The sequence below is a fragment of the Triturus cristatus genome, chromosome 2_2 (assembly GCF_964204655.1).
Source record: "Triturus cristatus chromosome 2_2, aTriCri1.1, whole genome shotgun sequence".
NCBI lineage: Eukaryota > Metazoa > Chordata > Amphibia > Caudata > Salamandridae > Triturus > Triturus cristatus.
The window spans coordinates 120,709,057-120,781,145 of NC_140582.1; positions in this window are offsets into that span (position 1 = coordinate 120,709,057).

The window sequence follows — 72,089 nt, forward strand, 5'->3', positions numbered from 1 at the left end:
CACTGCTCTGTGGTGCTGATCCCCCTCCTAAAGCCATATTGCTTTTTTAACATGACTCTTGTATTGGTCGCCCAGGTCTCAAGTCGTGCAAGGACGACCCTCCCCAACAAATTCTCTGTGGCATCAATAAGGGAACTTGGCCTTTAACAGGCAGGGTCGCTCCTATTACCCTTTTTAAACCGTGAAAGCACAATGGCCTCCTTCCAAGTTGCTGGGATGGGGCCAATCACCACTGCTTTGAAGACGTTAGTCAGTATAGGAGCCCACAATTTAGGATTAATTTGTAACAAATCTAATGGGACTCCTTCAGGGCCTGGAGCTTTCATGGAAATTCCCTTCGCTATGGCCTCCTCAACCTCGGCTACTAAAATAGATGCACTTAAATGAGAAGAAGAGATTAGGCCTGAGGGCAAACCCCTAATTTCCACCTCTGGCTGGAGGCCATTTGGATTAAATATGGCCGGATAATGAGTTTCTCTGTCAACCCGCAGAATCAGAGAATCCAACTGCCTCTCCTCTTTGATAAATAGACAGTGACTGATAATGTCTCAGAAGCTTTTGAAGTCCTTGAGGGAACGAGCTGTCTCCAAATCATCCCAGGCTAGGCTCCTCAGTTCTTCTTTCCTTCGACTAACTGTACTTTTACAAGCCTTACGATTTACCTCGGTTTGGGTGGATTCAAGATGAAGACACCTCATAATCGAGTCATAGTTAGCTATGACAGTTTTCACCTCAAATTGGGAGGGGTTTCTTTTATTCCAAATAAGTCTTATCCCTTTATTGGGATTATAATGGATCAAGCGACCATCACCTTTCCCTTTCTGGGCTAATATACTAAGAGATGCTACGAGGGGATTGTGGTCACTAGCATTATTTGGTTCCACCTCAAAGTCTCCAACAAGCGGCAAAAACTGAAGTGAAATAAACATAAAACGAATAAAACTTTCCCTGCCACCTCTTACATAAGTGGGGCACTGTGATGGGGGACTACTAGCCAGATCATTAATGAGGCCTAAGTAATTCTCAATGATGATAGAATGTAAGGCCTCGCACTGTGGAGTATGAACAAAGTGCGGCTGGAGCTGACCCTCCATTACCCAGAAATGTTGTTAATTTCCACCTGTAGAACCTCAATAACATGACAACTAATTTGATCGAAGATATTATAGTACAAATTCACCAATAGTAACTTAACCTGTATCATGTTGGAAATCATGATTAGTTGATAACAAGAAGGGTTTTTATGGACTCATATTTGACTGAAATTAGCAATACCAACCCTCATTTTGCCCTCCCTGCTGACAATGGTGTTGCGTGGACCATGAAGGCACAATAACAATCCAACACGATGTCTTCCTTATGCCACATCTCCTGAAGGCAAATGATGACAAAGCCCCTGATATATTTTAACCATACCTCGTCTGTCAGTTTGGGATGGATTCCTGCGATATTCCATGAAATTATTTTATGTGGGAAAGTGATGTGTCCCTGATTCCCCAATCCCTGAGATACGTTATTGATGGTGGGCATAGTAACCGGGGGTGACAAACCAGGCCCCTCCCTCCCAGGAATAGCATTTGAAATTAGGGTAGGAGGCAAGGAACTGTAGTGGAGACAGGATTTTATGTGCACACATTGCTCTGTTAGCATAAGCGCTTTAGAAGTTAAATGCCATCTTGCCACTTTGCTGCTTTTGCACACGACACTACAGGTAGCTGTTATTACAAGTAAAACTGCTTGCTTGCTTTTTCTTCACATGAGAACAGTCTGTTGTTCACATCCCTGGATGTGCCCCGCGACCTTATTCTGAACACTGTGTGCAGAAGCCGTCAAGGTCAAATAACAATGTATGCTGTTGAATTCAGGTTGTTCGGCCCACACTCTAGACAAAACAAGCACACAGCTGCAAATACCTGAAGCTCAGGTGCCTTTAATATTGCATTTGCATGCATGAATAAGGCACTTGGAGAAAACCTTTCCAGACACAGAGAGCAGAGCTGATCCTGTGATGTGATTCACCTAAGCTGATTTTTGAGGTATGGGGTTCCCCATTCAACCCTAGAGACCCTCTATTTATTTATAAAACTAGTTTACAAGCCAAGGGAGGGTGGTTCACAAAGTATTATAGGACCTGTTTTCCACTATCATTTTTAATATGATATCTCCCTTCATTTTCTATGGAATTGTAACAATGCTGATGGTTTTATTTCTAATCATTTGTCTGCTTATTTTAGCCAAAGTACTGCAGGTTTCAGAGTGTGCAACAGGGATACGCAATTTATTTTGAAGTTCTTCAATGTACCTGTTCCTTTTTCTCAATATCTGAAAGTCTGCTTTAGGGAGTTGTATTGTAGTGCTACCCATTCGGGTGAGACCTGGAGTCATTACATGCGGGTCATATCAATTTATGATTAGGTAGCTCAGTAGTTTGACCCTATGCTGTGGAGAGTTCTCCACAAATTTCAGATATCAGATTTGAATTGTGGTAGGACCAACTCTGCCTTTTATCCATTGGAGGGCAATCAAAGGAGCAATGTTACAATAATTGTAGTTTCTTCTATAACAGTGGGGGGTCTGGGTGTTGGAGTTTGGGAGAAAGATTGGTAATCCCATGAAATAGTTGTGAAGCAGTGTTATGAGTTGTTTTTATGACATCTGCGGGTAGAAATTGCTTTTGAGCCAAGCACATGTCACATTGTGAACTTTTTAAAGTCAGTTTGTAGAGCATTAACAATAACAAAGGGGATTTTTCTCTGAGTTTTCAAGTACATTGGCATACAGATTTTGTCATAGTAATGATTTAGTAAGTTACAAACACAGTTGTCTCTGACAAGGAGAGTACAAGAAAATGGGAATGAATATATACTATGAATCAGTACTATATTAAAGCTGTCCAGCTGGACAGGGTTATTTTAATAATATTTCAATTTAAGACACAAATAAAGTGGGACACAGTCCTGCGTACAACGCAATACATAAAACACAACAACAAAACAAAGTCTCAGGCAGAACAGAAGCTTGTATGGTATACAAAAAATAAAACAAGCACAACTGAACAGTGACACCGTTACACATAAATAACAAATTGAATTGTGTTTGCGGTGTACAGAGAGTCGACAACGTTTCGATCCCATGAGAACAATACTGGGATCATCATCAGGACATTGCATTACATGTTGAGAAGGAATTGCCTGTAAAACAATAGAGGAAAAATGAGAAAGGGGGAGAGAGAAAACAGTAAGAACATCAACGATTTTATGAGGTCTAAAATGTATCCAAACAACATAGTGCTGGCTGCTGGTGATGAATCGGTGGTATTCAATCTATAAAAGGAGGAGGCAAAGCATTGTGCTTAGTGTCATTACCTAGTATAAAAATCACAGTAAACAAGTGGGGGCCGTAGTAGTACTGGTTGGTGAAAAACAGCCAGTGAATAGAGGTATTGCCTGGAGCAATACTGAAGTGAAGAGTGTAGAAAAACGGCGACTGAGGTAAGTGGTGATTTAAGAGCCTAAAATATAGCCATGATACAAATAGGTACAACTTATGGAGGAAATGACAGTTAACCCCTTCGACGCTCATGACGGAACGGTTCCGTCATGAGCGTCGGTTGAGCTGTGCTCATGACTGAACCGTTTTTCATGACCACGCCCGCGCAAGCAGCAGTCAGCACAGCGGGGGAATCCGCCCCGCATGGAAGGGGTTAACCAGAGGCCATGGAGAGGCAAACGGGGTGGCAATGTCACCAAGAAAATAGCACCAATGGGCGCCTGTGGATCACCTATGGTAAAATCTGAGAAAACCAAAGTCCTGGTTTGCACGTGATGGAGGTTGAGTGAAGTGGTGACTGATGAGAAGGCTTACCGGGAAGGGCTGATGGTTGCTGCATAAACGTTAGCTTCAAGGAGCAAGGTGGTGTAAACCTGAATAAATAATACAATAGGCGTCAGGGAGAGAGCCATTGGGGGTGCCTATGTAGAGGATAGTGATAGGAACAGGGCTTACCGTTCAGTGGGCACCTGGGCAAGCAGTCCTTGATTTAAACACACTTGAGTGTCAGAAATTCAATTAGGAAGTGGGTTCGTCATGAAGGCTAAACTGAGCATAGCGATATGTTGGAGATAACCTACAAGGGAACAAATGTACCCATAAGTGGTGCTCTAGCAAGAAAATACCCAAGAAAAGCAGCTTACAGTGCGTTAATGCACACATTTAGGCAAAGAGATTCACTGGACCGCAGTGGCGAGTTCAGGGAGGATCCCAGCAAGGCTGGTGATGAGATGGTACAATGACCTGCAGAGGAGGGAGGGAAGCATTGGTGGAGGGAGGGGGTGTGGGCTTATGTAACCCCAACGCTCTGTGCAATGTTTACCGGATAACCAGAGGTGTCCACAGCGACCCAATGAGTGCATGAACCGGCCAAAACCAGTGAGTAAAAGCTGACGGGCCGCAATCATATGACACGTCACATGATCAATACAATATGTGCTTTCCTCGGAATGGTGGCGGCCATCTTACAATGAAGTGGCTATACTGCAGAAGTGAGCGAGAAGCAGGGGATAAGGATAGCGAGTAATAGTCAGAAAGGGGGGACATGTTCCGGATTTACAATTTGTGGAGAGTTGTATTTTACATTATAGGAATCACAGTGAATTAATATGAAATAAATCACGATCGTCAACATTGAATTAATAGGGCAATATTACCAGCAGGTCAAGGGTACACCTATGGGAGCTGTCTTTGCTCCCAATCTGGAAATACTCTTCATGGATCATTTAGAGATGACAAGAATCATTTCCACAAGTAACCCTTTCCTAACTGACATTTCCCTGTGGAAAAGATATATCTATGATATTTTCCTGATCTGGCATGACACAGAAGAAACTCTCAAGCAATTCATGCATTGGCTTAATAACAATTGTCAGGGTCTCAACTTCACTCTCTCATGTGAAAGAAATGCTATCCCTTTCCTTGACCTCACCATCCACCAGAGAAACGGAGAACTGATCACTAGTCTTTACAGAAAACCAACTGAACGCAATACCTTACAAAGATACTAGAACAATCACGCTCACGCCCTCCGTGACTCATTACCCTACTCCCAATTCTTGCGAATCAGGCGAAACTGTTCCCTTAAAGAAGACTACTTCAGCAAGGTTTCTTTTCTATCCAACAAACTCTTGACCCATGGCTATCCCCGCAGACTCATACGCACCTCATTAAAAAGAGCCTGGTTCTGCCCCAGGGAGTGTCTTTTGTCCCGAAAACCCAAGCCTATTCAAAATCGGCTGGTATGTGTTACAACTTTTTCACCTGTTTCTCACACTGTGGGTAAAAGAATCTTAAAACACTGGGGAGGTAGCCTCAAAATTTACCGTCTACTTTTTGCATTTCGTAAGAGCAGGCACATAAAGGATCACTTGGTCAGGTCTGTAATACCAGCCGCAAAACATGCGGGTACATTGAATGAGCATTGGGATCTCAACTCCTAACTGGACATACCAAATGTGGTAGCTGTATTGTTTGAAAATTCACTACGGAGGGCAAAGAATTTGCTTTTTGTAACGTCAAAGTTCAGTTAAAACAATTTTCCAATTGTAACACATGTAATGTGATTTATGCTATCTTATGCCACTGCAACAAAATCTACATTGGGCAAACCACTCAAAAAGTGCGGATCCGGATCTGCCAACATCACAGCCGAATTCATTGCAAAACACTCAATGCCCCTCTCGTTAAACGTTTTTCAAGCACAGAACACAATGAAGATGATATAAGATGGACTGTGATCTGCGTGGTCAGACCCCCACAGAGAGGACCAGACATTGGACAACTCCTGAACAAAGAAGAGCTCAACTGAATCCTACATACTGGCAGCATCAGAACTGGACTCAACAGACTTGAAGATTGGACAGCCCTACTGTAAATGTACTAACTAACAATGTCCATCTCAAGTATAATGCCAGTTCCGACTGCACCCCCTCAAACTGTGAAGGTGTTAATTATGGACACATGTGATACCTAACTACAAGCCTTAATTACTTTGCCCTAACAGTAGGCTTTCAATTATGCCTTGTTGCTCTGTGTCAAAGTTTGGTCTCCCATAATCTCCTTTTTCTTCCTAGTGCACATGATCATGATGTTTTTCCCCGCATTTGCCTTAAATTAATTTCTGAGGATAGTGTCTGTGCATTAACCAATTCATTCGATTTTTGTGACATCAATTGAATATGTGGCATTTTTCGCTTCTTTTCCTTCATCTTTAGCACAAATGGTTGTGATATATTTGTACTTGGCATTATCTTAATACGTTTACCCTTTTAATTCAATGTAAATGATTGTGATTTATTTCATGGTAATTCATGTCATTCCTATATTGTAATTTACAGCTGTCCACAAATTGTAATTTCGGAATATGTTCCCCTTTTCTGACTATTACTTGCTATCCTTATCCCCTGCTTATTGCTCACTTCTGTAATATAGCCACTCCGTTCTAAGATGGCGGCCACCATCCCAAGGGCGAGCACATACTGTACCGATCATGTGATGAGTCACATGATCATGGCCTGTTGGCTTTTACTCACCGATTGTGGCCAGTTCATGCACTCATCGGGTCGCTGTGGACACCTCCGGTTATCCGGTAAGCCTAGCACAGAGCATTGGGGTTACTTAAGCCCACACCCCCTCCCTCCACTAATGCTTCTCTCCCTCCTCTGCAGTTCATTGTACCATCTCATCGCCAGCCTTGCTGGGACCCTCCCTCAACTTGCCACTGTGGTCCAGTGAATCTCTTTGCCTAATTGTGTGCATTAACGCACGGTATGCATCTTCCCCCATTTTTTTTCCGTGCTAGAGCACCTTTGATCCTTCAACGAACCACTTATGGGTTCATTTGTTCCCTTATACGTTATCTCAAACATATCGCTACGCTCGGTTTAGCCTTCATGGCGAATCCGCTTCCTAATTGAATTCTTTACACTCAACTGTGGTTAAATCTAGGACTGCTTGCCCAGGTGCCCACTGCACGGTAAGCCTTGTTCCTCTCACTAGCCTCTACATAGGCACCCCCAATGGCTCTCACCCTGACGCGTGTTGTATTATTTATTAAGGTGTATACCACCTTTCTCCTTGAAGCTAACGTTTATACACCAGCCATCAGCCCTTCACAGTAAGCCTTCTCATCAATCACCACTTCACTCAACCTCCATCACGTGCAATGTAGCACTTTGGTTTTCTAATTTTTTTCCATAGGTGATCCACAGGTGCCCATTGGTGCCATTTTCTTGGTGGCATTGCCACCCCGTTGGCCTCTCCATGGCCTCGGTTTAACTGTCATTTCCTCAGTAAGTAGTACCTATCTAGTTCATGGCTATATCTTAGGATCTTAAATTACCACTTCCCGTTTTTTTACATTCTTCACTTCAGCATTGTTCCAGGCAATACATCTTTTCACTCGCCGTTTTTCTCCCATCGGGAGTACCAAGGCCCCCACTTGTTTACTGTGGGTTTTATGCTATAGGTAAAGACACTTTGCACAATGCTTTGATTCCACCTTTTATAGATTGCATACCACTGATTTATCACCAGCAGCCAGCACTATGTTGTTTGGATGAATTTTAGACCTCATAAATGTGTTGATCTTCTTACTGTTTTCTCTCTCCCCCTTTCTCCTTTTTCCTCTATTGTTGTACAGGCAATTCCTTCTCAGGCATGTAATATAATGTCCTGATGATTTTCCCAGTATTGTTCTCACGAGATCAAAACATCGTCAACTCCCTGTACACTGCAAACACAATTCAATTTGTTATTTATGTGTAACAGTGACACTGGTAATTTGTGCTTGTTTTATTTTTTGTATACCATACAAGCTTCTGTTCTACCTGAGCCTTCGTTTTGTTTTTGTGTTATATGTATTACGTTGGACGCAGGACTGTGTCCCTCTTTATTTGTGTATCAAATTGAAATATTATTAAAATAACTCTGTCTGGCTGGACAGCTTTATTATAGTACTGATTTGTAGTCTATATTCATTCCCATTTTCTTGTACTCTCCTTGTCAAACACAACTGTGTTTGTAACTTATCGATACCCAAGTTTCCTGGCCATAACAATTGGGTTCCCTTGTTTCTAATGACATGTTGAGCGCAATCGCTGGATTGCAAGGGTTCTAAACTCTAATTACCTTTTCAAAGTGGGTTACTCTCCTTTCCTCCCCTCTCCCTTCCCTCCTTTCTTCAACTTCCTTGACTGTCCTCCTAAACACATAGTGCTCTCAGACTATGCTCAGCTGTAATCTGATGAATATATCAAGAAAATACTCAAGGGACCCTCTTTATTTCTGAGTCTGCTGAAACACCACGTAACACCAACGTCTCTGTGACTAAACAATTAGAGAAATGCAAAAAGAAATATGTTAGGTTACAACTTATGATCCGTAAGTTGACTGAATATCTTAAGGCAAACATTATACCAGTGGGCCTACAGGTTAGAAATATACCTGACGTTTTCACCAACAATAATAAATATGTGACTAATTTCAGCTACATTGGTATCACTTGTTTCCGGCACTGGATGGTGCTTGGCATAGAATCACACACAGAGACATTACAGGAACTCAATGAATAAATCAGTGACATAGAGAATCAAATCAAAGACAACAGTTCTGTTGCCGATTGCAAAACACTGTTAGAACAAGCCCAGAAAACAGTAGATGAATTCTACCGACTGGAACAAAACAAAAAAACTCTCAAAGTGAAAAAGGATATCAAATCCGACACGTTAGAGAGAACGTATCTATCCATAGAAAAGGATTTTTATCTTAACTGGACGCACACAAATACTCAACAGATAAGGCCGTGGGGCCATTTCAACAGACATGACAATTTGATAGGCTTCTCGGACACATCTGCCGAGTCCTCTGACAACTCTGATCAAGGCGAGGGCCCGAGGACCTAGGCTCGAACCCCAAACCAACCTTTTTAGGCCAGGAGCAAAGTGAACCACAAAAACGAGGCATAGTCAAACAACAGCATCGATGGTTCAATCCTCCATGCGAACCCAGACCCGCCAGAAGTTTTATCAATGGTGTCCAACGCAACAGCCCCAGATGGTTTGCACGACCCTATGACCATTCCTATATTTAATCTCTCCAGACACACTCTCACTGATCCTGAACAATTTTTACTCAGTAAAGGCCTTTCGTACATACCTACACCCACCCACATTTATGGGACTTACAGACTGAACTTCTCAGATTTTTCCACAAAATTCGAGTACATGCATATTTCCTCCTCAACCCTTTGCCAGTGAATACATCAAACACTCCCCTACGCCCACCTTCCACATTTTCTCCTGTTTCGAACATGATCCCCGGAGAGGTACTTACCTTTAAAAAAATGGTTCTTAAAGACGTCTCACAGCTCAAGACCACTCGGCGATTCATCCCTTGTAACATATCACTTAAGGAAAATAAGGCCTTTACTAACCTTAAAACTAACGATTCACTGATCATTAAACCTGCTGAAAAAGGTGGTGGGATAGTTCTGCAAGAAAAAGAATTGTATACATCAGCAAGACTCCGAGAGTTATCCAACACAGATCACTATTGCAAGCTACCAACTGACCCCACCAAGGTACTTCAACAACTAATTCTCGAAATCACTAGCGAGGCCAGACCACAAGGTTTTTTGAGTCAGACCAAATTCTTGTTCCTGAATACCAAGTCACAGTGCACACCTGTCACACACATGCTTCCTAAAATCCTCAAAAATCTCACGAACCTCCCAGGTCGCCATATAGTGTCTGCTTGTGGCTCTTTCCTAGAGCCACTGGGACAATATGTGGATTTCTTTTTAAAGGCTTTTGTTCCAAAGATGGCTTATTACATCAGAGACAGTGTGGCGAGTATTAATCTGGTTGAACACCATCCCTTTGACAGTGATTCCGACATCCTTTGTATTATGGATGTCGAATCACTTTATACCAATATTCCCAAGACAAACGGACAATTAGTGATTGAACGAGTACTGAACACAAGACCCCGCCCTCATGCAATATCCACCATTTTCAATATTACCAGCAGGGCAAGAGTACATACATGGGAGCTGACTTTACTCCCAATCTGGCAATTCTCTACATGGATCATTTAGAGATGACAAGAATCCTGTCCACAAGAAACCATTTTCTCACTGGCATTTCCCTGTGGAAAAGATATAGCGAGGATATTTTACTGATCTGACATGACACAGAAGAAACTCTCAATCAGTTCATGCATTGGGTTAATAACAATTGTCAGGGTCTCAACTTCACTCTCTAATATAACAAGAAACCCTATCCCTTTTCTTGACCTCACCATCCAACATAGAAAGAGAGGACTGATCACTAGTCTTTACAGAAAACCAACTGAAAGCAATACCTTACTAAGATACGAGAGCAATCACCCTCGAGCCTTCCATGACTCATTACCCTACTTTCAATTCTTGCGAATCAGGCAAAACTGATCCCTTAAGGAAGACTACTTCCGCGGGTCTTCCTTTCTATCCAACAAACTCTTGGCCCGCGGCTACCCCAGCAGACTCATATGCACCTCATTAAAAAGGTCCTGGTAGGGAGTGTCTTTTGTCCCTAAAAACTCAAAACCAAGTCTACTCAAAATCGACTGGTATGTGTTATGACTTTTTCACCTGTTTCTTACACTGTGCATAAAAGCATCTTAAAACACTGGGGAGTCCTAAATGCAGGTAGCCTCAAAATAGACCATCCACTTTTTGCATTTTGGAAGAGCAGGAACATAAAGGATCACTTGATCAGGGCTGCTCACCCTGCCGCAAAACCTGCGGGTACATTGAATGAGCATTGGGGTCTCAAGCCCCTAACTGGACATGCCAAATGTGGTAGCAGTATTGTTTGCAAATTCACAATTGAGGGTAAAGAATGTACTTTTTGTAACATGAAAGTTCAGTTAAAACAATTTTCCAATTGTAACACATAAAATATGATTTATTCTATTTTATGCCCTTGCAACAAAATCTACATTTGGCAAACCACTCAAAAAGTGCGTATCCGGATCTGCCGACATCGCAACTGAATTTGATGCACAACACCCAAATGACCCTCTCGTTGAACATTTCTCAAGCACGGGACACAATAAGGATGACATAAGTTTGACTGTGATCTGCGTGATCAGACCCCACCAAGAGGAGTAGACCCACCAAGAGGAGTAGACATTGGACAAATCCTGAACAATGCAGATCTCAAGTGGATCCTACGTACTGGCAGCATCAGACCCGGACTCAACAGTCTTGAAGATTGGACAACCGTACTGTAAATGTACTAACTAACAATGTCCACCTCAAGTATAATTCCAGCTCCTACTGCACCCTCTCAAACTGTGAAGGTGTTAATTATGGACATATGTGATACCTAACTACAAACCTTAATTACTTTGCCCCCACTGTAGGCTTTCAATTAGGCCTTGTTGCTGTGTTAACGTTTGGTCTCCCATAATCTCCTTTTACTTCCTAGAGCACATTATCATGATGTTTTTCCCCGCATTTGCCTTAAATTTCTTTCTGAGCATAGTTTCCATGCATTAACCAATTATGCATTAACCAATCACATGGCATTTTACAGTGTAATGGGTCATGATTCATTTGATTTTTGTGACATCAATTTATTATGTGGCATTTTTCGCTTCTTTTCCTTCATCTTTAGCGCAAATGGTCGTGATTTATTTGTACTTGCCATTTTCTTAATAAGTTTGCCCTATTAATTCAATGTAAACAATTGTGATTTATTTCATGGTATTTCACTGTGATTCCTATATTGTATTTTACAACTGTCCACAAATTGAAATTCAGGAATAAGTTCCCCTTTTCTGACTATTACTCGCTATCCTTATCCATTGCTGATTGCTCACTTCTGCAGTATAGCCACTCCATTCTAAGATTGCCGCCGCCATCCCGACGGTGAGCACATACTGTATCGAGCATGTGATGTGTCACATGATCGCGGCCCGTCAGCTTTTACTCACTGATTGTGGCCGGTTCATGCACTCATCGGGTCGCTGTGGACACCTCCGGTTATCCGGTAAGCCTTGCACAGAGCGTTGGGGTTACTTAAACCCAAACCCCCTTCCTCCACTAATTCTTCCCTCCCTCTTCTGCTGGTCATTGAGCCATCTCCTCACCAGCCTTTCTGGGATCCTCCCTGGACTCGCCACTGCGGTCCAGTGAATCTTTTTGACTAACTGTGTGCATTAACACACGGTAAGCTGCTTTTCCCATTTTTTTTGTGCTAGAGCACATCCGATCCTGCACAGCACCACTTATGGGTTCATTTCTTCCCTTAAGGGTTATCTTCAACATATCGCTATGCTTGGTTTAGCCTTCATGGCGAACCCGCTTCCTTATTGAATTCCTGACACTCAAGTGTGGTTAAAGCAAGGACTGCTTGTCCAGGTGCCCGTCTGCACGGTAAGCCCTGTTCCTATCACTAGCCTCTACATAGGCACCCCAATGGCTCTCACCCTGATGTCTATTGTATTATTTATTCAGGTTTACACCACCTTGCTCCTTGAAGCTAACATTTACACACCAGCCATCAGCCCTTCACGGTAAGCCGTCTCATCTATCACCACTTCACTCAACCTCCATCAAGTGCAACCCAGCACTTTGGTTTTCTCATTTTTTACCATAGGTGATCCACAGGTGCCCATTGGTGCTGTTTTCTTGGTGGCATTGCCACCCCGTTGGCCTCTCAATGGCCTCCGTTTAACTGTCATTTCCTCAGTAGGTTGTGCCTACCTAGGTCATCGCTATATCTTAGGCTCTTAAATCACCACTTCCCTTACTCGCTGTTTTTTTTACACTCTTCACTTCAGTATTGTTCCAGGCAATACGTCTTTTCACTCTCCATTTTTTACCAACTGGTACTACCACGGCCTCCATTTGTTTACTGCGTTTTTTATGCTCTAGGTAATGGCACTTAGCACAATGCTTCACCTCCACCTTTTATAGATTGCATACCACCGATTCATCACCAGCAGCCGGCACTATGTTCTTTGGATGAATTTTAGACCTCATAAATTCGTTGATCTTCTTACTGTTTTCTCTCTCCCCCTTTCTCCTTTTTCCTCTATTGTTTTACAGGCAATGCCTTCTCAGGCATGTAATACAATGTCCTAATGATGATCCCAGTATTGTCCTCACAGGATCGAAATGTCCTCAACTCTCTGTACACCGCAAACACAATTCAATCTGTTATTTATGTGTAACGGTGTTGCAGTTTATTTTTGCTTTTTTACATTTTTTTTATACCATGTGTTATATTCATTGCGTTGGACGAAGGACTGTTTCCCAGTTTATTTGTGTCTCAAATTGAAATATTATTAAAATAACCCTGTCCGGCTAGACAGCTTTAATATAGTACTGATTCGTAGTCTATATTTATTCCCATTTTCTTGTACTCTCCTTGTGGGTGGACAACTGTGTTTGTAACATATCGATACCCAAGTTGGACTTAGTTGTAGTGCCTAAAATGCAAACAAAACATAGACCCGCTTTAAAAGATGAAGCCCTTTTTACCTTCTTCTTGCACCACTTTCAGAGACATGTGGGCATGTTTCACTCTGATCATGTAAGAAAAGCTTTGAGCCTGATTTACACATTATCAGACAGTTGCATGTCTGTTAGGGAGATGCAGTAAAATACGCCATTGTCCTGTTGGGCATGCCGGTCACCAAAGTTAGAGATCTCAGCCAGCCGCCCGGGTATCTCTCAACATTGCCAGGAACTGCTGTCAAAGCGATTCCTTCCAATCTTATAAAAGTCTGATTGATGACTCTATCAAACATGATGGCCTGCTGTCAAACTACGCAGGAACCACGGCCAAACTCCAGAAAAGACTTCAAGGCATACAGAAAGCTCCCACAGCCACATCACTGCCCACCTGAGAGAACTGCACTGGCTTCCCGTCAACAAAAAAGATTACCTTTAAGCTCCTCATCCATGCTCACAAAGCACTCCACGATGCCGGACCAACATACCTCAACAAACGACTCACCTTCTACACTCCCAACTGCCAGCATCGCTCCGCTGACCTCGCCCACGCCACCGTTCCATGCATCCACCGAACAACCACCGGCGGCAGATCATTCTCCCACCTCGCCGCCAAGACATGGAACACCCTACCCATCCACCCGCGACAAACCCAGGACCTGCTGACCTTCAGGAGACTTCTCATGACCTGGCTGTTCGAGTAATAGCAGCACCCCCCCCCCATAGCGCCTTGAGAGTAGTGCTGTCTACAAATGTTTGATTGATTGATTGAAACTTTTACAAAGTTTAACATTTTTCAAAACGAGCTCCCAAAGTGGCAGTTTGGCTTTGACAAATGGAACACTATTGGCACCTACACTATAGGAGTTTTCTTCCATGGTGTGAGGATCATTACATTTTTTACTGCTCCTCACCACCAGGTTTTGCCTTGCATTGAAAAGTCATCCAAGCATCCACTCTAAATAGGGCGGACGGTTTGATGACTTACCTAGGACGCATGTAATCTGTCAGAGCGGAAATACGCTCCATCCCTGATATAACTCCGGTTGGTCCACCTGCTTCTGAATGAGTGAGGGTACTCAGTGGTTGCAAAGAAGTAGTACCCTCTCTGCCAAACTCTAAATCAGGGTCTTAGCCAGGACTTCCTACAACTCTGTCACGTTCAGTAGAGCAAGAGAACGCTACTGTAATTGATTAAATGCTTTCCTAGCCATATCTTTCTGTTGCAGATCATGGCGAAATAAACTCTAAACTCGTTTAGTGGCTTTCTGCCTCCGGATAGTCATGTGGTCTTTTTACAAGCGAGTAAACCGAAATGAACCCTCTCTTGAGCTGCTTGTTAAGTTTAATGATGTCCTTGCCTTGTAAAATGTTATTCTAGACGTTTCAAAGCTCTGTATTTTGCTCTGCCTTACTGATCTGACCTTGGCTGTGTGCGAATGCAAAGCAAAGAAGCACTAATAGCTGAGTGATGGCTCCATCTTTTCTACCTGTTCTCATAAAACAGCAGCTGCACAGAAGTTGGTAAGAACTTGATTTTGATGTACATCTTCATGACATTTTCTAAGCGTACAGCTCAGAGGATGAATCCATCCGTTTAGAAATCTGTGTGACATGAAGATTGAAGATTCAAATCCTAGAAAGTCAACTCCCATTTTCATCCTTCTGAGGTCGATAAATTGAGTACCATTGGACACTAATTCACACCAGTTATCAGTGCCTTGGCCAGACACACAGTAGTGTATTAAATAAGTGTAGCAATTGTTAATTTTTTTTTTTATCTAGGTGCACTTTGCATATACATATTGTCTACCACTTGCTCTGATATGCAGACCACGTGTATCATACTCCCTGCTCAGACTATTCCAAATCAGTTTTTCTCTGACAACCTATGCTCATGGGTAACTTCTCAAAGTTTTGTATCTGGGCCCAAGGGGAATAGACTGATGAGGCACCTTTTTTGCTCTTTGAATTGGGGGTATGCCTAGTAACAGTGAGTACATAAGGGCCTCACCTTATCTTATCAGGAGAATCATGAGGTGCTCTACAAGTAACAGTATGGTGTGTAGATGCTGTTAAGATTAGGGGTCTGTGATTTTTTTTGGGGGGGAACCTTTGTAGAAATTATACACAATTACCTGGAACGCATTTTGTTAGTATCATAAATGAAATATTGTATGAAGGGTTGTCCCATGCCTGCAAGGATCAGACAAGATGCCAACATGAGACTGGGTTGAATTGCACTTTTCTCTCAGACATGATTTATTGTCCACTGTATGAATAAGCCTCCAGAAAGGGAAACATTGCACAGAACTTCTTAATGCAAAATGTCATACATCTTTAGAGCCTCACATTGTGCATAATTAAAATTAAGCACAGATCTGGTTAAGAACAACTAACCAAACCAGCCTGCGAGAGAAAGTGATGAAACATACATGGGAAATCACAGTTCAGCACACTTCACAATTCCATGTTATACACCGCATCAATTTCTAATACACATTGTTTTCATTGAGTGGCTCCGTGCCCGCCCACATTGACTCTGTGCTGCTGGTCTGCGTTGGGACTACGTCCCCCAGACTTCCTTCTCACCAAGACGGGGCTTGGAGCAGAGGAGGCGACGCTCTTTGGAGAACGCTCATCAAGTCCTGCAGTGCGGGTTTCAATGAGCAGTTCCTTGCCCACCCGCATTGATTCTGTGCTGACGGTCTGGGGTGGGACTACATCCGCAGACTTTCTTCTTACCAAGGCAGGGCAAGGAGCAGAGGAGGCGAAGCGCTTTGAAAAGCGCTCATCAAATCCCGCAGTGCAGGAGACACACGAGTCGCGCCTGGGCATGTTCCCGGGTGAAAACTGGGCCAAGAGGGGCCTGACTGCACCAGTCCATGGTTGGACGAGTCTGGGCTGGGGCCACTCTTTTTGAGCCTGATATTAACAGCTGTTGCGGTATTTCTGCCCTAGACTACAAGTGCGAGCTTCTACAGCTGCGCAGTGATGGGTCCGCTGATGCCACACATCCGACTGTGACAATTGACAGCATGTAGGGAAAGTCATTGAAATAATCTCTAGTGAGATTGTGTTAGAAGAGAGAAGGCTTTCCTTATACTATGGCCTAGCTATTGTCCCACGCCCATTAACAGTGCTTTTGGGAATTAAGGGGCATATCATCAAGGGCCTTATCACCACTTTTTTGGCTTTAAAAGCCAGAAAAGCGGAGATAATGTTTTCGCCCTATTAACAAGAGGGTGCTAACATGCATAATCACATTTTAGCACCCTTTTTCCCTACCCCTCTCTTTGCATCTCTAATGAGATACATAGTGAGCGTTCCTTCCCAAAATAACTGGAGAAATGTCGCTAACCGACATATCTCCAATTATCAATGGACACGCTAACAACCATAGCGATAAGAAAAGTAGCGCTAACCGCGGTTATCGCTACTTTCCTTATGCCTGCTTTTAGTTTGACTTAGCCATGATATCCAATGGAAGGTGGATATCATGGTTACGTATGCCCTGTCCTATCAACAACGTAGAGCCAAACTTTGTGCGATTATCGCTGGAATCCCAGCGATAATTGCACATTTTGGCAGCTAACTCGGTTATTTTTATCGCTCTGGAGATAAGCGTTGCTGATAGTGCGCTATCTCGGCGATAAAAACAAGCGATAGCCGGCGATAATTATCCTAGCGCTAAGTGCGCTTAGCGATAATTATCGCTGGTTGTTGATGATATGCCCCTCAGTTCCTGAATCAGGCTCAGCTTCACAAAGAGCCTGCCATCAGTGACTATAAGAAAACAGTTGATGCCACGATAGTTGGTCCTGACCCACGTAGCCCGCACAGCACACATTCCTGTCAAGGGCTTGCTGTTAAATGAAGAAAACCTACACGGTCAGTCAATACAATTACCACCCCGAAACAACCATCCCTCCAATGAAGTTCTCAAAGCCATCTCCTGCCCTGGGTTAAGCCATAAACTCAGACTAAACTAACCCAGAAACAACCCTTACCAACCCAGGATGTTTAAACTTTGCTGATTTGAGTAGGCAAATCGGCACAATCGTGGAGCAGAAACTGAACCTAATAACTACATGCTAAGAATGCATTGAGAGCCTCATAACTGGTTTATCTGATCAACAAAGGGCACATGACATTAGGAATAGTTCCTCACGACAGGTCCAATCGGTACCTTGCTTAGCAGGGGGTGACAATTGTCAAGCTATGGGTAACAGCTCTCACAAAAACAATGCTGGATCTTGTGAAACTTCATCATATCATATATATATATTGAGCCTACAGCCTACCGCCTACTGCCTGCACCTTGCCCATACGTTCTGATTTTAGCTGGCGTCCCTCCCCTTTGACCTGGCCTTCAGGAATCTTGGGCGCAGCTTCACAATAAAACTGCTCATTGGCTGAATAAGCCCAAACATTCTGATTGAAGGAACTCAGATGAAATTATCATGGTGAAGGGGGTTGGCCAGGCATGCAAAGATATTGCAGGGGATTGTATTGTGGTTCATTTTTGGAACTTGCTACATGTACGCAAAATACTGAGAATGAAAGAGCAGATGAATTTTACTGAATCCCGGCTTGGGGAACTCCCCCATGGCTATTTTTATAGGCCAGCGGTAGCCCTCCCTCATACAGGTGTTCCACTGTATCCGGTGTCCCTGCTAATCTGTGAAAACAGGTTCGCACCACTGAGCGATCTGTGAGATATTGAATGCCTACAAGGGGTGTTACCTTGTAGTCAGGACACAGCACCTGTCCCACAAACTAGGGTTGACAATTTTGCAGTTGTTACCTTTATTGCCCAGAATACCTCATTGAGAATTGTTAGCTGGAACGTATCTGGGCTTTGCTCTAAGCTCAGTCTACCTGGCTGGGTGTCTTTCATAAAGAGTTATGACATTGTCATGCTTCATGAGACCTGGGACACTTTGCATACCATTGTTGATGGCTTTCAGTGTCATAGCATTCCGGCTACTCCTTTTCATAATGGTCGAGCATCCGGAGGACTAGCAGTCTGGTTAAGTATAGCCATAGGAGGCCACTTTGAGGTCTTGGTAACATCTAGTACTAGTTTCCAAGTAGTATTGGAGAAGAGTCATTTTAGCCTCCATTTGGTAAATTTTACAGCAATGATTTTACTAGTACACTGAATCCCAAATTCTCAGAGTTATCTAATTATCTCACTTTACTGATAGATTAAGTCACTAATAAAGGACAGCCAGTATATCTATGCCTGGCAGGCAATATTGATGTTTGACTTTCCCCAAGTCCATGCTCTTACATTTACCCTCTGCAAATTCTGATCCTAGAAGTCAGGAGCTGGTGTCTGTCTTTCCTCTTCCTGATTGCAATGCGGATAGCGGGAAGGGATGCTACTGCTCCACCCACATATAGAGGCAGAGGCACCCTCTCCATAATAGATTATATTTTCATAACGCAAAACATGGAGGATACATTTCTATGAGGCCTGGGCGGTGAACTACACTCTGTTTGCGGAGTTTGCAGAGTGTTCCACACACTCTGTGCTCCATGGAGCATGCAGAGTTATGAAAAACTCCACTCCACATTGCTGAGCAGAGTTTTTTCCTCGTCAAGTTGGCGAGCGAGGAAAATCCACCTCATGGAGAAATTTCTCAATGCAGGCGGTCAAATTTCTCAAACCGAGCAGTGGTGGATGGTCGCGACTGCTTGCGTTGAGAAAGGCATGAAAAAAAGCAGGTGATTTTGCAGTGCGGGACAAACACCCGGTGCTGAAAAGCAATGCGAACAGCATGACCAAATGCACTCTGACACTAGCGGAACTCCGTGTAGCGTGGCAGTTTTTTAGGTCACTTCGCAGAATTCCTGTTGAGGGTGCCATATTAATATCCCCAAAGGAAATGTATAGCATAGAGGTGGGGGCCAGTAACCTCTAGCCCTCATGGACAATATAAGACTGGTATGGAGAATGCAAGAACTAGCCCTATTATTTGAGCTAATAATTAATAGGAACATAGGACTGTTGGAGGTATGCTTAATGGAGGAGCATACCGACCACCAAATTATTGATGCATTTAATGGCTTATGTTCAAGTATTAGAGGAGCTCTCCTAAAACCTGTGCGTACTACAGCTAATTTACAATGATTGTTTAATCATGACTGCTTAGTAGCCAATCGGGACCTGTTAAGGGCTCATGTGCTGAAACCCAGAGACCATTTACTATTTGCTACCTCGTGAAGGCAATATAAAATAATCACTTCTAAACTCTGGCAAGAGGTGATATCTCAACAATGGGATTTATTAGCACAGGTGGCCAACCAGAAGCAAATGCTCTGATCCGAAACATAAACTCTAGTCTGTGACCTCAATCTCTTGCCACATTACTAGTGAGGATGGGGAACCTCACTTCAGGGAAGTTTATGCCACTCCTCCATCCAAGGGCATCTGTATAATTGACACCAGCAAGCTGACAGATGCTAAGGTAACCCCAAGTGACATAGAACAGGCTACTCACCAGAGTACAGGGGAAAAGGCCCCAGGGCCAGATGGTGTTCTAATTGATCTATTAAAACAATGCACTGTTTTCTGGGCACCTCTTCTGACTAATGTTTTTAATAATCTTGCCCATTCTGAGATACCCATCTCATGACGCACATCAATTATTGTACCCTTATTTAAGAAGGGCAATGGGTCAGAACCTGGTTGTTACAGGCCTATTTTGCTGATCGACACTACAGTCAAAATTTTAGGCCGGATAATATATAATAGAATCAAGGAGTGGGTCCAAGTAGAGTCTGTCCTATACCCATGTCAATAATAATGGACAAAATAGGGACAAATGAGTAATGCATGAATCTGAACTTGGTGCTTGGTAAATATACTGTCACGAAGCAAACCTGCCTTTACTTTTATGAACCTGAATGCAGCATTTCACTGTGTTAGCCACATACGCTATGGCAAATGCTCTTATTGTGAGGGTTGGATGTAGCACCTTTGCACTTTTGCACTTTCTTGCATATTTTCACATAGATATGAGAGAGTCATAATGCACAACAAGGGTGAGGTATCTAATGACATAGGGCTTTATTATGAGTCTGGCAGTCCATGGACCGCCAGACTTGCGGGGCGCACTGGTGGCAGTCTTCCGACCTCCCCATTATGACCAGGGTAGTCGATCTGCCCTGGGACCAGCACAACCATCAGGGAACAGAGATCCCTAGCAGTGACACAGTAGTACTGAGGCCACAATATGCTTGTTGAGGCTGCTGTGGCCCGCCAGGCATATTACAAGTTTAATCACCCCCAAACCCTTGTGTGGTGGTGATGAAACAAAGGGAGCCCTACCGGGTCCCCCTGTCCTCACACCATGTGGATGCAAACAGGGGGGGCTTGTTTGCATGCACACCAGTACCTCAATGCATAGACTGCAACAATCCATGCGATGCAGGTACTGCCTTTGATGTTACTATCGCAGTGTCTACTTCATAGGCACTGCCCGCAGAACACCAATGAACCAACCGCTAGACAGGAGAAAAGTCTTGATCTGGCAGGTAGTTTGTACATGGGTTTGGCGGTGCAGGCGGTCCCGCTCCTTCTACCACCAAACTTATAATGAGGCCATTAGATATTTTCTAGGGTGTGAGACAAGGGTGTGTGTTGGCCCCTCTTTTATTTATTTTATATATCAACGAGCTCAATCCTTTTTTAACTCAATTCACTCATGATGCACCAAAAATTAAGGGCTGATTGTTACCCACGCTTCTATATGCCGGCGACGCAGTGCTTATGACTTGCACCAAAAAAAGCACTGCATTTATTAGTGCTTGCTTTTTTGGAGTTTATGGTTACTTAGGACCTGCGCACCAAGTTTGATAAAATTACACATCATGGCATGTGGCCTAAGGTGCAGTCAGCTTTCAAATCTGTCGATTGGTGCCAACCATTTGACTTGTTTAAGCAACTTACAGTATTTGTAAGTAACTTTTTCAGCCATGGGGTCGTGGACCCCTAATATTGCCCAACGCAGAACCCAACTTTCAAGGGCAATTGGTTCCCTTTTTACTCTTCCACAACCTCAGGGGTGATCTAGTGGCCCCTTAATTGCAGATATATAAACCACAATGCATCTCTATCGCAACATATAAAGCTGAAGTATGGGGCATTTTAAACTACGAGGCCTTACAGTGTGAAGAAAACAGGTTCTGCAGGAAGCTCCTTTCAATTCCGATCTCAACGTCTCATTTTATTTGCCATGAGAAGTTGGGTTGGCATCATTTAAGTGATAGTATTAGGGCCTGGCCAACACTATTATGGCTGGCAATTTGGAGTGACATGGAGCCGGTTTCATCTAAAGATATCATATCAGACTGCGGCTCCTGTGATAATGGCATCAAATTCCCTGGTTGGCGTATGTCAAACCGGAATGTGGTAAAATTGGTTTGCAGAGTGCCGTTGTGGAGCCAGATACTTGTTATAATCTCAATAAAAGGGAGGTTTCACTAGCCCTTTATAATTGTGAGAGAGCACGGCGCCTAAGCATTTTGGAGTACCAGTCCTTGATTACACCAAACTGCCCTACTAATTACCTTTGGCCAACATGGGGGCACCAGGAATGTTCATTATTGTTTCGCCTAAGAGCTGATGCAGTTAAATATCTGTTATGCTTCCCTCTTGGTTCTTAGAATAATCTAGATGGTACCCCATGTCCTTGTGTTGGGAAATCAGGTCAATCGATGATGTTCTTGTTTATTTGCAAGTTTTATGAAAAGTACACTTGATTGTTGCTAATTCCATATTAAAAAAGGAATTTCATAACATCAGGCACTGCAGGGCAACTTTTACTTTTTATTACAACTATGAGATGAAGAAGCCACTCTGTATGTTGGTTCCTTATTAAAAGTTGCCCTCAGGGCCCACAACACTATACTTTCATAATCACGATGCTAACGTTGTCTCAGTTTATGCTGCTGTTTTTAACTGATGCATATTATTTTATTAATTGCTTTAATTGTTTTACGCTTCTTTTATGGAAAAAATTCCACCGAATAAAGTTAATTCTGAATCTGATACAAAATCAAATTCAAATGATTTATTCAGTGAATGTTGGAAAACCATTAAATACATCAGTTTATAAATCAGCACATATAAAACATATTAAATAAAAACATTACCCACCAAAACAGTGGCTATACAGGTCCTAAAAATATATAAGTACTCATCCCGGATACTCTGTATAAAAACTACAGCTCTTAAAAAGAATACAACATTTCATCTTCATCTGGTAGCATCTGTTAATATAAAAAGCAGGGCGAACATGAAAAATACCTCTTCCTTTTAGAATAAGTACAATAAAAGCTCTCATGCATTTCATATAAAAGTTGCAAATCATCATAAAGTGCATGGTATCCTGGGGGGATTTTTTGTTACAATAAAAAGACCCAGGGATTTTAAGTCAAAACAACATTTTGGTGCTGCAAAAATCAGGTGCAACAGTTTAAATCTCAGTCTTGCAAGCAGATATCTGTCCCTATTGCTTTTTACAAACGTTTGGTAAGGTGTCAGGATCTCACCTATGTTTCCGCAGGAACGTCATGGACATGAAGAAAGGTCCACAACTTCGCCAAATCACCTATTGCACCCAACAAGGTCAAAGTGACAATGGTAACATGGGGAAGAAGGGAAACAAAACAAGGAAGGATAAGTGTCACGCGTCGAACCCCAGGCTGTGACAGAATCAGGCAAAAACAAGGCACAACATCTGTAGACAAGAGAAAAGAACAGGTAAGTATGTAGTAGGTTATTTCTGCTTCTAAATCTCGCTAATGTTTTCATACCTTAAGGTTTCCCTTCTTCGTAGTGGAGTAATGGCTATGGTTGTCAAGCAAGAGTCTGGTTCTGGTTGGAAAAACAATAGGGAACTAATAGTTGGGGGGGAGACTAAAATAAGGGAAGAGGTACTGAAAGGCCCTAAGCTAGAACCCACCTTATTCACCAAACTCCTGTAGGACAATATCCTTCACAAAATTAAAGCGGCTCAATACGAAATTAAAATGACCTTGATTTTTAGGCAATAATCCAATATCTTGGGGGCATATGCATCAACCAAAGGAATACCGATTCCTTAATAGCGAAAAATAAGGAATCGCCATTAAGGAATCAGTATATGGCATGCATCAACAGATTCGGTAAAATTTAGCGATTCCTTATAAATCGCTAAATTTACCGATTTCGCAATAGCGGGGCATGCAAACTCCCATTAGCAAATTGCGAGTTCGGTAATACCGAATTAGCTAATACCGAGTTCGGTAATACCGAGTTAGCTATTACCGAATCGGTAATAGCGAAATCGCAATTTGCCGCGTCGCTCCGGGAACGTGCAGATGACATCACCAACCAGGAAATACTGCAGCCCCACCCACATAGCCTCGACAGAGGAGCAGACAGGAGCTGGGAAGGAGGACTGCCTGTGCAGAGTGAGGCCACACCGACTCAGCAAATCCAAGGAAACACACATCATGGCGTAGGAAGTGCCATCCAGCGCTGAGTCAGCACGCAAGCGAAAGCGAAAGTTTTCGGACAGGGAGCTCGAGTACCTAATCGAGGGAGTCACCAGCAAACACGATCGCCTCTTTGGCAAGCTGTCCCTCAAGGTGCCTGAGCAGGAGAAGCGGCGCATATGGCTGCGCATCCGTGAGAGGGTGAATGCAGTTGGCGTCACCACCCGCAGCATCGACGACCTCAAAAAAAGGTGGTACGACCTGCGGAAGCGTGCCAAAGAGAGGATTGCGGAGAGGCTCCGGGAGTCGAGCAGGACTGGAGGCGGACCATCTACAGCACCATCCAACACAGCCCTGGAGGACCTTGTGGAAGGGATGATAGAGCGGGAAGCCGTCGTGGGGGTGACCCAGATGGACACGTCCGGCGCAGCCACAAGTGCCCAAGGTAAGATGCATGCCTGTGCCCACACCCAGCGTAGCGTAAATCCATTTCCACGCCCCCAGCCCGATCCCAGTGTGTCTGCAGTGCTGGCACAGACAGCTTTACACATGACACTAGTGCATCCTGGGAGTTGTAGTCTAGTCAGCCCAGTGTGCATGTACAGGCGTAAATCCAATGACCATACACCACAGCAGTTGAACATGGATGGAGACTGTTCATTTAGTGGACCACAGAGGGACATTTATGTGTACAACACTATGTAGTTGTAATTATCCCACTAACCATGCACTGTTTCACACACAGATGCATCACCTGGGGATTCGGACGACAGCGGCCAGCTGATCATCTCGGAAACACCCGTAGAGTCAGACCAGGAGACAGCGCAGGACGCGCATGCATCGCCAACACCTGCCACACCAACAGTACCACCTCCACCAGCACCACCAGCAACGCCACCAGCATCAGCGCCACAAGCAACGGCACCAGCACCAGTGCCACAAGCAACGGCACCAGCCAAACAGGCTGCAGCTACTACAGCCACAATAGCGCAGAGGCGCAGGTCCCAAGTTGCGCCCTTGCAGGAGATGGAAACACCCTCCTCGCAATTGGCACCCAGGCAGCGCACATACACACCACCTGATGCACCACCTGGAGGCGCAAGACACACACGGCGGCACAGGGCTCGTCGCAGTTCTGTCTCCTCAGCCGAACAGGATGTCCCAACAACCTCTGCAATTGAGGAGAGGATGCTGCGTACACAGCGCCTGCAGGGACTACATGTGGCTAGCATTAGCTGCAATATCGTGCGCCTTTCCAGGGAGATGCGCGCCATGACTGCAGCAGTCACGGACATGAGCACGGCGGTCAGGGACATGACCACTGTGGTTGCAGAGGGCAATGCGCAGCTCAGGGAGGAGGTACATGAGCTCACCCGTGCCATGAGGGAGGGCCATGAGTGCCATAAGAGGAGGCACCGGCAGCAACTGTTGCGTTCCACCGCCGCTACCAAGGCCATAACACGGCACAGCAACAGCACCGCAGTGTTGGCACGCCGCTCAGTCTCCCTGCAGGTGGACCTTGGGCACTTCTGCGGGGATGTCGCTAAGTCACTAGGCCACATCACCACTGCAATGGAACACCTACAGAGCAGCACATGCAGTGCTGCTGCATTGGGAGGGGATGACACAAGTGAGGCTGCCTCCAGTGTCAGCAGCGTGTCACTGGCACAGGCCAGCACCAGGCGCCGCAGTTCACGTGCCTCCACGGGGACAGGCCGTGGTGAGGCATTGGATACACCTGAGCGGAGGCTTGGGGTACGTGGGAAGCGCCACTAGACAGTTGGACATGTATGCAGGACCATGGTGGGGCAACCATGGCCATCCAAATACTGTGTATGCACATGCGTGACTTTAAGGCACCTTTAATTTACATTATTGCAAATGGAGCATGATTTACAATGCTAGTTTTGTTGCACAATCCTCTGTGCTACTGTGCATTAAACAGTTGCACCCCAAACTAACTTGTAATGTCTCATTTTCCAATGTTTCAAAAATGATTTTGCATTATGTATGTCCGCCTCCTATGGCCCTCTGCTGTGTTTGGGATGTGTGCCTGTCGTTGTTGGGCGGGTGGTTGGTCATCCCTGTGCTCCGCATCCCTGTCCACCTCTATGGGTATCCCCCTTCTGGTGGCAATGTTGTGCAGCATTGCACATACAGCAATTATCCGCCAGCATGTTTCCGGTTGGTATAGCATGGCGCCGCCAGTCTTGTGCAAGATTCTGAAGCGGCTCTTGAGAATTCCGAATGTCCTCTCTATCACATTCCTAGTGCTGATGTATGCAGCGGTGTAGCGATGTTCCTGCGGGGTTGCTGGATTTAAGTATGGGGTGAGTATGTATTCACGCAGGGCGTAAGCACTGTCACCTAGAAGATAGAAGCATAGACTTAGCATTGGTGATGTACATACATGTGTGGTGTTGGTGTGGGGAAGCGTATTTCTACGTACCTAGCAGGAGTCCCTCTCCAAATTCTCCGTTGATTAGTCGCCTGTGCATTCCAGTGTGGCGGAAGATGTAGGAGTCGTGTGTGCTCCCTGGGAATTGTGCCACTAGGTCCGTTATGATGTTATTGGCATCGCACACAACCTGCACGTTGATCGAGTGGTATGACTTGCGGTTCCGGAAAATGTACTCATTAGCTGCGGGAGGACATATGGGGATGCGTGCAGTCGATGCATCCAATCACATGTGGGAATTGTGCCACCTGATAGAAAGCCTGTTTGGTGCGGTCCAACTGCTGTGGGGTTGTGGGGAAGCTGATGTGTGTGTGGAGCATTGTCAGCATGGCATCGAGGAATTTCTTGAAGAAGCGTGACAGTGCGCTTTGAGAAACCCCTCCTGCCACCGCAATTACCCCCTGGAAACTCCCTGAGGCCAGTAGGTGCAGGCTGCATAGGACCTGAACGTGCGCAGGGATTGCATTCGTCCGGTGTGTCTGGTGCTGCAGTAATGGTTCCAGGTCTCCAATCAGGCGCATGATCATTGAACGATTGAGGCGATACTTCTGGTACACCTCGTCCTCATTCTGCCCGAGCAAGGTTATGCGCAGTCTGAAAACCCGCTCCTGGACCCTTCTCCTGCGCTGTCCTGCTGCATTGATCCGCATCCTCCTTGCAAGCACGTAGAGGGCAGCCATTTTGTGGGAGCCAACAGGGTCTCCTGGGCCACATTTAAGGGTTTAGTGATTGCCTCAATCATTTGCACATGTAGAATTTTTTTTTGCATTACCTTTTTTTTTTTTTTTTAACTTTACCTCCAGGTTTTGATTCCCCTTATTTAGCTCTGGCAAAATAGCGAATTTTTGGATTTTCGTTATTAGCGAGTTTTGTTGCATTGGGGTGCGATTCGTTATTTGCTATTGGCACTTTTCGGGAGCTGTTAGTGTTTCGGTAACAGCAAATTCGGTATTTAGCGATTCGGTAATTTAGCATTTTGGGTATTAGCGATTCGGTATGTTAGCGGATATTTATTTTGCGATTCGTTATTTGCTCACGTTTTGGGTTGATGCATTGGGATTGGGTATTTGGGACTCGCTACCGGGAGCTAATAACGATTCGGTATTTTACCGACTGAATTTTGGCTTGATGCATGAGGCTGAGTGTTGTTTGTCTAGAATCACACAGTGAGTATGTGTGCATTTGGGAAACACTGTGAGAGAAGCATTTGGTAACATTGTGTATTTGCTGACAGATAACTCTTTTAAAACCTGTCATGTTGTCAAGTTTTAGTAGCATTAGAAGCCAGTCTTTGCTTATGCATTGATAAAATGATTCATGCTTTGACACTAATGTGCTGTACTTTAATATGTAGATTGTGTGTAGTCTCCTTACCCCTTGCACAGTAGTGAATGAGTTTTGGTAAGCTGCTAGGTATAGTGTTGCTTGTCTAGAATCACACTGTGAGTCTGTGTGCATTTGGGAACCACTGTGAGAGAAGCATTTGGTAACATCGTGTATTTGCTGACAGATAATTGTTTTAAAACCTGTCTTGTTGTCATGTTTTAGTAGCATTAGAAGCCAGTTTTTGCTTATGCTTTGATTAAATGAGTCCGGCTTTGGCACAAAAGTGCAGTCCTGAAATATGTAGATTGTGTGCAGTTCCCTTATCACTTCCACAGTAGTGAATGATTTTTGGTAAACTCTTAGGTATAGTGGTTGTTGTCTAGAATCACACTGTGAGTCTGTGTGCATTTGGGAACCACTGTGAGAGATGCATTTGGTAACATCGTGTATTTTCTGGCAGATAACTCTTTTAAAACCTGTCATGCTGTCAAGTTTTAGTAGCATTAGAAGCCAGTCTTTGCTTATGCGTTGATTAAATGAGTCATGCTGTGACACTAATGTGCTGTACTTAAATATGTAGATTGTGTGCAGTACCCTTACCTCTTCTAGACTAGTGAATGAGTTTTGGTAAACTGCTAGGGATAGTGTTGCTTGTCTAAAATCACACTGTGAGTCTGTGTACATTTGGGTAAGGATTGTGATAGAAGCATTTGGTAACATGGTGTATTTGCTGACAGATAACTGTTTTAAAATCGGTCATGTTGTCAAGTTTTAGTAGCTTTAGAAGCTATTCTTTGCTTATGCATTGATAAAATGAGTCAGGGTTTGACACTAAAGTGCAGTACCATGTACTATTCTCTTCACTGTGCCAGAACTGAAAATTTAAAAGTTTTACCCAGGCACTGTCCTAGCAGTAGTCTGATGATTTAGTCAGTTTCCAAGTACTCATGGTGTGAACCATACATTACCACAGAGACTGGTTCAAATGTCTATGCAGTATGCATGCAGTCTTCTAACATACTATACACTTGTCTTTCACATCTTCAATTCCCTAGTCAGTATCTATCCAGTCCAAAAAACATCCTGTCACTCCCTTTGCACTCCTCTAGTGACCCATTCAGTACCAAGTACTAATCCATTCACTGTGTCAAAAGCCAACCACTTATAAATTCACCCAGGCACTCTCTTGCTGTACTCTAATCATTCCGTCGGTTCCCAAGTACTCATGCAGTGAGCCAGGCCTTAGCACAAAGACTGCTTCAAATGCCTATTCACTATGCATGCAGGCCTCTAACCACCTACACAGTTGTCTTTCACACCTTCAATTCCCCAGTCAGTATTCATACACTTCTAGCAAACACCCTGTCACTCCCCCAGTGTGTCTCCTTATAGTACTGTAATCATTCAGTCAGATAGCATGTAGTCTTTTAGTGAGGTAGGCTTTAGGGCATGAACTGCTTCAAAGTAGTATGCACTATGCATGTAGTGTTTTAACCATCGTCACACTTGTGGTTCAGGGCTATAGTTTCTTAGTCAGTATTTATATAAAATGTGTTTGTACAGTAATGGAATAGTATAAATTTGAAAGTTATTAATATACATTTATTTGTGATTCTTTTTTACAGATACAGAACAGGAGTGTTTCTCATCCATTTGCACTCTTCTCGTGCAAGATTATTTGGATGAAGGGTCCTTCGGTGTTTCATCATACTTGCCGTGCCGTACGAGTATTTCTTGTTAGGATCCCCTTGCAACAGAACTCTTTTGCAAATCTGGCATTGATCTTTGTTTGCCCCTCGGCAAAAGTAAAACCTTTCCACACCACTGAAGGAAAACGTTGTGGGCGTGGTGCGTCCTCCAAAAATTCATCCTTAGATTCGGTGAATATTTTAAAGCGACAACATTTACAGTTTTTGTAAGTTAAACCTATAAAATTTTGTTAGCTGTAAGCATTTTATATATCTGTGATTTGTATCTTGTGGTATTTTGTTGAGACTAGCATGTTGTTTTTTTTTAGCAATCTTTTTGATTGTTTTTTTTTTTGCCCGCTGTTAAGTGATGAGTACAATTGAAATCACTATTTTTAGTGAAATTTAATATATTCTGAGAACAGCAAAAAAGGCAAACAAATTACTTTATGGAAATTATGCTGTGTTGTAAAAAATGTATTATTACATGTTATATATTTTTTTCTTTTCTTTGTTAGATCCAAATTTAAAAATAAGCAATTTAGATGAATTTAGAATGCAATGAAAATCTGAAAAAAATGTATACCATTTTCTTATTGCTATTACTGTGAAGGTAAGTTTAACTAAGTCTCAATATGCAGAATGAGGAAGTCTGCAAGAAGCTACAAAGTTGAAACACGTTTCTAAAAACACTCTGTTTATACCTGTGTAGTTTTGAAATCAGACCATAATCAGATATCATGTGACCTGCAAAAAAAGAGATTTGAGGGGTTCATAATAGTTCCCATTGTAGCTATTGAAGGACCGCAATTATTTCAATCATTCTTCTTTGAACATCTTTGCAGACAAAACTCTGTGCTTACCTTCTATCATTCGCAAGGATTTTTTAAACTGGAAATATGTCACTTTTTGTAACATCGTTATTGCGCAAGACACTCTTTCATATTTACAAAGAGAGGAAAAGGCACTCTGTGCACATTTTATACTCCATGTAAATACAACCTCATTATGCACACCAGTCTGCGTTGAAAGGGTGTTCTATAAGTGTTGTTGTGCATGATTGCACTCAATACTCATAGAACAAGACACATGTCTAGATTTGTCAGAAATCATGAATCTCGATTTGTGTATGAATGCTGCACCATTCTAAAATTGGTGTAGGAAAGCACAACAAGGAGAATTGTTTTCATTTCTCCACATTTTTATATCTTCAATGCATGCTACAATGCTCAGCATACATTGAAGGAGAAAAATGCCTTTACTGATTGTTTTTGTGCAGGAAGGTGTGTCTACCTGCACAAAAACAAACAGCTCATGACACAGATATCCTTGCACTATGGTGCAAGGGTGCCTGTGTCACCACATGGCTGCAGTTTAAGCAGTCGTGCAGAGAGAAGCATAGATTTGCAACATATTTATGTACATATGTTGCATCCCTGTGCTTCGGAAGTACTACAGCACGCTGTAGTTAAAGAGGTTACTGTGTGATGCTGCAGCACTTCCTCATAGTTCTGCACTTATACATTCACCATACGCTACTAATGCATTCATTCACTCAATTATGTACTACACATACATTCATCTAAACTTTCACACACTAACAATGAAATGTAGCTCTTTTTTTGTAACCAGGAAAGTTAGTTCTTACAAGAACAATTTTTTTCTTCTTTCTTCTTTTATATTTTTTTGGGGTTTTCTGAATTTTTTTTAAATTTTGGGGTTTTTTTTGCAAAAAAAAACAAAAAACAAAACAGGAGAAACCAAACAATGAACTTCAGGGAACAATAAAAAATAAATAAAAAAATGAGCAAATGTGACTTTCTTGCCGGCGGCAGATCAGATCGATCGACTGCTCACCGTAACACAAAGTCGCATTGCACTCAGTGCAGAGCACTTTTAAATATTGAAATTGAGGACGGATGTCCAAGTTTTTGGCTGATGGATGCACTCTTGAAGTGCTCGGCTGCGATGAGGTGGAAGGTGCGGGAGCATGAGTGTTTCTCATCCGTTTGCACTCTTCTCATGCAAGATTGTTCGGAGGAAGGGTCCTTAGGTGTTGTTAGGATCCCCTCGCGACAGCACTCTTTTGCAAATCTTGCACGTGACCAAGGTGGCATTGTTCTTTGCTTGCCCCTCGGGAAAAGTACAAAATTTCCACACCACTGAAGAAAAACGTGGTGTGCGTGGCGTCTCCTCCAAAAATTCATCCTCAGATGTATGAGGAGATGCAGGTGATGCCTCCTGCCCTGAAGCCATTTTTGGTAGAAAAAAGTTAGAGCTAAGTGTAAACTTAGTCTAAAAAAATCTTCTTCTCTGCAAAGAGAGGCTCCTCCAAAGAAGGTCAAAGAAGAATGATTGAATTGGGTGGGGTCTTTCAATAGTTAGAAGAGGAAGTGTAATGAACCAATCAAATCTCTTTTTTTGCAGGTCACATGGGATCCGAGCACCCTGCGCATACGCAGCACGCACCCAGCGCGCATCCGCGAAATTGAATTAAAAAGAAATATAGGATTAGATGTACAAATATATTACTTTTAAGACTTGTTCAGAGTTTGTCTTCAATCAATATTCACAAGAAATACATATATATTTTTTTTAAATGTTAAATATTTAGCGGGATCCGCGCACCTACCGCGTCATAGACGCAGATGACGCATCGCAGCAGCGCGTAAACGTCACGTTACATACATCGAACGTGTCGCATATAGGCTGGGAGTCGCGTACCAGTCGCATTGCGATCGCGCACAAAACACATACCCAACGCATACCATGCGCGGATGCTACCGCATAGGGATCGAGAACGCTGCGCGGATCCAAAAACATGGATAAAAATGTATAAAATAAAGTTTTGAACATATAGTTAAAAAAATATAAAAAAATATGTTTGAAAAACCCATTAAATTCAAATGATATTTTTTAATTTTTAAAAGAAGTAATTGAAAAAATAAGTTTAAAAAATGGTGATAAAAAAGTATTTTAAAAAAACATAATTAATGAAATTGACACACTGAATTTGAAAAATATAGAAATCCAATCAAAATCATTAAACATGACATCTTTAGAGATAAGATATAGATAGGAATTAGCATTTAAAAAACCCTTTGAAATTCACTGAAAAAACCATAGGTTTCATGCACGTTATAGTTAGGAATTGGCATTTAAAAAACCTTTGCAATTCACTGAAAAAACCAAAGGTTTCAGTGGCGTTATAGTTAGGAATTGGCATTTAAAAAACCTTAGAAATTCACAAAAAAAAACATTGGTTTCAGGGGCGTTATAGTTAGCTGGACATTTCCCTCATACAAAACCCTAGAAATTCCCCTGTTATAGTTAGTTCAGCTAACTATAACTCGTGCCCCTGCAATGCACTGCTGATGACATCACATATTACATCACTCATGACATGGTCAGTGACATCACTGATGACATCTCAAATGACATCACTGATGTATATTACCTACTGGCGGTCACCAGTAGGTAGTTATAGTTAGGACCTATTATCCATAGGAAATCTGCAACATTCTATTTAGAATAACTTTGGTGCCGGTTGACGAATCTTCACAAAATTTTCAAAACTCTTGGCCCGCTCCGGTCCGCTCCTATTCTGAAGGTCTCGGGGTGATTCGTCAAGCGGGGGCCGAGAAAAAAGGGGGGTCCCAAAATGTGTTTTCGACATGCAATTTTCCATAGAGACCTTTAGTCGCATCCACAGCCCGCACTGCTAAATGGAATTACACCAAATTTGGCAGAAAGGTAGACCTTGGTTCAGAGTCGTGCCTTTTGCTTAAATTGTGTAAATCCGTTCAGTAGTTCCTGAGAAAATCAAAAGTAAAATCACGTATATATCTGGGTGGAGCCTAACCACACATCTCATTGTGAGATCTGATTGGCTGTCAGCACTTCATCCAAGAAGTGTTAGCTGCCATCTTGGGACTAATATACATGATAGCACCTCATGAAAAAGCATTGCAGTTAATGGAAGGTTTTAAGACTTTAGTTACATTATAAATCATTTGTTGATGGTACCATACTCATTTTAGGAATTGTGATATGTTCTAAGGTGATTTTACCATGTGAAAAAACCTTCTGCTGGGATATCATGAATCATGTTTGAGAGAAAACTATTTTCTCATGCTTTTCCCACAGAGGTTTGGAAGGTGATCTATAAGCTAAACTGAGAGCGTATTTTCTGTGAATTCACATTATCTTTCTCAATCATGTGAGATTGAAGTCTGACATTCTCAGCAAAACATGTACATCCAACAAGGGCAGAGACTGTCAGTTGATTCCTTTGTGTTCAACTGCAGCTTCCCAGAGTGTGCTAAAGAACAAGTAGAGCGCTAACAGTCCTACTTATGACAAACGTATGGCACACCTGAATTCATCTTGATTGGAATAAAGTGGTAACTCTTAAAACATTTAATTTAAAAAGGAACAACATGAGAGGGTTAATTTTGCCATAGAAAGTATGATTAGTGCTGCAGAAAGAAAAATTGGGGCACATTTTGAGTGACTTCTCAAATCCTCTTCTATTTCATTAAAAAATTCTGACATGCAGACTGAAACATGCACTTTCAATACCAGCAGCGGACTTCCCTGGTGAGCAGTAGCTTTATTACAGTGATCTAATGAGCAACTAGAGTGCTAACATTCTGAATTTATGGCAAATGTGTGACACATCTGAATGCCTTCTTGATGGAGTCAAAGTAAACAAACATTGAGAATGGAATATGTCTCACCCTCGTTTAAGTTAAAGCAATTCTGTTTGTAATTAGGTGGCTTTTTAGCTTTGCTTTTATTAGTGTTTTTCAAACTTTCATGTACATAACATGCATATGCATGCATATATGTATATGTATGTGTATGCATGCATTTATATTTGTATTTATATAGATATGCAGAATATATATATGTTTATATATGTATGTATATATATATATATATATATATTCACTGAAAAAAACATATATTTCAGGGGTGTTATAGTTAGCTGGACATTTCCCTCATACAAAACCATTGAAATTCCCCCGTTATAGTTAGTTCAGCTAACTATAACTTGCGCACCCGCAATACACTGCTGATGACGTCACATATTACATCACTCACGATATGGTCAGTGACATCACTGATGACATCACTGATGACATCTCAAATGACATCACTGATGACAGCATCCAGTGTCTGTGTGTTTCTATAAAGTTTAAATATGTTTATTATATACAGGGAAAGGCATATTGAAGTATGAGTGGGTGTATAAGTATATGAATGGATGATTTTGTAGCTGCGTAACTGACTCTATAAGTGAGTGATTAAACGTATTTTACTGAATGCATGGGTTAGTGAATAAACTGTGTGAATGTATGTATCCATCTGTCTGCTGGTGTGTAAGTGGCTGTATGGGTTTGCAAATTGCTACATGATTGTCTATATGGGTTATAGATTGGTTGTCTGAGTATCTGTACGGGTGCCTGAGTGTTTGTGTGGGTGGGGTGTGTGTGACTCTGTGCATAGATATGTGAGTGGGTGATTCACTGGGTGCATGGTTTCAAGACTTGATCTGTGATGGACTTTATGGGTGGGTGAGTGTGTGTATGGTTGTGTTAGTGAGTGAAACTATATTTCATTAGTACATGTGTGATTTAGTACATATGTGAACGGCAGTATATATGTGTGTTGGAGTACAGAAATGGCTATAAGAGTGTGTTATTGTGAGAGTGGCTGTATGGATGAGTGTGTGCTTGTATCATTGATTGTATAAGAGCGTATGAATGTGCTATTATTTGTATGAGTAATTGAGCTAGTGTGTGTATAACTGTATAGGTGAGTAAATGGCAGTGTGATTAATTATTTGCATGACTGAGTAGGTGTGTGAGTACCTCTATGGATGAGAGGCGGTGTGTGAGTGTCTATATAGGTGTATGAGTGCATATGATAGCCCTGTACTGAGTGACCGTAAGTATGAGTGACTGTATGGGTGAGTGAGTGGATGGGTGTGTAGACCTAAGAGTCAGTAAGTGGGTATGTACTTATTGGTGTTGTAGTGTCTATGGTTTTGAGAATGGCAGTATGTAATTTAGAGTGGGTGTATCAAAGGTTATATTAGGTTGTGAGAAGATGCATCAGTGATGTTATCAGTGATGTCATTTGAGATGTCATCAGTGATGTCATCAGTGATGTCACTGACCATGTCATGAGTGATGTAATATGTAACGTCATCAGCAGTGCATTGCTGGGGCGCGAGTTACAGCTAGCTGAACTAACTATAACGGGGGAATTTCCATGGTTTTGTACAAGGGAAATGCCCAGCTAACTATAACGCCCCTGAAACCTATGTTTTTTTTGTACATTTCTAAGGTTTTTTAAATTTTAATTCCTAACTATAACGTGCCTGAAACCTATGGTTTTTTCAGTGAATTTCAAAGATTTTCTAAATGATAATTCCTAACTATAACATTCCTGAAACCTATGGTTTTTTAAGTGAATTTCAAAGGTTTTTTAAATGCTAATTCCTATCTATAACTGATCTCTAACCTATGATTTTCAATGAATTTCATAGGATTTCTAAATCTTTATTTTTCAGTGTGTCAATTTCTTTATTTATGTTATTTATACTGTTTTTCAACATTTGTTTAAGTTATATTTTTTACATATTTTTTTAAAAATTAATAAATATTACAAGTTTTTAATGGAATTTAAAAAAAATATTTCTACTTTTTTTAACTCTATTTTTTATAATTTGTTAATATTTTTTAAACTATTTTCTTAATACTTTGTTATTATTAATTTTTTTCCATTATTGCTTGGAGTCGCGAGAGAAATCGTGCACCCAACGCGTTAGGATTCGCGACTCCTAATTATACCGTAAAAAACAAAATAGCCCCTATCACTAATTTTTATTATCCCCGGGGACCCCATCCCCCATTGGGGACTGTGGTGGGAGCCCCAACGCCCCCACGGCCCCAGCCAGCTCCCTGCGACCTTCAGGAGCCGGCATTGCTTTTCCACATGGGGAGCTGCTGACAAGCAATATGGTTTGGATTTTGAAAGAGAGAGCAGGTTTCCCTGCTCTCTCTTTCAAAATCCAAACAATGTTTGCTATGGGAGGGCCGGAGACTAGGCCTGGGTGGGAAATTCCGTTCCGCTCGTGGAATTTGCGGAATTTCGGTAATTTCGCGTTCCGCGGAGAACGCGAAATTGCCCAAAATTCTGCTTTCCGCGACTTCGCGAAATTTTTTCTTGTTCGCGTTCTCAAAATGCGTGTTCGCGAGATATTTCTCCCTGAGCACGCAAACAGCAACTGTGAACAGGAAAAAAGCATCGCGAACGAGCAATTCCGCGTGTTCGCGGAATTTCTGCATGTTTGCGGAGATTTTTTTACCGTTTCGCGGAGATTTGCGTAACGCGATTACGCAAATTCCGCCCACCCCTACCGGAGACTCCCGCCCTCTCATAGCAAACAACAGTGTCCTGGGGGGGCACCCCAGGACACTGTAGGAGCAGGCCCTGGGGGGTGGCGGTCCCCAGGGCCCTCGAGGGCTCCAGGAGGGGGCCACGCAGCCCCCCTCCCTCAATAATAAAGCCCCGGGGTGGTGGTCTCCGGGGCTTGGGTGCCATTCAGCCCCCCCACCCTATTTGTTTTCTAGCCCCGGGGGTAGCAGTCCCCAGGGCTGGGTGGCCCCCCTGGGCCCCCCAATAAATTTATGCATTTTGCCCCCGGGATTTGGCACCCCGGGGGCTAATTATTAAGGAAGCGCGAAAGCCCGTGCTTCGTTTTTTTTTGTTACTGCCGGATCCGCACACCCTGCGTGTATTTTGCCGTTTAAAAAAAAAATAAAAAGGGGCCCTGGGAGTCCTTCTGGGACCCCCAAGCAACTCTAGAGGGTCAGAGCATTTCTACCCTGCCCCTTTATATCTTTCACACACTTATTTCCCTTACATCTTCAGCCTCGCTTCTACCGAGGCACAAAATGGCTGCCAACAGTTCCTGGTTTTGAATGTTGACAGACACTTGACAGCCAATTAGCATTCAGTGCGTGATTGGGAGGGTGCGCGCACGGTTCGCAGAGGGTGCGCTCAGGGTGCGCATAGGGTGCGTGGATCCTCCGAGGCCATAGATATATATGTACATTTAACTCTAATTTTCTCAGGAACTACTGAATGGATTTACACCATTTAAGCAAAAGGCAAGAGTCTGAACTGAGGACTACCTTTATGCCAAATTTTGAGTAATTCCGTTCAGCAGTTCGGGCTGTAGCAGCGTCAAAAGGTCCTATGTGAAATTGCATGGGGAAAACGTGTTTTGGGATCCCCTTTTTTCTCAGCCCCCACTTGACGAATCACCCCGAAACATTCAGGATAGGATCGGACCGGAGCTGGCCAAAAGATTGGAAAATTTTGTGAAGATTCGTCAACCGGCGCCAGACTTATTGGGAATAGAATGTTGCAGATTTCCTTTGGAAAATAGGTCCTAACTATAACTACCTACTTGCGACCGCCAGTAGGTAATATATACACATACATATATATAAATGCATATGCATATATATATGTGCATATGTGTGCGTGTAGAGAGAGGTAGAGCGGTAGAAAGTAGAGGATGAGTAATAGAGAGTGAGTGGTAGAGAGTAGTAGAGAGAGTAGCAGAGAGTGAGTTGTAGTGAAAAGTAGAGTGAGTAGTAGAGATTTTGTAGTAGAGAGTGAGTAGTATAGAGTAGTAGAGAGTGAGTAGTAGAGCGTATTAGTAGAGAGAGTAGCAGAGAGTGAGTTGTAGTGAAAAGTAGAGTGAGTAGTAGAGATTTCGTAGTAGAGAGTGAGTAGTAGAGAGTGAGTAGTAGAGCGTAGTAGAGAGTGGGTAATAGAGAGTGAGTAGTAGAGAGTAGTAGAGAGTGAGTAGTAGAGCGTAGTAGAGAGTGGGTAATAGAGAGTGAGTAGTAGAGAGTAGTAGAGAGTGAGTAGTAGAGTGAGTAGTAGAGAGTAGTAGAGAGAGAGTAGTAGAGAGTGAGTAGTAGAGAGTGAGTAGTAGAGAGTAGTAGAGAGTGAGTAGTAGAGAGTGAGTAGCAGAGAGAAAGTAGTAGAGAGTAGTAGAGAGTGAGTAGTAGAGATAGTAGTTGAGAGTAGTAGAGAGAGAGTAGTAGAGAGTGAGTAATAGAGAGTAGTAGAGAGTGAGTAGTAGAGAGTGAGTAGTATAGAGTAGTAGAAAGTGAGTAGTAGAGTGAGTAGTAGAGAGAGAGTAGTAGAGAGTGAGGAGTAGAGAGTAGTAGAGAGTGAGTAGTAGAGAGTAGTAGAGAGTGAGTAGTAGAGAGTGAGTAGTAGAGAGAGAGTAGTAGAGAGTGAGTAGTAGAGAGTGAGTAGTAGAGAGTAGTAGAGTGAGTAGTAGAGTGAGTAGTAGGGAGTAGTAGAGAGTGAGTAGTAGAGTGAGTAGTAGAGAGTAGTAGAGAGCGAGTAGTAGAGAGCAAGTAGTATAGACTGTGTAGTAGAGAGTGAGTAGTAGAGAGTAGTAGAGAGTGAGTAGTAAAGAGAGTAGTAGAGAGTGAGTAGTAGAGAGAGAGTAGTAGAGAGTAGTAGAGTAGAAGAGAGTGAGTGGTAGAGTGAGTAGTAGAGACTATTAGAGGGCGAGTAGTTGAGAGTGAGTAGTGCTGCAGCGTCTTGTAGGATTTCTGTTGTTCTATCCAACGAAGGAGTTTTGGGGGCTGCAAAGTACTTCTCTATCCTCTGGAGGTCATTGAAGGACTCGAAGTCCCAGGAGCCCTCTGGCTGCCCACACCTGCGCTTGGGTCTGAGCACCGCCACGGACAATATTTAAAACCTCGCCGCACCCACTTCACGGGTGCCGCAGCGTCTTGTAGGATTTGTGTTGTTCTATCCAACGAAGGAATGTTGGGAGCTGCAAAGTGCTTCTCTATCCTGTGGAGGTCATTGAAGGACTCACAGCCCCAGGAGCCCTGTGGCTGCCCACACCTGCGCTCGGGTCTGAGCACCACCCACCACCCACCGCCACGGATGATATTTAAAACTTCGCCGCACCCTCTTCGTGGGTGCCGCTGCGTCTTGTAGGATTTGTGTTGTTCTATCCAACGAAGGAGTTTTGGGGGCTGCAAAGTGCTTCTCTATCATGTGGAGGTCATTGAAGGACTCGAAGTCCCAGGAACCCTCTGGCTGCCCACACCTGCGCTCGGGTCTGAGCACCGCCCACCGCCATGGACGATATTTAAAACCTCGCCGCACCCGCTTCGCGGGTGCCGCAGCGTCTTGTAGGTTTTGTGTTGCTCTATCCAACGAAGGAGTTTTGGGGGCTGCAAAGTACTTCTCTATCCTCTGGAGGTCATTGAAGGACTCGAAGTCCCAGGAGCCCTCTGGCTGCCCACACCTGCGCTTGGGTCTGAGCACCGCCCACCGCCACGGACAATATTTAAAACCTTGCCGCACCCACTTCACGGGTGCCGCAGCGTCTTGTAGGATTTGTGTTGTTCTATCCAACGAAGGAATGTTGGGAGCTGCAAAGTGCTTCTCTATCCTGTGGAGGTCATTGAAGGACTCACAGCCCCAGGAGCCCTGTGGCTGCCCACACCTGCGCTCGGGTCTGAGCACCACCCACCACCCACCGCCACGGACGATATTTAAAACTTCGCCGCACCCTCTTCGCGGGTGCCGCAGCCTCTTGTAGGATTTGTGTTGTTCTATCCAACGAAGGAGTTTTGGGGGCTGCAAAGTTCTTCTCTATCATGTGGAGGTCATTGAAGGACTCGAAATCCCAGGAACCCTCTGGCTGCCCACACCTGCGCTCGGGTCTGAGCACCGCCCACCGCCATGGACGATATTTAAAACCTCGCCGCACCCGCTTCACGGGTGCCGCAGCGTCTTGTAGGATTTGTGTTGTTCTATCCAACGAAGGAGTTTGGGGGGCTGCAAAGTGCTTCTCTATCCTCTGGAGGTCATTGAAGGACTCGAAGTCCCAGGAGCCCTCTGGCTGCCCACACCTGCGCTCGGGTCTGAGCACCACCCACCACCCACTGCCACGGATGATATTTAAAACTTCGCCGCACCCTCTTCGCGGGTGCCGCAGCGTCTTGTAGGATTTGTGTTGTTCTATCCAACGAAGGAGTTTTGGGGGCTGCAAAGTGCTTCTCTATCATGTGGAGGTCATTGAAGGACTCGAAGTCCCAGGAACCCTCTGGCTGCCCACACCTGCGCTCGGGTCTGAGCACCGCCCACCGCCATGGACGATATTTAAAACCTCGCCGCACCCGCTTCACGGGTGCCGCAGCGTCTTGTAGGATTTGTGTTGTTCTATCCAACGAAGGAGTTTGGGGGGCTGCAAAGTGCTTCTCTATCCTCTGGAGATCATTGAAGGACTCGAAGTCCCAGGAGCCCTCTGGCTGCCCACACCTGCGCTCGGGTCTGAGCACCACCCACCACCCACTGCCACGGATGATATTTAAAACTTCGCCGCACCCTCTTCGCGGGTGCCGCAGCGTCTTGTAGGATTTGTGTTGTTCTATCCAACGAAGGAGTTTGGGGGGCTGCAAAGTGCTTCTCTATCCTCTGGAGGTCATTGAAGGACTCGAAGTCCCAGGAGCCCTCTGGCTGCCCACACCTGCGCTTGGGTCTGAGCACCGCCCACCGCCACGGACAATATTTAAAACCTCGCCGCACCCACTTCACGGGTGCCGCAGCGTCTTGTAGGATTTGTGTTGTTCTATCCAACGAAGGAATGTTGGGAGCTGCAAAGTGCTTCTCTATCCTGTGGAGGTCATTGAAGGACTCACAGCCCCAGGAGCCCTGTGGCTGCCCACACCTGCGCTCGGGTCTGAGCACCACCCACCACCCACCGCCACGGACGATATTTAAAACTTCGCCGCACCCTCTTCGCGGGTGCCGCAGCGTCTTGTAGGATTTGTGTTGTTCTATCCAACAAAGGAGTTTTGGGGGCTGCAAAGTGCTTCTCTATCATGTGGAGGTCATTAAAGGACTCGAAGTCCCAGGAACCCTCTGGCTGCCCACACCTGCGCTCGGGTCTGAGCACCGCCCACCGCCATGGACGATATTTAAAACCTCACCGCACCCGCTTCACGGGTGCCGCAGCGTCTTGTAGGATTTGTGTTGTTCTATCCAACGAAGGAGTTTGGGGGGCTGCAAAGTGCTTCTCTATCCTCTGGAGGTCATTGAAGAACTCGAAGTCCCAGGAGCCCTCTGGCTGCCCACACCTGCGCTCGGGTCTGAGCACCACCCACCACCCACCGCCACGGATGATATTTAAAACTTCGCCGCACCCTCTTCACGGGTGCCGCAGCGTCTTGTAGGATTTGTGTTGTTCTATCCAACAAAGGAGTTTTGGGGGCTGCAAAGTGCTTCTCTATCATGTGGAGGTCATTGAAGGACTCGAAGTCCCAGGAACCCTCTGGCTGCCCACACCTGCGCTCGGGTCTGAGCACCGCCCACCGCCATGGACGATATTTAAAACCTCGCCGCACCCGCTTCACGGGTGCCGCAGCGTCTTGTAGGATTTGTGTTGTTCTATCCAACGAAGGAGTTTGGGGGGCTGCAAAGTGCTTCTCTATCCTCTGGAGGTCATTGAAGGACTCGAAGTCCCAGGAGCCCTCTGGCTGCCCACACCAGTGCTCGGTTCTGAGCACCGCCCACCGCCACGGACGATATTTAAAACCTCGCCGCACCCGCTTCGCGGGTGCCACAGCGTCTTGTAGGTTTTGTGTTGTTCTATCCAACGAAGGAGTTTTGGGGGCTGCAAAGTACTTCTCTATCCTCTGGAGGTCATTGAAGGACTCGAAGTCCCAGGAGCCCTCTGGCTGCCCACACCTGCGCTTGGGTCTGAGCACCGCCCACCGCCACGGACAATATTTAAAACCTCGCCGCACCCACTTCACGGGTGCCGCAGCTTCTTGTAGGATTTGTGTTGTTCTATCCAACGAAGGAATGTTGGGATCTGCAAAGTGCTTCTCTATCCTGTGGAGGTCATTTAAGGACTCACAGCCCCAGGAGCCCTGTGGCTGCCCACACCTGCGCTCGGGTCTGAGCACCACCCACCACCCACCGCCACGGACGATATTTAAAACTTCGCCGCACCCTCTTCGCGGGTGCCGTAGCGTCTTGTAGGATTTGTGTTGTTCTATCCAACAAAGGAGTTTGGGGGGCTGCAAAGTGCTTCTCTATCCTCTGGAGGTCATTGAAGGACTCGAAGTCCCAGGAGCCCTCTGGCTGCCCACACCAGTGCTCGGGTCTGAGCACCGCCCACCGCCCACCGCCACGGACGATATTTAAAACGTCGCCGCACCCGCTTCGCGGGTGCCGCAGCGTCTTGTAGGATTTGTGTTGTTCTATCCATTTGAAGGAGTTTTGGGGGCTGCAAAGTGCTTCTCTATCCTGTGGAGGTCATTGACGGACTCAAAGTCCCAGGAGCCCTCTGGCTGCCCACACCTGCGCTCGGGTCTGAGCACCGCCCACCTCCTACCGGCACGGACGATATTTATTCAGACCTTGCTTCTGCTGCACGGGAGCGCGCGGGAGCATCCCGGGAGAAGCCTGGGACAAGGGTGGGGTTGTCTGCGGCCGTCCGTGGCAGAAGGAGGCAGGGCTGGGCTACCCCCCCAAAACGAACAGTAAGCGCTGTGAAATATATCCTGGTCAAAGTAGACATATATTCACATTTTGTACCGAATAATTTAAACGTGTGATCTTAAAGAAATGATGACAGCTTGGACAGGAAATGGGAGAATTGCGGGGGCGGGGGGGGCATTATAGGAACATTGGATAACTTTATAATAAGAGCAACCAATGTTTTAGATCAGGAAATAGCCTTGACTGAGAGACGCCTCTCGCTAGAACCGCTGTATCATAATATATCATCGATGGGGGGGATTGTAACATCAAATACACCCAAGCAAGCAAGGGCAAATATAGGAGAGAATACCTCGAGCCATGGCTATGAAGGACTCTCTTATGACAAAGTAAATCCATCTATTATACATAATAGTAGTCAAGATGAAGTGCTAAGTGAGTCCAATGAGTTGAATGTGGTTAGCGTAACTACTGGAAATATACTACAACCTTTGACAAGATCTAAGACTAAAGGTATTTTAAATAAACAAAAAACAACAGCACAAGCAACATTTAATACTGGCCCGAACATGAATAGGAAACAGGGAGTGAAATTATTGAAAACAAAAGGTGGGAATATGGGAAACAAGCAAAAAAAAAACAAAAGTGTGAGCAAAGCGACGCAGACGTTAAGTATACTAGAACTGATACCACCTATAGTGGTATCAGTTTGAGTATTTTATGCTCCCATCCCTGAGGCGAAAAGCAAGCTCCTGTTCCATCTTCCAATATTTTTCTTTAGGTATTCCTGTGGCCTGTCGTTTTTATTGCCTGGGCGTGTCAAAATGGAAATATATCTAATTATTGATGGTTTATAGAGCTCCGTGTGTCCTCTTTCCCTTCGGAATGAATCATACAGTGCCTCTCTCACAGTTTTAGTGTTCATGCCATCTATATTTAGGGGATGGGAGAAGATATATTCCAGTTTCACACTAACTAGACTTTTCTTAACAGCGCTAAGCCAAGGTATAGAACTACCCCTGTTGCATTTAAGGCAATCATTGATTATTTCCTGAGTTAGAATTGCTGCCGGGTTTCGCCATATCTTTAGCCAGAACAATGCTTGCCGAGATTTGATAAAATCCTCGACATAGTACAAGTTTAATTCTTTATGGAATATGTAAGTGGGTGATGAGATTTGGGCCCGTAGAACCTTTCTACAGAATCTATTTTCTTCTGTTTGGATACCACTGCAGTTTGTATACCCCCACACCTCGGCACCATAGGTTACGGTTGCTAGACATTGTGATTTATAGATCTGTAGTAAAGGTATCACAACCTCAACCCGCTTTGGCTGTCGTAGGCTAATGATTGAATTAACTGCCTTACCGAGTTTATTTCTACCATGAGCCCCATGTGCTGACCATGATTCAGAATCTGAAAAAACTAAACCCAGGTACGGAAAAGTGCCAGTGCTTTTTAGGACATTGTCTCCTGATACTATATGATCGATACGATGTTTTTTGGGCCCGCAAGACATAATGTACGATTTTTTAAAATTGGTACACAAATCCAAATCTGCCATAAAAGAAACAAAACCTGTGATTAAAATGTGGAGTGCTTTAGGTGTGCGGCCCATCAGGACCACATCAGCCGCATTTAAAAGTACAGGGAGTAGTTTGATATTCATTTTCGGTACATCGCATGTAGATTTAAACAGGGATTTATTTAATTCATTTATATAAAGGATAAAAAGTAGGGGGGCCAAGACACAACCTTGTCTGACCCCCCTGCCAATTAAAATATCCCCAGAGACCTCTCCTTCGTTGTTTATCCTTACCCGAGCTTTTAGGTCTCTATGCAAATGTGCCAAAAAATAAACAATTGTCTTATCCAGCCCGTAATTTAAAAGAATCTCCCATAATCGTGATCGATTGACAAAATCAAAAGCTGACGATAAGTCCATAAAACCCAAATACAAAGGGACTTTTTTGGCGATGGTGTATTTGCCTAATATAAGATTTAGATTCAGACACTGTTCTACGGTTCCCACATTGCTTCTAAATCCCAGCTGACAAGAATTTAAAATTTGGTTATCCTCTGCCCAATTCCTGATTTTATTAAAAATCACTCTGCCCAAAATCTTCAGTGTGTTATCTATTAAGGATATAGGATGGTAGCAACTAGGATTGGATCTATCGTCCTTCTTAAAGATGGGCACGATGATACTGGTTGACCAGGTTTTCGAAATTGTAGTGTTGGACAGATTGTTTAAAACATTGCAAAGTAAAGGGGACCAGAAATCGGGTTCAGATTTAATAAGGTCGATTGATAAGCCATCAGGGCCTGGGGCTTTATTCCCTACACTTTGATTTATGGCATCTTCAACTTCGGTTATTGATATAACAACCTTATTAGCTGGACAAAGAAAGTCAGTAATTATTGCTGGGGCTGTATATATTCTTGCAAAGTGCCCCTCCCATGACTTACTAGGTTTGTTACAATTAATAGGGGTTACATTGGATCCCATGGACCTCATAGCTTTCACCTCACCCCAAAACCCAGTTACATCTTTAAGTGCAGCAGTGCGTACAAGGGAGTCCCACCTCTCCTTCAAAATCTCCTCGGTACGCAATTTAATTACTTTCTTATAACGTCCTCTCAAGGGTTTAACCAAAGTCATATCCCTGGGTTTTGCGGCTAATGCCTCACGAAGGTCACGGTTTGCCCGTGAACAAATCCCATTAAACCATCTAGGGTTCTTACTTTGTTTCCTAACAGGTTTAGAAATTTCCTGTTTGATGCCATCACATAACCCAGTAAAGGCCTGAATGATCTCTGTATCAGGGCATGCACTAGACAGGCACGTTTCCACAAGTAAGGGGTAGGATTTTATGATTCGTGCGAATATGGCCTTATTATCTATGCCCTTCCAGATTACTTTAAGTTTGTCGGTGGATGCAACCAGATTCTTTGCCCCTATTTCTTTCCGTTTAATAAATTTAATAACAAATCTGATGGTTGTCAAACTTTGGTTGTGGTCACTATGGCTAGTGCATAGAACTTCAGCCTTAACTAAACAGTTCTCAAGGGATGATGATATAAAAACATAATCAATGGTCGATGAACAACCACGACCTCTAAAGGTAGGCAATGGGCCTTTGTCAGACATACAACCAACTTTCTCCATAACGTTGGTTAAATCCCTAGTCGATAAATGATTATGCAATTCTTCCCCTCTTTTACACGGAATTACCAGGACAGGTGTAACTGTGATATTATCCATTCTTTTGTGCAAATGCGCATTAAAATCACCCCCAAACAAATTCCGTCCAATTTGCCAAACCTTTTTCCTTCTAACATGTTATCAATAAAATCAAATAAGATAATAAAATTCCTATTTGGCAGTGATCTAAAATCATTATTATAAAAATGTATAAAACATAACGTGATCCCATTCGAATAGAGTGTGGCCTGAAAGTGACTATCATTTGTTTCCAAGGGTTTGGTATTGCTTCCTGCAGTAATCTTTATCCATGTGGATAATCCCCCACTAGGTCGTCCAACTTCAGGGCTATGGGCAGTACTATTATAGCAGACGAAACCCTCAAAAAGCAAACTACTAGTGCTCCAAGTCTCCTGAAACATCTAAACATCAAAACCGCTAACCATGTTGGTCCACTCTACTATGTTCATTTTGGATTTTAGACCAGCGATATTCCAGCTTAGTATTTTTAGATGTTGATCAGAAGACATGGGTTCACTGGTGACAGGGCAGAAAGGCGACAGTTCTACCGGGCGGGCCATTTGAAAATTCCCGATAGGGCTGGATTTAATCGTAGCCTGATAAACCATTAGTGTATCCCGAGACTGTACTACAATATTCGAAGATTCGCTCGGTAGTCAGTCCTGTCCCTCTAGATCAGACAGGGCAGCGAACCGGTTATGTACAGAATTTATCGGAATGGCTGAATGGTTAATTCTTTGAGATGGTCTGTAAAAAAAGCCAAGTGGTAGTGAGATTATAGACGTTGGGGTGCTAAAGTGGTTAATGTTACATTTTAATATACCTTTCACCAGAGAAGGATGCCTAAAATTCACAACTATACAGTCGCCCATAATGTTTTTAGTCGAGGGTCCTACCCATCCCACCCGTCGCACCATCAAGATTTCGTTAGCAATCACCAGTAATTAAATCCCACTCTAGAAGATCGGTTAGATTATAGTATCTCCAATTCTGAACATACAGAGGATATTCTGGGTAAAATGGAACATTTGTTCAAATCATTAATGCTGCCCCTCCTAGAGAGGATAAAAACGATAGGTGCCAGATTGAAAAAGTTAGAGGAATCAACTCTGGCTAATAACGAGTTATTGAAGAATTGTGCAGAGTTGAAGATGGCACCAAATTACTTGAACCACAATGAGAACGTAGTTAATACAACTGCCCCATTGTCTAATCTAAATGGGGCAGATGTATCAACACAATTATCTAATGGAACTTACCAGGGGAGTACATCTACAGCTAACAGATCCCCGAGTACCCAAGGAGGTGAAAGACAAAGAATAGGGTATGGGGGGCCGGTAAAGCTATCAGGTTATACTGTAAATTCTGGGCACTCTAGGAATCTCAGGGAAAAGGCGGGTGCAGACAAGGGACTACAGGATATCGTTAGATCCAAAAAAACACACCCACGTATTGATGTACCACCAGAATTGTTCCCATACACCGTTGTTTTGATGGGGTCCCTGAGTTGGAAGAGGGTAAATTGGAAAATTAGTCTGAATTGAAAAATAAAGTAACCCACTGGCTGAATAAGTTTAGAACAATCCCAATCTTTATGCATGGCGAAATTCTGCATGTTCGTAGAATAAGCTGGCTGGGACATAAAATAAAGGACAAACAAGGGGACTGTGTTATAGTCAACTTTAGGGATAGGCGGGTGGTTAGATACATCTGCGGCTGGAGTCAGCAAAGCGCAGGGAGCGGTATACAAACCATGGACTTACGATATTTTTACCCGCCGCCCTTATTAGCTCAAACAAACATATAGTCCTCAGGCAAGCAGGGTGGAAGTAGCAGGGATGAACACAATAACTGGTTTAATATCCCTACCGCTAATGGTTTGGACATTTTATACGGCTATGAGGGCCTTGAAGGAGTAGATTGACGGTGTTTGGGGGCCCCCTGTCTGTCAATTTCAGAATCCTTACCATCGGGTATAATACCAGTGATTGAAAAGGTATATGAATATTTCTCACCTACATTAGAGATTCCAGTAGATGGGGCCTCTGATAATGAAAGGTTGCTTATAGCAGAGGTAGCATGATAGGTATGAAAACATTAACAAGAAAAATGATTCAAGTCAGTCAAATCCCAAGAAGCATAGAACAGCCAAAAAATTGTTCTAAAAAGGGTAGTTGGTTAATAATGTTTTGGAACATAGCGGGTATAAAATCCAAGCAGTCAGATATTATTTGGCTGAACCTGGTAACGGAATACGACATAGTTAGCCTGCAGGAAACTTGGGCGAAGGAGGCTCATCATTTAAGTGGTTTTAAAACTTTTTTCTCCCCGGCTATAGGTGCAGCTTCTGGCAGAGCCAAAGGGGGGCTGTGTACCTATGTATCAAACCTTTTAAAATGTGATAAAATAGAAGTCCCATTTAATAATGAGTATTACCGGATACATATCAACAAGAAGAAGTATCTGTTGATTGTAAACTTTTATAATAACATCGCGGTGGAAGCTGTGGAGGCAGTACTAGGAGGATTGCATGCAGATTTTAAATATATGATGGGATGGAAAAATAAGGAAATGTTTATTGTCTGGGGAGGGGATTTCAATTGTCTATTATGTAAAAGAGGGGAATGAGGGGCTTGTGGGATTTTGTTAGATAGGGTGACAAGCATATAACATTTTGATCACTCTGTTTGTGGAAATCTGTTAAATGAAATTATGTTTCCATATGACATGTGCTTTGCAAACAAAGCTTGTGAACCGGAGGTCAGTTTTCGCCCCACATTTAATTGGAGAGGTGCATTCTCGACAATTGATTTTATTATGACCCCGACTAGATATAACAAACAGGTGATCAATTTTAACATGTTAGATACTGCATTGAGTGACCATTTTCCCCTCATAATCGAACTCTCAAATCCCGATTATATACCGGATAAAGACAGTATAAATAGGGAGTTAGTAGTAGATATTTCCTTAAAACGACAAAATGGATATGCCCTGAAATGGACAAAAGTGGTTCCAGAGAATTTCCTACAAGAACTTATTAGGCAATGTGCACCCAGTTTTGATGTGAGCCTTGATGCTGATGCATCTGACTCTATAGTTATGTAAAGTTTTCTAACTATAGGTTCAGAGATTAAAAAAGGTGTATTGGTCAATAAGAAAAACCTGAAGAAAAAGGCACCCAGCTGGTTTGACACGCAGTGCACTGTTTGACACGCAGTGCACTAAGGCTTATACTAACTTAAAACATGCCTTAAGGGACCCAGCTCGAGACTAGCGTATAATTATAGAACGACGAAAGGCTTAAAAAAATGCTCAAAAACAAAGAAGGGATACCTTGAAAAGAGAGGCTTGTGACTCTTTGTGTGAAGCGTCTCTGAGTTAACGCACCCTTTAGTGAAGACAAAGAAAAGGCTAGAATAGAGATAGCTATTACGGGTATGGAATGGGTAAAACATTATGAAAGTCTATATAGTGAGGTGAGTCATCCGGACCAGATACAAACTGTAGAAATGGTGAACGAGGCGACCACGACAAATAATAAAATAGATTTGTGTATTACATTGGATGAAGTTATCACAGGTATTAAGGCCAGCCTTGGGGGGAAGGCTGCTGGCCCCGATGGGGTGCCCGTCGACCTGTTCAAACATAATACGGCCCTATGAGGCCCAATCCTTACAAAACTTTTTAATGCAGCCTGTTCGAGTGGATTACTACCGTCCTGGTATGAGTCAATCATAATACCTATATTTAAAAAGGGAGATAGAGCAAGTTTTGCTTGCTATCGCCCAATATCATTGTTAGATTCTACCATTAAGATCCTTGGGCGCGTAATCTTTAACAGATTACAGGAATGGGCAGGAGATTGCTTCATAATAATTGACCTCCAATATGGCTTTAGGAAACATCTTGGCACTATCGAACAGGCCTTAACCTGCATATTCTATTAGATAAATATGTAAGGGCAAGGAAAAATCGTATATTTTTAACATTTGTTGATTAATTGTCGGCGTTCGATTGTGTCACTCATAGTAAGCTGTGGCTCATGCTAGAGAAAATGGGCGTGGAGATGAATATAATTATTTTTCTGAGAGAATTATATAGGGAAGCACGGGCCACAGTTAGATATGGTAGGAATGGTGAATGCAGGACACCCATTAATATAGAAAGAGGAGTACGGCAGGGGTGCGTACTCGCTCCCTTCCTATTTATAATTTATATTAATAACTTGGAAGAGACATTAATTAGGGAGTGCAGGGATATGCCAATGATAGGTAAAAGATCGATCCCTGCTCAATTATACGCGGATGACGCGGTCTTGATGGCCCGGACACCTTTGGCAATGCAAAAGATCATTACTTCCTTTGCATATTTCATGACCAATTTAGATTTAAGAGTCAATACCTTGAAAACATACTGTATGAATTGTGGACATAGGGCACAAATTAACAAGAAAACTATGTATATAAATTCTAAACCATTGGAGTTTACTCCAACTTTTCCATACCTGGGTAATATTGTTCGACCAAACTGGTCGATGGAATACAACAATACATACACGGAAGTTGCTGTTTAGTAAATCGTTAATGGCTGTTATAAACTTTGCAAGAAAAATGGGCAAAAAGCCGATTGGGGAACTTTTAATAATATATAGAGCAACTAGTGTTGCTATTGCAACCTATGGTGCAGGTATATGGGGCTACGCAAATGTTAAACCATTACAACTAGCAGAAAATTGTTTTCTGAGACATCTTTTATCAGCCCCAGATAGCGTCTCCAATTTTATTTGCCACCAGGAGCTGGGTCAACCCTATATAGAGGATGTTATAAAAATTCAACCAGTTTTATTGTGGCACAGGGTGTGGACCACAGAGGAGTGTGCTTTTAATCATGCAATACTGAGAGATGCTATTAAACTAGACGCAACAAGGAAAATAAGATGGCTGACATATGTTAAGATGTTCCTCACGGAGCTGGGTCGTCAAGATTATTTTGATGATCCATTTCTCTTATCTCAAGTAACTAGAAAATAATTAAAACATCTATGCATGGAATACTAAGAGGAAAAAAGATCAAGCTCTGAGATGAGGAAAAGCACAGTGGTGGCGCACCAACTTGTAATGATTACAAGTCATATGTGAAATTACAGATGAAAGACTTTGATAAGTTTCTATTGATTTGTTTTAGATTAAATATTTTATTCTGACTTTTTAGTTTCCCCAAAATGAATGACTGGACAAAGGGGCTTAATAAATGTCCCTGTGATGAATTGTCCAACCAATCGGATATGCACATTTTGCTATTCTGTAAGTTTTATGTTGTGCTAAGGAAAAGATGGATTCTGCCGTTATTGAGGATATTGGGTCTCAATCAGTGTCGCCCTGCATTTTCAGCCATCCAGAGATTAGATAATATTTTAACTATTGTCTCAGTTTCTACTTTTCTTAAAATTCTTGATTCACTGTAATATAAATATGAACTGGTAATGATGATTGTTTATACACATACTCGTGGTTTTTTATATATTTATATTTACTTATGTAGATGCTTATCTAATTTTTTACTGTACTTTTATGGTTATTCATGTTCAATAACCGAATAAAGAAAGAATTGATTGATTGATTGAGTAGTAGAGAGTAGTAGAGAGTGAGTAGTAGAGAGTAGTAGAGAGTGAGTCGTAGAGAGAGAATAGTAGAGAGTAGTAGAGAGTGAGTAGTAGAGTAGTAGAGAGTGAGTGGTAGAGAGTAGAAGAGAGTAGTAGAGTAAGTAGTAGAGAGTAGTAGAGAGTGAGTAGCAGAGAGAGTAGTACAGAGTAGTCGAGTAGTAGAGAGTGAGTAGTCGAGAGTAGTAGAGAGCGAGTAGTAGAGAGTGAGTACTGGAGAGTGAGTAGTAGAAACAGAGTAGTAGAGAGTGAGTAGTGGAGTAGCAGAGTGAGTAGTAGAGAGGGAGTAGTAGAGAGAGAGTAGTAGAGAGTGAGTAGTAGAGTAGTAGAGAGTGAGTGGTACAGAGTAGTAGGGTGAGTAGTAGAGAGTAGTAGAGAGTGAGTAGTAGACAGTGAGTAGTAGAGCATAGTAGTAGAGAGTGAGTAGTAGAGAGTGAGTAGTAGAGAGTAGTAGCGAGTGAGTAGTAGAGAGTGAGCAGTCTAATTTAAAAGGAACAACATGAGTGGGTTCATTTTGCCATAGAAAGTATGATTAGTGCTGCAGAAAGAAAAATTAGGGCACATTTTGAGTGACTTCTAAAATCCTCTTCTATTTCATTTAAAAATTCTGACATGCAGACTGAAACAAGCACTTTCAATACCAGCAGCAGACTTTCCTGGTGAGCAGTAGCTTTACTACAGTGATCTAATGAGCAACTAGAGTGCTACCATTCAGAATTTATGGTAAATGTGTGACACATCTGAATGCCTTCTTGATGCAACCAAAGTAAACAAGCATTGAAAATGCCATAGGTCTCGCCCTCGTTTAAGTTAAAGCAATTCTGTTTTTAATTAGGTGGCTTTTTAGCTTTTCTTGTAATAGTGTTTTTCAAACTTTCATGTACATAACATGCATATGTATGCATATATGTATATGTATGCATGCATTTATATTTGTATTTTTATTATATGCAGATTATATATTCACTAAAAAAAACATAGGTTTCACACATGTTATAGTTAGCTGGACATTTCACTCGTAAAAAACCATTGAAATTCCCCCGTTATAGTTAGTTCAGCTAACTATAACTCACGCGCCCGCAATCCACTGCTGATGACGTCACATATTACATCACTCATGACATGGTCAGTGACATCACTCATGACATCACTGATGACATCTCAAATGACATCACTGATGACATCACTGATGACATCATCCAGTGACTATTGTCTTTCTGGAAAAATTATTATTTTTTATATATGTTATCTAAAGGTTAATGGAAGAATACATTGGTAAATAAGTGTCTAAATGGATGTTTTAAAAAAAAAAAAAAAATTGTATAATTGACTTATTAACAGTATCTTAGTGAATACAAGTATTAGGGAGTAATGTTTAAATATTTAAATATCTGTATCAGTGTCTCACTTTGTGTATAAGTGGTTGCATGGGTTGGTGAGTAGCTACATGAGTGTGTATTTGGGTTATTAGTTCAATTTTAGAGTATCAGTATGAGTGTCTGTATGGTTCAGTGGGGGATCTTACTTAGTGTATAGATGCATGAATGAGTGACTCACTGTTTGTATGTGTTTTGAAGACAGTATGTGAGCAGGACAGTATGGGTGGATGAGTGTGTATATGGGTGAGTAAGAGAGTAAATGACTGTCTCAATAGTGTCTTTATGAGTAAGTCCATATGTTTTCAAGTAGTATATGTGAGTATTGATGTATATAAGTGAGGATATATGAGAGTGAGAGATTAGAAGAGTTCCTGTATAAATAAGTAGGGGTGGGCGGAATTTGCGTAATCGCGTTACGCAAATCTCCGTGAAACGGTAAAAAATCTCCGCGAACATGCAGAAATTCCGCGAACACGCGGAATTGCTTGTTCGCGATGCTTTTTTCCTGTTCACAGTTGCTGTTTGCGTGCTCGGGGAGAAATATCTCGTGAACACGCATTTTGAGAACGCGAACAAGAAAAAATTTCGCGAAGTGCGGAAAGCAGAATTTTGGGCAATTTTGCGTTCTCCGCGGAACGCGAAATTACCGAAATTCTGCAAATTCCGCGAGCAGAACGGAATTTACCACCCAGGCCTATGAATAAGTATGCGTTTCTATAAGTGATTGTTTAAAAGAGTAAGTATGTGTGCGTTTCTGTAGAAGTAAGTGTAGTGATGTGTGTATAGCTGTATATGCAAGTAAATGGATGTTTATTTGCATGTGTGAGTATGTGTGTGAGTAACTCTATGTATGAGTGTAGGTGTGTAACAGGATGTATAGGTTTATGAGTAGATATGATGACTGAGTACATGTATGAGTGACTATATAGAAGTGTTGATGAATAAGTGGATGCGTATGTAGATTTTGGAATTACTGAATAGGTTGTTCTAACTGGTATTGGTATCTCTATAGTTTTCAAAACTTTAGTTTGTATTTTTCAATGTTGGTATCAAAGTTTATATTAGGATAAGAGGAGGTCTGCCACTCTTACACAAGGATGATGTCATCAGTGATGTCATCAGTGATGTCATTTGAGATGTCATCAGTGATGTCATGAGTGATGTCACTGACCATGTCATGAGTGATGTAATATATGACGTCATCAGCAGTGGATTGAGGGCACGCGAGTTATAGTTAGCTGAACTAACTATAACGGGGAAATTCAATGTTTTTTTATGAGTGAAATGTCCAGCTAACTATAACATGTGTGAAACCTATGGTTTTTTAAGTGAATTTGCAAGGTTTTTTAAATGCTAATTCCAAACTATAACGTGTGTGAAACCTAGAGGGCCCGATTCACAGAATTAACTTAAGACAAAATCCTAAACTTACTACTTTTGGTATTCACAGAATGCACTTACTACTTTTGGTATTCACAGAATGGATTTACGACTACTAACTTTACGTCCGCACTCGGGCTGGAAATTCCGGCCCGGAGGCGGGGCTTCCGGGCGGGAGGCGGAGCTTCCGGCACAGAGGTGGAGATTTTGACCATGGCTAAATCTCCGCCACTGGCCGGAATCCCCACCTCTGGGCTGGAAGCTCCGCCTCCGGACCGGAAGCTCCACCTCCGGCCCAGAAGCCCCACCTCCGAGCCGGAAGCTCCGCCTCCGGGCCAGAATTTCCGGCCGGAGTGCGGACGTAAAGTTAGTAGTCGTAAATCCATTCTGTGAATACCAAAAGTAGTAAGTGCATTCTGTGAATACCAAAAGTAGTAAGTGCATTCTGTGAATACCAAAAGTAGTAAGTTTAGGATTTTGTCTTAAGTTAATTCTGTGAATCGGGCTCTTGGTTTTTTAAGTGAATTTGCAAGGTTTTTTAAATGCTAATTCCTAACTATAACGTGTGTGAAACCTATGGTTTTTTAAGTGAATTAGCAAGGTTTTTTAAATGCTAATTTCTAACTATAACATGTGTGAAACCGATGTTTTTTTTAGTGAATTTGTAAGGTTTTTTAAATGCTAATTTATGTATGTATTATTATATTTTTATATATTTATTTTACAATAAACTATCTATGTATATAGTTATACATTGACTGTATCCTGTAATATGGAATGGCTCAGCTCTTTTTTTTTTATTTGGATAAAGTTGAACAGCATAGCTAATATCCTCTATAAACTTATAAACATTTTAGAATGTTTTTTTTTTTTAAAGTGTTTTTCACCGTGCGCACGGTGCGCGCACCCCCTGATTTTTAAAAAAATAAATAAAAAGGCCTAGGACGTTAGGAAGTGTCTTTCATTACTTGTTTTCACGTTCTTAACTTTTCTCTTTGGCTATCTTCTGCTGCGGGGGTGCGTGCTCCGTGCGTGCATGCGTATGTGCTCCGTGCGTGCTTTGTGCGCGCATGCGTGCAGGCACCGTGCGAGCTCCGTGCGCGCACCGTGCACGCACCGTGCGCGCACGGCAAGTCATGTGATTACGAAACAACACTTTTCATTGGTTCATAGTAGTTTCTGTTCCAGAATCTTCAAACACCACACCCACTCCCCTCACTATTTCTTCTTATTTCCTGGGAGAAGGTTGCTGAACAGCTACTCGAGTGAAATCTTACTTGAAAATGGCAGAACAGCAGTCAACTTCAGGGAGTGAGGAGGAGATCTTTGTGGAACCACCAAGGAAGAGCAAGCAAAAACACTCTTACATCTTGAATTATTTCACATTTCCAGAGGGCCAGAAGAAGGTGAATGCGCCGAAGGTGACATGCACTATTTGCGGAAGTGTCCTGTCTAGAGGAGATCCAAAAAATACTCCTTTAGTATTTATTCCATGCTGAGGCACTTCAGAACAGTGCATCCTATCCGCTATGCTCGAGAAACAACTAGAGCCCTAAGGGACAACCCTCCAGCTGCTCAGCCGAGCACATCATCTGCGGCCGCAGATTCACCGTGCACCAGGCAACTGGACATCTACCCCCTTTTCAAGAAGGTGCACATACATTGCAATGTGTGCAATGCTGTTCTTTGTTACAGAGAGAGCAGCATTAATTTGATTGAGAACAAAATCCAGCAGCACACATGCTCCACTCCATAATTTTTTTCATTTATTGTTTTTGTTCCTGTTGAACAGTTTTTCATTCCTAGTTTTTTTTGGTGCTCTAAAAAAATAAAAACAAAATACAAAATTGTTAAAAAACAAAAAAAAATATACAAAACAAAAAAGTTAAAAAAAAACAGTTCTTTTCAGAACTCACTTCACTTCTCCAAGAAGAGCTATATTCCTAATATACTGTGTTGTAATTTTATTGAATGAATGTGTAGTGTATACATGAATGATTGAAATGATTGAAATGACTGAGTGAAGAGTAGGAAAGGACAGACGGAATGAGTGAGAAAAGGAAAGTATGATCAGTCATGAAAGGGAAGTGAAAGACTGACTGCAACAAAAGGACTAAGGGTAGAGGATACAGGTGAGAAGAATGAATGAGTAAGGGAATGGCAGTGAGTAATAGAGAGTGATGGAGGGGGAGTGATAAAAGGGGACTAAGGGACGGAGATAGGAAAAGGGAGTAACAGATGAAGAGGATGAAGTACAGCAGGGTAAAGGGATTGAAATCAAGAGAAGTGTAGTGATGGTGAGATAAGGGATATGAGGATTAGAAAAGGGGGTAAGGGAAAGTGAGAGATGGGGAGTGAGGGGATGGAGGGATTTAGGAAACTGGAGAAAGAGAAAGGGAGTCAGGATTTCAATGAGCAAAGGAGAGTGAGGGAGAGTGAAGGAAAGAATGCGAAAAGATGAAGGGGTGTGAGATAAAGACAGGAGGAAGTGAAGTAGGAGAATGGGAGTGACTATGAGTAAAGGATAGTGACAGTTAGGGAAGGTGAGGGAAGGAGAATGACGGAGAAGGTTAAAAAATTAACATAGGTAGAAAATGAGTGATGGAGAGAGGATGAGTGGTAGAAACAAAGGGGCAGATTTATGTTAGACTTGCGCCACTTTTACGCCGCCGTTGCGTCACTTTTGTGACGCAGCGGCGGCGTAAACCCTGCGCCACGTTGCGCCCTATTTACATCGTGACGCATCTATGGAGATGCGTCACGGTGTAAAGCCCTACGCCACATTAAACCTGCATCAGGTTTAATGTATGCAGGGTGGGCGTTCCAGCGGAAAAGCCTCAGAAAAGTGACGTAGTGAAATCTACAAGATTTCACTCAGTCACTTTTCCGATGCTGCTGCGTCAAAACCTTGCGCCTGCTTGAAGCAGGCATAAGGCATGACGCAGCATGTTAGGTATGGGCAGCCCTTAAACATTGCTGGAGTTGCGTCGTGCTTGCGACACGACTCCAGCAATACGCCGCCCTTACACCATCAGATGCGTCACGCATCTATTTATCCTTGCTCCACGATGCGCTGCATTGTAAATGCGGCGCATCTGTGGTGGCGCAAGGTTAAACTTGCGTGACGCATCTTTCCTGGCGCATCCCTGCTGATTTGCAGGGATGCGCCAGGAAACAGAAATCTGCGCCAGAGATGTTATGGAAATTAAGGGTAAGACAGACAATGGGAGAGAGACAGAAACAGAGACAGAGAGCAAGGAACTGAGAAGGAGTAAGGCAGTTTGAATGACTGAGACATATGGAGACAGGGAGAGAAACATGGTTGAAAAAATAGTGATAGAGGCAGTAAACCTAGGGGAGTAGTAGAGAAGGAGTGAGGGAGTTACGAAAGAGCAGTAAAGGAAGAAGAGAGAGAGAAGGGGAATGAGAAAAGCAGAGTGAGGAGAAGTGAAGAAAAGGGAGCATGAAAGTGAAGGGGTGAGAAATACAGATATTTTAAACTTACCTGAACAACAAAATAACTTAATTAGAAATAAATGTTTTTTTTTTAATTACAAGAAAAATGGATTCAATTTCCTAAATTTTCTTTCTCGATCTGAAAAAAAAGAAAAAAAGTAGTAATAATTAACAATACATTTTACAATACAGTACACATATTTTCATATATAACAAAGTTATTTTTTGCTGTTTTTTTGCTGTTTTCAGAATATATTGAATTTCACTGAAAATAGTGATATCAATTGCATTCATCACTTAACAGCGGGCAAAAAAATAAACAATCTGAAAGATTGTTTAAAAAAGCCCTGAATCTATCCTCAGTAAAACATACCTTGATAGAAATGTAACATATATATTAAATATATCTTCTAAGAACAATAACTATTTGCAATAAATAACATCTGTCAATCTTGTTGCTTAAGCACATACACCAAAATATTATCTGTCAAAGAAGTCCACAATAGAAACATTTACCTTTCCATGAGGCCAAATGGTAATTTTTAAACCCTTTTTTGGTTAAATATCCAATGATGATCCTATAAAATCGAAATAACGGTTTCTTCAGATGCTGCAATTTGTATCTAAAATTTTGGTTTTAGAAAAATTAAGTAGGAATTTGGTAATTCTGCAGGCAAACATTGCTTGAAAATCAATTGAGAATCATTACACAGTGTCCAGCCTTTTTCACATTTTAGATAAACTGTGTAATGACCAGAAGTTATAGAAGGTCCATCATGGAAAATTATTGCAACTGCAACAAAAGTCTTTCCTGATATTGATAATTGATTTCCTACAAACTTCTTTATAAAAGTGTCCAATTGTGTTCCATCAGCTCTACAACGTTGCATCATTAAAATTATATACTGTCCATATTTCTTTAAAAATAACGTTGATAACATTTCTGATTTACATTGAGAACATTCCATGTTGTGATTTGCATCTTTAACTAATTTACTAAAAGTCACTGATATACTCTCTGGTAATGTTAAATGTATGAACCTTTCAGAATCAACATTAGTGCTGCATGTGTTCATACAGTTTTCACAACAATGTTCCCATTTATAAGAGAGACCAAACATATTTTCTATTTCTACCCCTTCATCTTCCAGTACCATAAGCATATACATTAAGAATTCCTGTGCATCTTGCTGGACATTTTCAGTAAACTGTGTACATCCAGAACATACATCTAAAAGATTTCTAACATCAGAAGCACTTTCTATTTTAGTTTTATCATTACTCAACTTCTCATACAGGAAACTCAGTAGAGAACAGAATCTTTTTTCATGATTTAGTATTATCTGCTCTTGCAAACTTTCAAGATAAAATACAACATTCAGCACTATATTAGCGTAGCAGTTGACACCAGAGCTATTTTCAAAATGACAACCAACAACCTCTTCAACATTGTCCTTTTTCTTTTTGCTTGCAATCACATCACTCTCCTTTTGTTTTCTCTTCTGTACATCCTCATTACAGATATTCTCAATTCTCCTTTCCCGACAAACAACACGTTTTTCAAACACAGGATACTGACCTAAATGAGGAGCATAGCTTTTTCTTAATCTATTATACTCCTTTACACAATTTGCATCAGCACTAACTTTTGAGTCATCAAAGTCTATCATTAATAAACCAGATAATTTTTTCACTCGTGACAAAGCAACATATGCCATACCTTATTTAAACACACTAGATCCAATGTTTACAAAAGCACTATCTACAGTTAATCCTTGAGATTTGTGAATAGTTACAGCACATGCTAGAGAAAACGGAAACTGCTTCCTACGTACATATAAGTCTTTCACAAGCAAAAAACGAACTGAACAACGACTAATGTCTTTAACCTCTTCAATCTGATCAAATTTTATATTTAAAAATTCAATTCCATCTTTTTTCTGGTAGTTAACAAAACCCACTACTTTACCCATAGCGCCATTCACTAAACCTTTTTCTACATTCAAATTACGCCTTAAAATTACTCGACAGTTCATACATACATAAAGATTCTTTTCTAAACCAGCTGTTTTCGATATGTTTTTCTCTAGAGAATCTAATTTAGTTTTCAATGTGCCTGTCAATGTAATAGTTATTCCTTCATTTTGTATTTTATCCACGGCTTCCATTTTCATAATCTCTTCATTTTCCAATTTCAAAAGTTCTTCATTGAATATAGAGCATTCATGTAGTGTTGGCATTAAGCAGATTACAGTATTTTTTTCTGAAATTTTTTTGTATATTTTCTCTGGAGCTATTTGTTCTGTTGGAAACAAATTACATAGCAATCGTCTCTGTAAAGCTTTTCTGCCATTTTCTGTGAGTAGTCCAATTCTGATATCTTTGAGAATACTTGCATAATCATCATCATTTGCTTGCCGCATATTGGTAATGAGTTCTTTGTACTCAAAGTATGACCAAAAATTCACATTACCTATACTTCCTAATGACTTTTTTGTGTCTTCATGTGCAAGAGTACTAAATACTGGTTGTCCTTTAACTGGAGAGAGCTGCAGTAAATCTCCAAAAACTATAACATGTTTTCCTCCAAATAACACGTCATAGTCTTTCTTTAGAATTTACTGCATTCCTAAATGCACAAAGGCAAGCATTAAGTTTGATACTATGCTTACCTCATCAATAATGAGAACTTTCATTTTCTTCAACACTCTTGAAACTTCAAAACATGCTTCTCCTGTTAGCTTGTGGTATTCTATTTTGTTCTCATGCTCTACTGGTAACATTAGCAAACGATGTAAGGTAATTCCTTTTATGTTATATGCTGCTAACCCAGTTGGAGCAGTACCAACACAAGACAAAGTTGAATCAGTTTTTTTCTGTAGGTAGCTTCTAATTATTTTAATTAAGAAACTTTTTCCAGTTCCAGCTTGTCCACTCACATACATTTTGATTGGTTCAAATGATGTGCATGAGCACTCTTTATTTTCATGTAGTAATCCATGATCAATTTGTTTTGTGACTTCTTCATAAATTTGTTGTTGTCCATCATTCAGTTGTTGTTCCAAATTTGGTAAGTCTATTAAATCTTCCTGAGCTTGATTCATAGCTGTTTCCACTTCAGTCATGGCTATTGCCGCTTCATTTTCTACGATTGGTTGTCCTAGGGGATCTTGACTGTGCGTACCAGAACTTTGACTGTCTTGAGAACTGTCTCTAGCTACTTCAGCTGCAATTGTAGCTTCTTGTTCAATTTCTTCATTTAACATTTGTACATAATTTGTGAAAGTACTGCATTCTATGCTATCTTTACATGCATTAAAGGAATCTTCATAGCTCTGAAAATCTCCAAGTAATTCATCCTCTGAACTCCATGGTTTAAACAGCTGTAAAAGTGCTAAGTAGTAAAATTCCTTTTTGTCAGTAGTGTCGCAACTCAGCTTCCTGTGATTAATCAAACTTCCTTTTGTTTGTTTCACCAAACATCCTTCCTCACCAATGACTTTATATTTTCCATTGTTGATGTCTTCTGTGGCATTCTGTGTAAAAATGTAGTTCTGCAGCACTTCATAGAGACACATGTTCTCAAGATGATGACTTATGTTTGGGTAATATGTGTCCAACATATTTGTTTTCAAAATGTCTGTACTTTCTGGTTCGTTCTCTGCTAAATATTCAATTTCTCGAATAGATTTCAGTACCCGATTTCGCATTCCTGCAAGGCCTAAACTTACCCAAATTATTCTTCTGGATTTGGAGTACAGACTTGCAGATGATAACCTATCTGAGCATTCGTATGACCCAATTTCTCGATGCGATAACATCTTTAAACTGAAACTGTATAGCTTTTTACTGACAGTCTTCTCGTGAGAAATCTCTTCCCACATTTCTTTCAATTCTGTTTTCTCAGATTTAGTGATGTAAGATGTGACATACCAAGCAACAGCAATAGAATTGTCAGCTACATACTGAATATCCATGTTAGCATGGATTAAATGACTGGGTTGTGGTCATTTATATTTTTTGACTCTTCTTTTCTTCTTAGGTTGTAGGTATTTTTCGGAGATATTCTTGTAATGGTATGTCGCGCAGCTGACATAAAACTGTTTACTCTTCCTTTTGAAAGAACAGGTCGTGGAAATCCAAATCGACATTTTGTGTAGAATTTATCTTTACTCTTGTACTATCATCGACAGTATTTTCCACACCGATGACTTTGGAAACGTAAAACTTGCTCTTTTAAGTTTTTTTCTTCTGTGCTTTTAGGTATAGCACATGTTGCATATTCTTCAATGAAAGATAAAACTGCATCATAAGAATCTATTCCAAATGTTGGGGCATCCTTGATCCACAACAGCATATGGATATGAGGAGCACCTCTTGCTTGACACTCTTTTCTCCAAAAGAAATCCACAACTTCTCCAAGAGGTGGATTTTTTTTATTGCAGATGAAGGACATCATAGCCTCAAATCTATCATTGAAATATCTGCACACATTAACCGGACCCAATGAGCACAATTCTCCTGCTGTCTTGTATTGGATGTTTTCAATATTTGAATTTGCCTCTCGAAGAAAATCCAGTAAATCATCCCAAGCGTACTCAGCACAGTTTAGGGTAAGGAACCATGTAGGAGTTCCTAAATTCCGTAACATACATTTCAATTCTCCATGGCGTTGGTACCAATATTCATTAGTTCCACGCTGACAAGCCAACAGATTAATCAATTGAGATTCCAAATGATCATCTCGCTGTTGCACTTTGTTCATAAAATCCTTTGCAGACACATTATGTAGATGTACTCCAGTTTTTAAAATGTGATTTACTGCATGAGATAGTGCAGACAAGTCACTTTCAAATAAAAGATGGAACAAATAAGGAATACTTTGACGAAATTTTTGATCTTCTGCATATAATCTTGTAGTCCAATACTCAGAAGCAGGAATCTGTACTGGACGTTCATCATATCGTCCACCTTTTCCTGTAGGAAACAGCTGGGAAAAACAACGAGCTTCCAAGCTCTCCTCCCATACACTCACGGGAGTTCCTTTAGCTGTTTTCATCTGAAACAGATCAATAGTGTTTCCCATAACTTCTTTAGAATGAAGAGGATGTATGCTGAAATGTTCATACATTTCTTCTTCTTTTGACTTATCTACTTTTTCAATTTGCTCAGTTGGTATTCCTGTGTCTGCTAGTAAAACATCTTCATCTTCATCCATATAAATTGATTCATTGTACTTATTACTTCTTTTCAAATAGAAATTTGCTCTTTGTACTTTTCGTACATCTACTAGCTCCTGCCAAAATTTCTTATTCTTTGTAGGTACACCATTAACCAGAATACATAATGGTTCAGTTTCCAAACTATCTGCATCAATTGTTTCAATATTTTTTTTCAAATCTAATGGCAAATAGACAACTCTTCCTTTTAAACCTCTTTGTAAATCTGAAGGAGGTAATTTACCTGTTTTGGGCTCCTTACAAACTATAGTCTGAAAGGGATGGACACATTGAATGAGTATAGACTCAAACGTATTTAAATCACTAAGTTCTGCAGGAATATCAACCAATTCTAAATTATTATGTACAGCTCTAGCTGGCATTTTATTTTCTTCTAACTTGTTATAACAGTATTTACAAATTCGCTGATCTTCACCCAAATCAAAACAATTTTCCAGAAACAAATATGTACCAAAATCCTTCCACTCATAATTATTTTCTTTTTCACTTTTTTTATAGAGATCAACATTCCTTGTTTGACTTTTATAATGGCTTCTCCGGCAACAAATACAAGTAATATTTGGTCTTTCATTAGAGATGAAAGTAAATTTTGTCATTTGATCTTCAAAATTTTTACTAACAGTGGGTTCTACATTCTCTTCCACATTTTCTTCAATAACTGTGTCATTTCCTGCACTTTCTTGCTCTGGACCAGAGTAACAAAACTGAATATCATCAGTAACCTTCTCTACATCTGATACAGATCCACGCAACAAAGCACTATTCAACTCATTTAACTTTAGTGCTGGTCTTTTAGCAAAATACAATCTTCTCACAAACTTTCTCATTTCAGTATGATGTACTGCCAGCATCCTAAAATGGTGAAAAACACTTTGACAAACTTTCCTAGAAAGACAAGCCACAGAATGTCCTTGCAAACCAGTATTTTTTCTCACTCTGCATGGATCTAGTCTTTGAAGCACCTTAATCTTCTGTTTAACACTTTTTTACTATATTCTCTTAGAAAGTCACGTAATTTATCAATAGATTCTTGTCGAACAGTACAAATACTACTACAATTCCAAGTGTACACTGGGGCTTTAGGACGTTTCCCCATAACCTCATCAGCTAACACTTCTTCCTCATTTCTTGGAACCATTTTCTCCTTTTCCATTACACAACCATCTTTAACTTCATAAGTTCGACCACTGGTATCAACTGCATACAGAAAACTATTACTTTGAAGATAACTCTCTTCATTAAAAAATGGTTCAGTACTTGAACTATGCTTCCATTCTCCTAAGAACACATTACAAAAGTAATTTTTTTTCACTACTCTTTTCCTTTTACTTTTTGACTTCATTACATTGACTATTTTATCTAATGTACAGATCCTGTTCAAAATTAAAATGAATAGTTTTCTTATTAAATCCAAAGCCTTTGCAACAATTGATTCAATATGTTTCTTTTTCTTATAAAATATTGCTTTCTTCCTATTTTTTTCACATCCTTTAGCAAATTGAACACCACTCTTCTCTGAAACATTTTTTTGCAAACGTTTTGAAATTCTGTTTTTCTTTTTAAGTCATTCTTTCTTGCTTCTGATTCTACATTAGCATTTAGTATTTCCTTTCTATTGTCTTGTTGTTTTCTTCTTGAAACAGTATTTGCAGAGGATATACTTTCTACATTTTTTCTATGTTTGAGGATATTTAAAAAAAAATCCTTAGTCTGCTTACCAGAAGACTTTTTCTTTTTTCCAACATGAGGATCTTCACCTAATTTTTGTTGTCCAGTTGTCTTCAAATCTAGATGTTTTTGCTGTTCTTTTATCTTTCTTGATTTTATAGGCATGTTTAATTTATTTCAGTGTTGTTCAGCAATACCTAAAGGAAACAAAAAAAAAATACCTTTATGTAATTTAAATATATTACTATATTTTTTTGAGCTTTTCAAATCCTATCATATCAGCTGCCCCTTTCCTACGACTGCAAGTCTTACAGAACCAGAGCAACACAAATTAAATCTCTGACAACAATTCCTGTGTGCAAACAGACTCATGGTGTGATTCTAGGCAGAAAACGATATTTGATTGGCAATACAAAGCACATTTACTACTGTGGTAGAGCAAGTGATAATTACAATAATAGCATGACACATTTTCCCTATAGTTTAGAGAGGCAGAAAAGAGCACATGTCCTAACAGCTACTTGAGACCATGAGCATGTGGAACCTGGGTGAGTGATTAGACTAGAGCAAAGGAAATGAGCCTTGGTGATGTTGAATGTTTTAGCGTTACACACTGCTATCTGAAATACCACACAGTGCTGAATAGTAAGCATGGGAGTGCAGGAGAAGCAGCTGGCTGTGTGCTAAGAGTGTGTTTTTGGAGACTGTGTATTGTCAGGTGCAAGAGAGATCTGCATGGATGCTTGCACAACTGCATGAAGACTGCATAGATGTATGTAAGATCACCTGTGCTAAGGGTTAATTGCAGTTTTGAACATGTAGGAACTACTTCACCCATTGCAGGAGTGGAAGGAAAATCTACCCTGTTGTTTTGAAATGCGTTAGCATTTGCCTCGTATCTGTGAGATAGTGATTTCTGCTGAATGCTAACCATTACAGTTAAAGAAAACAAGCTGCCCCTTTCCTACGAGTGCAAGTCTTACAGAACCAGAGCAACACGAATTAAATCTCTGACAACAATTCCTGTGTGCACACAGACTCATGGTGTGATTCTAGGCAGAAAACAATATTTGATTGGCAATTTCAAAGCACACTTACTACTGTGGTAGAGCAAGTGATAATTACTGTAACAGCCTGACACAATTTCCTTATAGTTTAGAGAGGCAGAAAAGAACACATGTCCTAACAGCTACTTGAGACCATGAGCATGTGGAACCTGGGTGAGGGATTAGACTACAGCAAAGAAAATGAACCTTGGTGATGTTGAATGTGTTACTGTTACACACTGCTATCTGAAATACCACACAGTGCTGAATAGTAAGCATGGGAGTGCAGGAGAAGCAGCTGGCTGTGTGCTAAGAGTGTGTTTCTGGAGACTGTGTATTGTCAGGTGCAAGAGAGATCTGCATGGATGCTTGCAAAACTGCATGAAGACTGCATAGATGTATGTAAGATCACCTGTGCTAAGGGTTAATTGCAGTTTTGAACGTGTAGGAACTACCTCACCCATTGCAGGAGTGGAAGGAAAATCTACCCTGTTGTTTTCAAATGTGTTAGCATTTGCCTCGCATCTGTGAGATAGTGATTTCTGCTGAATGCTAACCATCACACTTCAAGAAAACAAGCTGCCCCTTTCCTACGAGTGCAAGTCTTACAGAACAAGAGCAACACAAATTAAATCTCTGACAACAATTCCTGTGTGCACACAGACTCATGGTGTGATTCTAGGCAGAAAACGACATTTGATTGGCAATTTCAAAGCACATTTACTACTGTGGTAGAGCAAGTGATAATTACTGTAACAGCCTGACACATTTTCCTTATAGTTTAGAGAGGCAGAAAAGAGCACATGTCCTAACAGCTACTTGAGACCATGAGCATGTGGAACCTGGGTGAGTGATTAGACTACAGCAAAGGAAATGAGCCTTGGTGATGTTGAATGTGTTAGCGTTACACATTGCTATCTGAAATACCACACAGTCCTGAATAGTAAGCATGGGAGTGCAGGAGAAGCAGCTGGTTGTGTGCTAAGAGTGTGTTTCTGGAGACTGTGTATTGTCAGGTGCAAGAGAGATCTGCATGGACGCTTGCACAACTGCATGAAGACTGCATAGATGTATGTAAGATCACCTGTGCTAAGGGTTAATTGGAGTTTTGAACATGTAGGAACTACCTCACCCATTGCAGGAAAATCTACCCTGTTGTTTTCAAATGTTTTAGCATTTGCCTCGCATCTGTGAGATAGTGATTTCTGCTGAATGCTAACCATCACAGTTCAAGAAAACAAGCTGCCCCTTTCCTACGATATCAAGTCTTACAGAACAATAGCAACACAAATTAAATCTCTGACAACAATTCCTGTGTGCACACAGACTCATGGTGTGATTCTAGGCACAAACAAGTATTCCTGGGTGATACCAGTACACCTTAATTTATGGTGAAGACATACTCCATAATATCTTACAAGTTCAAGGCAGTTAAGTATCTTCCAAAACATAAAATGTAAAACACAACTTTAAAAGAAGAAACAAATTTCTATTATTTATATCTAAATACACCACATACATCCCCTCTCAAATTCATAACTCACCTTTAAAAGTAGTTAGTTGAGAAAGAAATGTGCCACTCACACAGCAGATTATCAGAGCCAGAATCTCTGAGCTGTACTTCTCTCACCAAAACCACTAAATGGCAAAATGTCCCTCTCTTTTTTCACACATATACATGTTAACTTCAAATCACATTGCTTCCCACATTTTTTTAAATGGAAACACACATTTCTATTGGTTGCAAATTTCAACCGTTTCCAAATGATTCCTACCCCCAACATGACTTCTGCCTGCTACCATAGCAACAGATCATGGAACACTGGTGTGAGCAGAGAGGTCAGAAGTTCAGCACACAATGTTTCTAATCAAAAGAGCAAGAGTGCTTGACTTTTCAAAACCTAACAGCATTTCCAAAGTAGACTTCTGTGGGAACACATTTTTCTGAACCAATACAAAACATGCTTTTAAAAACTTAAACATACAGCCTAGTTTTTAGTGTTGAATGGTCTGAAACAGCCAATGAGCTCTTTTTATTAAAAAAAAAGTATGTAAGCCTCCATTTTACAACTATCTTTCTTTTCATATTGCCATTCTACTGAAAGACCCCTTCAGAGTGCATCCAGATCTCCTTGAAAGATGTTCACAGTGTGGATTGTAGGTCATAGCTATGTCTACTGGAGTGAAAAGTATGCAGAAAAAAGAGGTATTGTGAAAGACCTTGCTTTGCCAAACATAGACATTAAATGGAGTGGTCTGAGAGGGTTAAAGTGGCACCAATTAATGCCTTTGGTGAAATCCTTTCTACATCTCCCACAGCCTGACCTTAAAATTGTGCACTGTGGTGGAAATGACCTAGGCACTTTAACTGGGGTAGGTCTGGAAATGCTTCCTAAGGACACCTTTGTGCAATTGATGTCTCTTTTTCCACAAACTACCTTTGTATATTCTAATATATGCCAAAGGCAAAAGTGGAACTGGTCCAACCAATATTGTCCGCAGTTTGAGAAAGCAAAAAAGCACGTCAATAAGTCTGTTTCTGCTTTCCTCAGAGACTATGGTATGGGTTCTGTATACCACAACAACTTGCGTTACAACATGCAAGGCATTTATAGAGGAGATGGTGTTCATTTCACAGATGAAGGGAACAGAGTCTTCCTCTTGAACTTTAGACTCTGCATCGGTACTTACTTGTAGGTACAAAAAAACACTCAATGAACACAACGGCTCTTTTTAGAGCCAACCAACATCTAAACACTTCAACTTGATATTTGATTCTATTTTTTTATGATTTTTTTGCCTCCGTGCGTGCACCGTGCGCGCTCCCCGCGATTTTTTGAAAAAAATAAACTGTTTTTTTCACCATTCGGGATCCTTCAGGGACCCCCTGACAAAGGCTAGGGGGTCAGGAACTCTCTGTTCTGCCCCCTTTTCACGTTCTCCACCTTTCTTTTAAATGGAAACACACATTTCTATGGGTTGCAAATTTCAACCCTTTCCAAATGATTCCTACCCCCAACATGACTTCTGCCTGCTACCATAGCAACAGATCATGGAACACTAGTGTGAGCAGAGAGGTCAGAAGTTTAGCACACAATGTTTCTAATCCAAAGAGCAAGAGTGCTTGACTTTTCAAACCTAACAGCAAATCCAAAGTAATGTTCTGTGGGAACACATTATTCTGAACCAATACAAAACATGCTTTTAAAAATGTAAACATACAGCCTAGTTTTTAGTGTTGAATGGTCTGAAACAGCCAATGAGTTCTTTTTATCAAAAAAAAAGTATGTAAGCCTCCATTTTACAACTATCTTTCTTTTCATATTGCGATTCTACTGAAAGACACCTTCTAAGTGCATCCAGGTCTCCTCCTCACTCCCTGAAGTAGACTGCTGTTCTGCCATTTTCAAGTAAAATTGATAGCTGTTCAGCTCCTTGTCCCAGGAAATAGGAAGAAATAGTGAGGGGAGTGGGTGTGGTGTTTGAAGATTCTGGAACAGAAACTACTATGAACCAATGCTTCTGAGTGCATCCAGATCTCCTCCTCACTCCCTGAAGTAGACTACTGTTCTGCCATTTTCAAGTAAAATTTGAGCTGTTCAGCTCCTTGTCCCAGGAAATAAGAAGAAATAGTGAGGGGAGTGGGTGTGGTGTTTGAAGATTCTGGAACAGAAACTACTAGGAACCAATGCTTCTGAGTGGCATTTATAGAGGAGATGGTGTACATTTCACAGATGAAGGGAACAGAGTCTTCATCTTGAACTTTAGACTCTGCATCGGTACTTACTTGTAGGTACAAAAAAACACTCAATGAACACAACGGCTCTTTTTAGAGCCAACCAATATCTAAACACTTAAACTTGATTTTTAATTCTATTTTTTTAATGAATTTGTTGCCGCCGTGCGCTCACCGTGCGCGCACACCGCGATTTTTTGGAAAATTTTTTTTAAAAAAATGTCACCCTTCGGGATCCTTCAGGGACCCCCTGACAAAGGCTAGGGGGTCAGGAACTCTCTACCGTGCCCCCTTTTCACATTCTCCACCTTTGTTTTTCACTGCCACACACAAAATGGCGTCCGACACTTCCTGATTTCGACCGATTCGAATGTTGACTGACATCTAACCACCAATCAGAATTACGCTCGCGCACGGCACCGTGCACGCACGGGGTGCGCATATAGATATTTATGTACTTTTAACTGCAATTTTTTCAGAAACTACTGAACAGATTGACACCATATATGCAAAAGGCACATCCCTGACCTGAGGACTACCTCTTTGCCAAATTTCAAGTAATTCTGTTCAGCCGTTCGGGCTGTACCTTCGACTAAAGGTCCTATGGGAAAATGCATGGGGAAAACGTGTTTTGGGACCCCCTTTTTTCTAAGCCCCTGCTTGACGAATCACCCCAAGACTTTTAGGGTAGGATCTGAGCGGAGCGCCCCATTAGTTTTGAAAATTTTGCGAGGATTCGTCAGCCGGTGCCAAAGTTATTCAAAGTTATTCGGTCCTAACTATAACTATCTACTGGCGACCTCCAGTAGATAATATGTTTATATATGTATGTGTGTATATATATACACATACATATATATAAATGCATATGCATATATATATGCATATATATGTGCATATGTGTGCGTGTAGAGAGAGGTAGAGAGAGGTAGAGAGTTAGAGGTGTAGAGGTAGAGATGTAGAGGTAGAGAGGTAGAGGTAGAGAGGTAGAGGTAGAGAGGTAGAGAGTAGTAGAGAGAGAGGTAGAGAGAGTGAGTAGTAGAGAGTGAATAGTAGAGAGTGAGTAGTAGAGAGAGAGTAGTAGAGAGTGAGTAGTAGAGAGTAGTAGAGTGAGTAGTAGAGAGTGAGTGGCAGAGCGAGAGTAGTAGAGAGTAGTAGAGAGTGAGTAGTAGAGAGTGAGTGGTAGAGATTAGTAAAGAGTAGTTGAGTGAGTAGTAGAGAGTAGTAGAGAATGAGTAGTAGAGAGAGAGTAGTAGAGTGAGTAGTAGAGTGAAGAAGAGAGTGAGTAGTAGAGAGTGAGTAGTAGGGAGTGAGTAGTAGAGAGTAGTAGAGAGTGAGTAGTATAGAGTGAGTAGTAGGGAGTAGTAGAGAGTGAGTAGTAGAGTGAGTAATAGAGATAGAGTAGTAAAGAGTAGTAGAGAGTGAGTAGTAGAGTAGTAGAGAGTAGTCAGTCCGTGTCAGTCAGTCAGTGTCAGTCAGTCAGTGTCAGTCAGTCAGTGTCAGTGTCCGTCAGTCAGTGTCAGTCAGTCAGTCAGTGTCAGTCAATCATTGTCAGTCAGTGTCAGTCAATCAGTTTCAGTCAGTGTCAGTCAGTCAGTGTCAGTTAGTCAGTGTCAGTCAATCAGTGTCAGTCATTGTCAGTCAGTCAGTTTCAGTCAATCAGTGTTAGTCAGTGTCAGTGTCAGTCAATCAGTGTCAGTCAGTGTCAATCAGTCAGTGGCAGGCAGTCAGTGTCAGTCAGTCAGTGTCAGCTATAGCAGCTCTGCTGACCTGGTTCTCTGGCTCTAAAGCAGCTCTGCTGACCTGGTTCTCTCCATCTAAAGCAGCTCTGCTGACCTGGTTTATCTGGCTCTACAGCAGGTCTGCTGACCTGGTCTCTGGCTCTAGAGCAGCTCTGCTGACCTAGTTGTTAGGCTACAGAGCAGCTCTGCTGATCTGGGTCTCTGGCTCTACAACAGCTCTGCTGACCTGGTTCTCTGGCTCTAAAGCAGCTCTGCTGACCCTGTTCTATGGCTCTAAAGCAGTTCTGCTGACATGGTTCTCTGGCTCAAGAGCAGCTCTGCTGACCTGGTACTCTCCCTCTAGAGCAGCTCTTGTGACCTGGTTCTCTCCCTCTAAAGCAGCTCTACTGACCTGGTTTCTTTGGCTCTACAGCAGCTCTGCTGACCTGGTTCTCTACCTCTAAAGCAGCTCTACTGACCTGGTT